The sequence below is a fragment of the Nelumbo nucifera genome, chromosome 5 (genome assembly GCF_055504915.1).
Source record: "Nelumbo nucifera cultivar China Antique chromosome 5, China Antique-T2T, whole genome shotgun sequence".
NCBI lineage: Eukaryota > Viridiplantae > Streptophyta > Magnoliopsida > Proteales > Nelumbonaceae > Nelumbo > Nelumbo nucifera.
This window is the reverse complement of record NC_142653.1, coordinates 39,150,082-39,203,347: the sequence shown is the minus strand read 5'-3', so window position 1 is coordinate 39,203,347 and position 53,266 is coordinate 39,150,082. Positions and strand designations below refer to the sequence as shown.

Below are 53,266 nucleotides of genomic sequence, written 5' to 3'. Positions count from 1 at the left end.
CACCTTTGTATGCTATATTAGCCAAACCTTAGAAGCATCAAAGTTGATCTTAATTTGATTCATCTTAAGAGATTTCCATCTAACATACATGACACCTCTCTCCCATTCTCCCCCCGGGGTTATAAGTAGAGACGTGTCTTTGAAATCTCTAAGATCCTGTGCAACATTTTCTAAGACATTTGCAAGGGAGGGAATCCGAGAGTTAAAAAAACAAAATCATTTCTTCGTTTCCATATATTCCAAATAATATATGCTAATTTTTCTCTTGTTTCTATTGCCCTGACCCACCAATCCAGAAAATTTTCATTAGACTTGAGGCCCATTTGAGAAGGATTCAGAAGAAGCCAAATTTGACTTGAGAATGTGTAGTTCACAAATAGATAGTTGATTGATTCCAAATCTAAAGTACAAATTGGGCATTTGTGGTCAATATTTATGCCTAAATTAGCAATTCTCAACCTTGTGGGTATTTTCCCCACACTCAATAATTATTGATGTAACCGTTTTTTGTCACGTACCATTTTTTGGGATGTGTAAAATTTTTTAGCTAAGTACCTCGTGTTTGACCTGGTGGTGACGTGCTTTGGTGATGAGCTACTTGGTGGCGAACTTCCCGGGGGAGAACTGCCTAGTGGCGAACTGCCTGGTGATGCTCCCTGGTGGCGAACTGCCTAGTGGCAAACTGCCTGGTGGCGAACTGCCCGGTGGCGAACTGCCTGGTGGCGAACTACCCGGTGGCGAACTGCCTGATGGCGAACTGCCTAGTGGCGAACTGCCTGGTGGCGAACTGCGTGGTGGCGCTGCCTGATGGCGAACTGCCTGGTGACGAATTGCCTGATGGCGAACTGCCTGGTGGCGAACTGCCCGGCAGTGCTCCCTGGTGGCGAACTGCCTGATGGCGAACTGCCTGGTGACGAACTACCTGGTAGTGCTCCCTGATGGCGAACTCGTCACTTGACTTGCTCCTAGGCGGTCTGCAACTCAGAGGATGGTGGAGCTCCCTGGTGCAGCGCTACCCGATTACCCCCCGCTTGAGGTGATTTTCTCTCCTTTGTAGACGACAGGAGCTGAGGGACCTGCGGGAACTGAATCAGAGGACCCGGGGGTATTTTCCTGACAGGGACTCTCCGATGCCTAAGTTAGCATTCTGATTACAGAGGGCTTGGAGAGAAATGAGAGAGCTAGAGAGCGGGGGTTACCATACTCTTTTTCCTTCTCCCCTTGATTTTGGGGGTCGGAGTCCTTATATAGTGGTGCCCTCGTGGGTTAGGTGGGTGAAAAGCCTTCAAATGGTAAGACGTCATATCCCGTCAGAACCGGGGTACGGTGATGAACTCCTCGAGGTTGTCAGGCTGGCGCTTGTGCTAGGCGTCCAGGTCGTCAAGTCGGCGCTTGTCAGTCGACGGGTCGGTGTCCGGGCCAGGTTGCCAGGCCGACGCCTGTCTGTCGGCGGGTCAGTGTCCGGGCCAGGTTGCCAGGTCGGCGCCTATGTCAGTCGGCGGGTCGGTGTCCGGGCCAGGTTGCCAGGTTGCCAGGTCGGCGCCTGTCAGTCGGCGGGTCGGTGTCCGGCCAGGTTGCCAGGTCGGCGCCTGTGTCCGGGTCTGGTCATCAAGTCGGCGCCTGTGTCCGGGTCATGTTGTCAGGTCGGCGCCTGTGTCCGGGTCATGTTGTCAGGTCGGCGCCTGTGTCCGGGCCAGATTGCCAGGTCGGCGCCTGTGTCCGGGCCATGTTGCCAGGTCGGCGCATGTGGCAGGCTGATCCGGCCAGGTCGCGCAGGTCGCGCGCCAGGTCGCGAGGTGCCACGTGTCGCAATTTCACTGGAGGGCCAAATATGCCCTCATCAATTATGATTATGTTTGGTTTGAAGGAAAAAGTAGGGAAAGGAAGAGAAAGACACAAAAACAACACAGAGTTTGTAAAGATTTCCTTACAATTTCCTTCAAACCAAACATAGCCTAAAGGAAGACTTTCACTCTTGACTGAATTTTCAATTTTCTGACAAAAGACTTCATAATTAAAACCTGTTCATTCTCATTACTTACATCAGCTTGAAGCCAGGCTGCCAAATTGATAGTGAATTCCCCACTCGGACCCATTTCAATTCGTCATTCATATTTGTATTTGGGAGAAAAAAACTTTCTAGAATATTTCTTATTTTGTGAGAATATTTATTGGGGTTCCAAAGAGATCCCAACTCATAATAGATGGATCATAACACTCATTGACATTACTGTTAAGCTCACTTAGGTTCAACAGCTATAATAACATACCTTTGTCAGTCCAATTGTCCATCCAAAACAAAATGTTTTCTCCATTTCCCATAATCCATCTCATACCTTTGAGGAAGACACGGCTACATAAAATCACCTCTTTCCAATTTCCAATTAAGAGACACATACTTGATTTTAGGGTATCTTCAAAGAAATTTTGATTTTTTAAGTATTTATTTCAAATTACTTTAACCCTTATAGGAGTGCAAATGGAATGTATCATTATCCGATTATCTATTTCAATTTATATGTTATTTATTTATTTATTTATAAATATATCATTTATATTGTATTTTTGTAAATTTATTATATTATTTATTTTTATAAAAAACATATTTATATATGATGAAAATAGTTAAAAAGATACTTGTAGTTTTTGTTTTACTTTATTTAAATTGTTAAATTTTATTTTCTTTTAATAATTTATTTTTTAAATTAGACTGAATCGGGTCAGAGCCAAAAATCTGACTTCCTCATTGAATTTGAATTTATATCCATATTTATCAGATCCGATCGAATTCAGATATACTTTAATTCAAATCCAATCCAATCCATTTGCATCCCTAATACATTATCATGATCAACACGTTAAAAGTATGACTTACTTATTGTCAACTAGAGATTAAAAGCATGGCTGTCGATTATAATTGAGTGTTATAAGATCAGACCCCAGTAGTCCCAATTATAGTCCATATACAACATGGATCAGAATTGGTTCTTAGATTTACTTATTGGGTCGGACCAGGCCTACCCTGACCCGGACCAGACATGACCCATTGACGGCACTAATAACCATACCAGTGCATCTGACCATTTCTTCCCACTAAATAAAGTCTTGTGACACACCATTGATTCCCCTCCATGTGATGTTAAAATTGGAGTTGGGATCTGCTTTTCACAGAGTGCATCTCACACGGACTTCACATCCCCATCCTACTGTGTATTGAGAATATCTCCAATATTTTATATTGTTATTTATAGGGAGATGGGGTTGTGAGGTCTATGTAAGGTGTGTTCCGTGAGGAATAGTCCCGATTCTCAAAATTCTAGGTTACAACGTCAAATGCAAGGCTGGCCCTTACAGATAAGGAAGAAAAAGAAAGAAGAAAAGAAATTTAAATTGTAAGGAAAAGAACTAGCTTCCATGCATGAATTTATTAAATATCAACTACCTCAGTTAATAAGGTATTTGTGGTTGTGGGCTTGTTGGCTTGTTGACAAGGTTTAAAGTATCAATAAGCACAACACACAAAAATTGTGTATCACATGATTCAAAAGATCAATAGTTAGATGGATTTGTTTCCAGGTTGCAAGACTCAAAAGAGATTGGGTTTGAAGCTTATTAATGACTAGGGCTGTTCATGGGTCAGGTTGGGTCGGTTTACTGAGATTTTTTCAACCGACCTGACCTGATCGGGTTACCTGAAATTGAAACCGAAATCGACCCTGTGTTAAGCAAAACCGACCTGGTCAGTTTGAGTCAGGTTGAGTCGGTTTCGGCTCTAAGTTCAACCATGGTAATAAATTGATAGATTGGAAAAAGAAGACTGAAATTTGATGTAAAAAAGGACACCTAATTCTATTAGAGAAAGAAGACTGAAATTAGTAGGGGTGTAGACCAAGTTAGGATAGAAGTTATCAAGAAAATAGAAAGTCAAATTGTATTAGAGAAAGAAGACTGAAATTTGTATATTTCAAGAAACCTTATAATCTAAGTAAAAAATGACACATAATTCTAATTGTAATTGTTTGCCTATTTGGTGTAAAAGACCATAAAAACTAGGACCCTTTGATTCTTTTCTTTAAACTTTTCAAAAAAAATTCCTTGTCTAGTTGTCTTACAATACTTGCCATTAATGTCATTCCTAATTAGAAGACTAGAAATTAAGTTAGGTTGTAACTAGGATAGAGACAACTTAGTTAAGTAGGTTGTAACTACTAACTACTAAGTCGGTTCGTTTCGGGTCGGTTTTGATTTTCATATATAAAAATCGAAACCGACCCGAACCATCGGTTTATGGTTTTTTACAACCCGAAACTGATTGATACTGAAGAAAACCCGACCGACTCGGGTTGAGTCAGTCCGGGTTGGTCGGTTTGGTCGGGTTGGGTCTTCTTATGAACAACCCTATTAATGACTGAAAATGGGCTTTCTTTTTCTCTCATTGTTTAATGCATCGATAGATTCAAGAACCAATAGATATTGTATGATATGCATCGATGCGTGTCAATACTTTGAACCTTAATTGCAGCCGAGACGTGATCAAATCCGGGATGATTTATAGGGCTGTCAAGAGGTCGGGTCCAAGTAAAATCAAGCCCAAACCGATTATTAATCAGGACAAAACCACAGACCCATAATCGTCCCAGTTAATTGTCGATTGGGTCTATAGAGTCCAGACCCAATAGATCCAATTATACTAAAAACTAAATTTGCTTATTTAAATAATAACTTAAAGTTTAAACTTTGATAATATAACTTTAATAAAAATGATAGAAATTTATTAAATCATTTATATGTTAATAAATTAAATATTTTTAACTAACATTTTTCTTATTTATTATCTATTAAATTTATCATTTCAAACATAAAATATGATAACAATTATAAAAAAATTAAAAAAATATTATATATTTAATAAAATAATCTGTAAAGAACCGAAATCGACCCAATTATTAATCGGAACAAAACCATATAATTAAAACTGTTAGTGGTTAATGTCTATCAGGTAGACCCGACCCATTAACAGCCCTAATGTGCTACCCCTATTGTGTAATCACATTAAAAAGCAATTATTTATTGGGTTATGTAGCTTTGACATCAGCCCCAGAAAGAATCAATTCCTCCTTTGTAAGAAACTAAAAATTCCCCAAGGACACTCTCATCCGGAAATGATGGCTTGGGTGCATGAATTAGAGACATTCATGGCAGACTAACACCATATCCCCACCCAAAGAGGAAAGAACAAAGAAGGAACTAAAAGAGAAAGTTTTGTTGCAGAGACCATTTACCGCAAGTTAAGTTACTTCCACAGGAGCTATATGCCTTTGGATTTTGGGTGAAAACTTAAAAAGGGGAGATCTTATAGTGGTTAGGCTACAACTTGGGCAGGCTTAAGATGAGAATTCGTTAAAAAAAAAAATTGAATGGGCCCGGCCCAAGGGACTGAGCCTGATGCCGTCTAAATTCTTTATGTTGGATACCAACTTGCACCTTGATATAGAAGAAATTATACAGTTAAATACATTAGCATTGAGTCTTATGAAGTGTCCATAATTGATGTGGCAATACTATTATATTTATTTTTATTTATAATCTAATAAAACCCAGACCACATTTTGTTTGTTATCAGTGGAGCCCATCTAACACCAAGATCTCAAGCAGATCAGACTGGTTGAGAGTTCTTGCACAGAAAAATTGTTTGTGCAATTTGTCTTGGCAACATTGCTCATAAGGCTCAGTTTGGAAAGATTATAAATACAAATATGTAGTGTAAAATCTTGTATTTTGTATTATTTAGTATGTATTTAGACTGTACATATTTGTATTTGTACTCTTTTCAAATTGAGCTTAAATAAATAAATAAATAAATCCCAACTAAAATATTCTAAAATTTTTATTTATTATTATAACTATCATTCTCCAACCCCACCCCACCCCCCAATCACATGGTCCCTGCAACCTTGAAAATTGAAACCCAAACCCATGTTCTTTTCAACCCTTCAATAACTTTTCTGCTTTGAATTGGTCATTGAGTCTTGAACATATCATGAACATCCTCATAAACCCATGTTACTAAAAAAAGAAGATTGGAGAGAGAAAGAAATGATAATAGTATTAACTAGAGAATTTTCAAAGGAATGCAAATGAACAGTGAGTTATGTAACTCTGGGTTAATTGGAAACTTCATGGTGAGAAGTGAAACCCATAAAAGCACACAACCTGGGCATGTCCTTTCCTTTCATGGGTCCCTCTTAGTTATGAAAATCATCACTCGTCAGTCCAATAGTCAGTTGGATCTATTGACCCAGAAGCATATATATCAACGAAGTTAGGCTAGGTTTGCTGAATTGCTGGTTTTTTAAATTTCTTGCGAATCTGTATTCCAAATTTACAGGATAACCAGCGCAATCCAAGTGGATGTACTGTGTACCTTTTTCTGTAATCTTGCAATTCTATATTACAAACTCATTCCTCTCTACGAAAATGATGATACTATTGTTATTCAATGCAGTTGACAACATGTTAAAAAAATAATAGCTTTTAGCACAGATACCTTTAAGTCTCCTTCATGCCTTGCTTAATCCTCAAGTCTATGCTTCTGGGTCATCACTTCATTTTGTTAAGTTGCCATTTCTTGGAACTATTCAAAAGAAAGCCATGTGAATGTCAAAATGTGAGAGAGAGAGATGATTATCACCTGAAGAGACTTTAGTGTTTATGGCGTGTGGGTTCCATAGAAACATTGAACTTGGGTATTAATTAATCAAAATTACACCGCCCAAAACAGTGGCATTAATTAAAGATAAAATAATAAAGAGTTTGACACCGAGGTGGCGCGTAAATTTTGTTATATAAGGAAGGCTACCTAGTTCCCTAACTGGTAATTCTCTCTCTCTCTCTCTCTCTCTCTCTCTCTCTGTTCCTAATTTTGTTTTTGGTTTGTACCCCTGTAATTTGCATTATACAGTTTCAACTGGTTCTAATGACGATTCCGGTGATCGACTTTTCCAAACTCGATGGAGAGGAGAGGGCTAAAACAATGGCTCAGATAGCTGATGGATGTGAAGAATGGGGATTTTTCCAGGTATAATAGTCATTAGTTGTTGAGTAAAAATATTCTAATTACTGTAAGCACATAGATGTCCTATGTGACAAGGTTGAGTTGTTTGTTGTAGTTGGTGAACCATGGAGTTCCGGTGGAGCTCCTGGAGAGGGTGAAGAGGATCTGCTCCGAGTGCTACAAGCTGGAAAGGGAAGAAGGGTTTAATAGCTCAACGCCTGTGAAGTTGTTAAACGACTTGGTGCAGGTCCAGAGCAGCGAGAAGCTGGAAAATGTGGACTGGGAGGATGTATTCACTCTTACTGATGAAGATAGTGAATGGCCGTGCAAACACCCAGAGTTCAAGTAAGGCTAGCTGGAGCATAGCTGATATTCAGCTCCAAACAGATCAAATTACATATCTGATAGTGATAGAGTTAAGCCTCTGCTACATAGTTTTACTAGTGGAACTTGATTTTGTTATTGTATGTTGATTACTGCAGGGAAACAATGACAGAATATCGACATGAATTGAAGAAATTGGCTGAGAAGGTGATGGAGGTAATGGATGAGAATCTAGGCTTACCCAGAGGATACATTAAGAAGACATTCAATGGTGGAGAGGGACTGGAGAACCAGGCGTTATTTGGCACCAAAGTAAGCCACTATCCACCTTGTCCTCATCCAGAGATGGTAAACGGTCTTCGAGCCCACACAGATGCTGGGGGTGTCGTCCTACTCTTCCAGGATGACAAGGTGAAAGGCCTGCAAATCTTGAAGAATGGAGAATGGATTGATGTTCAGCCACTGCCCAACTCCATAGTCATCAACACAGGAGATCAGATCGAGGTTCTAAGTAATGGTCGATACAAGAGTGTCTGGCACCGTGTGCAGGCAACCCCAGATAGCAACCGAAGATCGATAGCCACCTTCTACAACCCATCTCTGAAGGCCACAATAGCTCCTGCACCAGAACTAATGGACCCAGTGATCAAGGAGGCTGAAAAAGCTTACCCAAAGTTTGTGTTTGGTGACTACATGTCTATTTATGCCAAGCAGAAGTTTCTCCCCAAAGATCCCAGATTCCAAGCTGTAGGAGCCATGTAAGACATGGATGAGTTTGCAGAAATCCTTTTTTACAATAACGACTCACGGTGCTGTACTGCTGTAGCTAGGTAGTGATCTACATAAAACTCTGGTCCAAAATTTCCAAAGGCTTCCCAAGTCTAGAGTAGTAGAGTGTGTGCATCAGATGTACTTTCAATGAAGCTTTTTTGTATATTATTTACAATAAATGAAATGCACTAATTTTCCATTGATATAAGCTGAATTCCTGGTCACAGATAAACCGGGGTTATATCTTCTTGACCTGTATATTTGATGCTGCTGGATGCAAATGAAATTATAGGGGTAGAAATATAAAACCTAGAAACATGGGGAGATTATGGCAATATTGTCAAAACATGGAAAACCCACTGGAAGGGAGACCGAAACCTGAATGTCACTTTTCCTTGAGAGTGTCCACTCATTTTCAGAGAAATATGAGGAGCCTCCTTGTCCTTGAGATGTCACTTTTCCTTGTAAAGGGAGACCGAAACCTGAATGGAGAAGGAACCCATCATTCAATAAGAAGAGTTCATGAAACCTGCTCAGAGTCAATGATGTAGGGATTCTTTTTTTTCTTTATTATTATTACTATTTTTGGGTTGTTGTAAGATACACGAATTTATGTTCATCTGGTATCCTGTTACATCCCTGCTTTCTTGGCAGCTAGGGCAAAAGAATTTTTATTTCCTTGCATTTTTTTTTTTTTTTATTGTGAAGAGACAAAAGTATAAAGATCAGCGTCTCAGCGGCAAGAGCTCTTGTCCTACACCCGCTAAAATGACTGTATTAATTAAAAGAAAGTTCATTAGTTGCCGACATCACATCCAACTCTATCACTATTGAGCTTATCCTACACAACCAATCTCAAGCCGAGGGGTTGTCAGGTTAGCACCGGTGTTAAAATTCTTTGTCAAACTCTAATTTATTGCGTTAAATACAAGGAATGGCACGAAATTCATGTAATCAACGCAGTATAGTTGGGACAAAGCTTGATGGAGTTGAGTTGAAGAGTGGTGCTTTGGCCTAGGCACTTCGGTGGGTAGAAGTATGTTTTGATATAGTACCTGCCTTAATGCCTAGTCTTTGATTGCTAGGCGGGCACCAGGCAACCATGTAATCATGCATATAAATTGTACCATTGGCCACACCACACAGTATCATATGGTATGCTTTACTGATAATTCCTTATTTTGTTTTGTTTCCAAGGTTACAACTTACAAAATTAGAGAGGGGAGATTGGGAAGGTGGGAGCCAATAGATTCAACAAAACAAACCAAGCCTTTATTAATCATTTTCTTTTCCTGTCTTGATTTCTTCTTCCACGAACATTTGACAGTAAACCAATAGAAAAACAGGGTCCGTGTATCTTTCTTTTTGTAGTTTGTTTTCCATTTATTAGTCATAAATGTAGAACATGCCTATTTACTTCTATTAACTTGTAGACACAATCTCCTGTCATAGCAAGTCCTTTCTTTTCCTTTCGTGCAATGAAGGAAGGAACCATTGACCTGATACTTTCTACGTTGGTGGGTTTTATTTTGGTATTACATATTACACATTACAGGGGATGGGTGGGGACAGCCACACGGAGCAGAGTGCATGTGAGGCCCATTGACCTTACCACGGAGAGTCTGCAGTTGACACAGGTTTGATCCCATGCCTCCATATTTAGAGGGCTGGTCGAATGGCCATCTCAGTTACTGGGTCATTGGCAAGGGTTGGCAGCTGAAGAGATTGAAAATGCTATTACCTTCTGTCATGCAATATTCTGTTGGAACCATTGAAATTAATAGAGATAAAATGCCATTAATTTATGATGATTTACTTTACTCTGATATGAAAATCAATTTAGATGTTTGCTGGATGCCATGTTAAACTAAGGAACTAACCTATTATTACAGTTTTTCTTCTTTCTTTGTGGGGCAATTTGACAACCATGTTTGGTGGTAGGAATGTAGGATTGGTCTCTGGCATTTTTTTCTCCAAATGAAATAAAATAAAGGTAAGGATAATGATGGAAACAACCAAAATGATCCCATTTTAAAACATATTGGAAGTTTCCTGCATCTGCTTCAACATATTACAATGCAAAGTACAAGCTCACATAACTGGCGTAATACAGTGCAAAGTTCAAACTCAAAATAGTTGGAACATATGGATGGTCTACATAGATTACTCAAGTAAAACACCATACACACCGTGGATACATAAAAAAGGCATAAAATTGGAGCTTTATTACACTAAGGCAGTATCTGAATACATTTTACAGTATGAACTATGAAGAATTGGGTTAGGCTATCATTCTGTGTAAGCCAGTAAAGGAATGAATACCAATTTCTGTTTGTAACCTATGCATATCATTTGTGAGGTAAATTTATATTCTGTACAGAAATTTACAATTAACTGAGGGCAGTAGAGAGTAAGCTTCTTTTTTTTTCAAGTCATGAAACCTTTAAAGGGCCTTCTGATCCTTCCTCTCATTCCAATTCAAACAGCGGATCAAGCTGCGGAACCAATCACCTGTTTGATCAGATTTGTTGATTGTAGGTAGAGGGTGCTTGCTCATATATATTTGGACAGAGTCTCCTCTTGAGAGTTGCTGCCTTCTCTTACCATCAAATGAAACCCATGCATTACTCCGTGCATCCTCTGGGATCTATTGAATTCCAAAATGCAGAATAGTTAGAGAAAAAGACTTGGAAAATATTCCAAGACGACAAGAATGAATGCTACAAAAATCTTACACAACTTGAGTTGTTAATTTCATATGTATATTTACATACATAGCTACATGAATGTATGTACGAGTATCCCCGTCATCAACTCTCAAATTTATCCTTTTCACTTAAAATCCTTACAATTTATCTTATTTCCCTTTGTACCCCATCCCTCTAGTGGATAGAATGTACAGTACATGCCCCATTATGTAGGTTTAGAAAGAGGTTTACACAGCCCATAGAAGGGTGTCGGGCAGAAATGGCCATTCAAAATGAATCACTAAAGAGGAATGCCCTAAAATAAAACCATCTATATAAACCCTTAATATAGCCAAGCCTTCTGCAATACAATTGGCTGACAATATAAGCAATCATTAGAACAAAATGTTTAATATTGTCACAGTAGCTCAAGTCACTCAAGGAGCATGTCCCAACTGCCAAGTTGCTCCACTCCCCCAGTTACTTTACACAGAAGACAAAATTGAGGAGTGTGCCGGTACCATTTAGCATCACGTTATAAGCAAGCTGATGTATGGAAGCAAATCAATCACAAAAGGAAATACATATATATACACTTGGGTTTGTACCTGGATCCCTAACAGATTAAAAAAGGAATACAAAAGAGATTTTCAGAGTTTCTTGCTGGTGACATTTAAAAATTGTCCAGGAATTCAGGACAAACAACTTAGGAATTTATGAATTCACTTAGAAGTTCCTGCTACATAAGAAGATTTAGCTTTCTAACTTTCCTCCCTTGATATGTACAAGTTAATGGATAATGCCGATGCATGCAATAGGCAGTTTTAAGGTCCAAAAATATAGCAAATGTCCAAGTGAATGCTTATAAACTTCCATTAAAATCTTAATTTCTTTAAAAATTTAAATGGAATGAAATGGCAAAACAGGGTTCATGTAGCCAACCCCATATAGTTGGGATTGCACTTGGATGATGATGATGATGAATTTATATGGGCAACCCTGAATGCTCAGCCTAGCCCATGATCATCCCTGCTGTAAATCTTGAACCTCCCCCTGAGAATACCAGCTCTACAAGGCTAGCAGGAGATTGCAAATAAATTACATAGCCTTTTGTATATTTTGGCTGAAAATTTTTTCTTTGGTAATTGATACTGAAGAAATTACAATTAAATAAAAAGGAGAGGAAAAACAATCATCTATTTCACCAAGGAATGAATGGACAAAAATATGAAGTATTCAGGAATACAACCCATCAGCTGCAGATTTGTAGAAATCAGAATCCATCTGAACAAGATATTCACTTAGAAAACTACAAATCAAGCATTTCTAACATGGTATATAAGATACCAAGGGCCATATATTTCCTTTTGCAACAGTGTTGATGCTTTTGCACACCTCCAGTAGAAGGCAATTTGTCTATTAATGCATATGACTCTGTAGGAGGTTCTATTTGTGTCTAGGTAGTAGGTAGTATCCTTGGAGATATTAAAGATTTTAGTCCTGTTTTTCCATTATGAAGGAAGCTTACTGGTGTATACTCAAAATCATGAACTCCAATCCAAAAAAAAAAAAAAAAGAAAATCTAATGTTGCTCTCAAGAGGGAAAATGAAAAAAAAAAGCTCCTCGTCATATGGTAGTCAACCCAACTGAAATCAATAAAACCTTGCCCTAACTATATGAAGTAGGTTACATGAACCTGTTCTGACATATTGCTCTACTGTCATATCCCTTGTTAAACAATGGGCCCTCAAATCATGTGGTCTTTTTCTTTTTCTTTTTTTTTTCTGATAAACATCAAGGAATAATTATTGGGCCTGAATTAGCTTTCTTATTTTTTTGTCTAAGTGTCCCATCGCTAATCAGGGGCAGACCAGTCTTTTTATGTATTATTAGCCACTTAATATAAATACTGTTTTAGAGCTGGCTGACAACAGACTTGTCACCCATTCACTCTCTTCTCTCCTCTCTGTTTCCTCTTTCTTTTTCTCTAAACACTGCTGCAGGTTTGCAAACACAACCCATTCCTTTTGGCATGCTCCTGGATCTTCTAACCCAGCAACTTGCAAATTGCAACAGGTCACTGCTTCTTACCAATGCTGTACGTGGTCTTCTTTACATGTCACCAAACCATCTTGTTCTACTTCCCCTCATTCTTTCACCTATTAAGCCTGATCCTACATTCCTAAAAATATGCTAGTTTCTCATTGTATCTTTTCTAGTCTTTCCACTCACCCATCTCAATGTTCACAACATTTTTTGGAAATGTTGTTTCTTGACTGTCCAACCCTCATACTCCATATGACAGTGCTGGACTTAAAGCCATTCTGCCATTTTATATTTTTTTTCTTTTAACCTTGGTGGTATTCTCCTATCACATAGTAGTCCAAATGCACTCCTCCACTTGGACCTTTTTGTTTTTATTCTATGAATAATGCTCTCCTCAATCTCTCACTTGCCATGAATTGTCAAACCAAGGTAAGGAAAAAGGTCATATGGCAGAGGTATTCTTGGTCTTTAATCCTAATTGTACCCTGATTCCTACTATTATCATTAAATTTACACTGCATATATTCTGTTGTAGTCCTACTTCTCTTAAAATCTCTTGTTTACAAAGAATCTTTTCATGGATAAAATTTTGCATATAATCACCCTCTAGTTTCATACCATGCCATCATCAAACCACAAATATCATGAACACTAGGAACTTTCATGGATGTAGTATGCCTCCTTTTTTTTGCCTAGGAAGGATTAGATTCCAGGTCAGTTGGAACTACATCCACTGATTCTAGTTTGCCTCCTTATCTTTGACATACTTGCTGGTACATCCACTGAGAAAGCAATAACAACTTTATGTTCTTATTTCCATTTTATAATAAAGCTCACAGTAACTAATAAAAAAATGGAGCATGAGTTATACAATAAAGTTTTGATTCATAGAATATTCTAATAGAACCATTCTAGCAATGACCATGACCCAAGTGACATGGATAACAGTCACTTTTTTCTCATTTCTTTTAATTAGTAATTGTTGCTCAGAGGTACATATGCCTTACCTTTAATTCAATCCGTGCAGAATCTGGAAGTATGACAGGCCTAAATGAGAGGGAGTGTGGACATATTGGTGTGAATAACATGCATGGAACATTTGGGTGAACCTGTGAGCCAGATTATCCATAATACGTGATTATAAAGACAAGCTTATAAGCAGACAAGAAAAACAATGAAACTTTAAAAAGAACAAGGTCAATCACAAAAGAACATTACATGATATAGATCCATCAATACGCGATTCAAGTTAATAGTTTTTTGACAAATGCTTGAAATAAGATAACTATATGGGGGTGGCTACACGAATCCTGTTTCACCATTCCATTCTATTTAATGCCATATCAATTGTTCAATTATTGGCAATTAAATCATTTCTTACTACTTATATCCATGTCCTTTCTGGTCTACCCCTAGCCCTTCTAGCCCCTTCAACATGCAACAAATCACTCCTTACAGGTGCTGTTGGCAGTCTTCTATGCACATGATCAAACCATCTTAGTCTACTTTCTCTCATTTTATCACCTATTGGAGCTACTACTAGATTCCTGCGAATGACTTCGTTTCTGTTCCTATGCTTTCTAGTTTTTGTACTCATCCACCTCAGCATATGCATTTATGCCACATTCATTTTTTGGACATGTCATTTCTTGATTTCCCAATACTCTGCTCCATACAGCATAGCTAGCCTTACAACCATTTTATAGGATTTTCCTTTTAATCTAAGTGAATTCAGCTATCACATAAAACTCTGGATGCACCCCTCTCTTTTGCTCATCCTGCTCTAATTCTATAGGCAACATCCTCCTCAATCTCTCCCTTGTTATGAATTACCAAACCAAAGTACCAAAAAATGTCGCATTGAGTTATCTCTTGGCCTTCAATCATAAGCGTACCCTGATTTGCACTCCTATTATTATTAATTTTTTTTATCACCAAGAAATTTAAGAATTTTATCAAGTGATGATGAATCTGGTTACTACAATGAGGAGTTTAGCCACCCCTAAGAAACAGTTCCAATCCCCAACAAAGTTACAAAGGTTACAATAGCGCCCAAAACAACTGTTTCCTATATACCCCTTGTTTTGCTAGAGCATCATCCATTCCATTTGCAGTCCTTGCCCAATTGAATGTAATGTTCAGCTCCCGTCTGATGCTCTTTATTTCCCTAAAATCATGTCTATATACCCATGGATGGCACAAGCTGTTTATTCATGGCCCAAGAAATAATCAGCGCTGACTCTCCTTCTACTTCCAAGTGCTGAAAACTTGATTGTTTAGCAAGTCTTAAGCCTTACAGCAGCGCAATCAGTTCAGCCTTTAGTGGATCTCCAAACCCCAAAGGTCCTGAAAACATAGCCAACACTTTCCCTGTACAATCTCTAAATACTCCTCCAATACCTGCAAGTCCAGTGCTTTCCATGGAGCTCCCATCAAAATTTAGTTCTACTTTATTAGCTAATGGGGGTAAGCACCCCATAACCACCAATACCACTTCAGTCCATGCCCTTAAGATATCATTCACTGAAAGGTTTTTGAAAATGTCAAATGTCTTTAGCCAATGTGCAGCTCTGATTTTTATAACTTCACAAATTTCCTCTTTCGATCTACTTTTCCCATTAAAGATCATCTCATTTCTTTCCTCCCAAATGGTCCACACTACTACAGTCTGAATTGCTTTCCACATAATTCTTCCTCTCTTTCTTGGTTGTCTCAGGAAACTTGGGCTGAAGAGGCTCACTACATCCTGCAGAGGTCTTCTATTATTATTAAATTTACATATCATATATTCTATTTTAGTCCAACTTACTTTAAAATCTCTTGTGTCAAGACATTTGTCCATAAGATTAATTTTGTATTTAATCCTTCGTTTTTTTTATAGTTAAGTAAAACATTTGTGTTAAGAGACTTAAAGTAAAACATTTCTCTCCTGCCATATAGTCCAAGTAACTGCTGCCCTACATTTTGTTGGGTAGCTGCCCACTTCAGATCCTCTTCGAGGGAGGATAACCTCCAGAATAGGGGAAAGTGAGAGTGAAGACAGAAAGAGATCAAATCTTCTTATTACCTCCTTATTGTAAGTACACCTCTGTATTTATATTCAATCTTGACTTCAATGTAACTGATTTACAACAGAATTATAACAAATTGCCAACTTGTTTCATTCAGTTAACTCCAGCTGTCTTTGCACTAGCTTCCTTATGCTGAGGTGGCCTTAACTGATTTACAATAGAATTGTAACAACTTGCCAACTTGTTTGATTTAGTTAACTCCAAGTTGATTCAGTTAATTCCATCTGTCTTTGCACTGGCTTCCTTATAATGAGGTGGCCTTCTTCTCCTTCTAGAATATACTTGTAGTTCTTGCCCCCTTGTGCCTCTAACACATTTCCACATAACCTTTCCACTCTTGCATGCAGGATAAATGGTATTTGTAATAAATAAACTGCTCATACTTGATGGAGTACTCCACCTGCAACTCCTAAGATTACATCATTGCACCAAGCAATGGCCCCTCACCTTTACCACTAGACACCCAGCATAATACAAAACCAGTGTTTCCCCTCAATTCCATAATGGAATAGGTTCAATACTATTTAGATATAGAGTAATAAATTTTTCATTGGATAGAAAGTTTGGGAAAAGGGGAGAGTTACAAGGTTATGTCTCTAGTATTCCCATTTTTTTAATAAAAATAGAAAAATTTTATTAAAAAAGAAAATGGAGTACAAGCTGCCAAAGTGCTAAGGCAACACCTTAACACCTTAGCAGAGCATGGTTTGTGGTGTAAAGCAATAATTAAGAAAGAATATTTTTTTTTAAGATAAATAAAGAAGAAAATTTTATTAAAGGAAACGACAGATAATACAACAGGTGGCAAGGAATCACCCAAAGGCCCCATAATCAAACCCAACCTCCCTGAAATCAATAAAGCTCAACTAAATCAAAACACAAACTCAAAAACCTCCCATTTGCAAAACCCAAAAGAAAAGGCATAGTCCCTTCAAAAGACTTATCTCCCATCTTTCCAAAGCCAATCAGGCAGACCACCCAAAAACCCCTTACCCTATGCAATCCTCACACCCTTCCTTCATCTATAGAAATTGTTAGTGTAGGGGTATTTCTGTCTTTATACTTATGTTGAGGTTGCTGATCTGTAATATTATATTAGAACTAGTGTCCCTCACTTAAGTAAGGGCACATGTGTCTTTTCCATTATGTTAGTAATATAAAACGTGTCTGGCCGAATGGGAGAAGTAATTTTTTTTCCCTTATTCGAACCAGACTTTTCTTCTCTCCTTTTCCCTCCTTTCTCTCTCTCTTTCTTTCTTCTTTCTTCTTTCTTCTTCTCTCTTCTTGGCTGCTATCAGACTAACAGAACTTAAAGGCAGGCCAAATTATAACATGGTATCAGAGATAAACTAAGCAAATCGGATCTGCCCAGATTTCTGTTTTCTACGCACTCAATCTAGGGTTTTCTCTTGATTTCTCTGCCATCGATTAGAGATAAGGGAAAGGGCTGAAAAGGAGTGGTCATCCTCTTCCCTTGGAGGTTTCTATGCCTCCAATTGTGCTGTTCATGGTCGGCTGCTATGGTTTCTAAAAAGCCCTCCCCTAATCGATGAAGAGAAGAGGGCTGATTCGTGTGGTGCAGTGGGTGTCTTGTGTGGACTGATTTTCTTCTTGTGTGGTTTGTTTTTCGGGTGATGAGGTAAGAGATTTCTATGCATACTTTTGTTATGAATCAAATATGAAGTATGTTTCAGATCGTATGATGGGTTTATGCTGTTTTTTGTGTGATTCGAAGGGGGAGTGGTTCTCATATAGTGGTGAGATTTCAAGTAGTCATAGGGTAGGGTTTGTGGTGTAAAGAGTGCAACCTTCAGCAATAACAAGTGCTGAAACCAGTGTGATCAAGTAGTGTGCAGTGTGCCGAATTCAGTAATAACATAATTCAGCAATGGGAGATAACAGTGATAGCAAATCTAATGTGATGATACCTATTGACTACCTGAATGTTCAAATGACCTCCATCAAACTGAATGGAGAGAATTATATACCTTGGGCTAAATCTGTAGAAGTTTTTCTGAAGCCAAAGAAGAAGGTGAAACACATAAGGGAGGAGAAACCCTCCACTGACTCTCATGAGTATGAAGACTGGGAACAAGAGGATACACAAATTATCACATGGTTATGGAACAGTATGGAACCCAAGATCAGTGTAAATTTCATGTTTCTTGACACTGCCAAAGATGTGTGGGACCATGCTAAGAAGTTGTATTCTGGTCAAGACAATACAACCAGAGTATATCAGCTGTATTAGGAATATTTTAATCTGCAACAGGGCAATCAGAGTCTTGAGGAGTACTATGCTAGTATGAGAAACATTCGTAATGAGTTGAATGTTTATCACCCCCTCACTTCTGATGTCAAAATTCAGCAACAACAGAGAGAACAACTTGATGTGACTCAATTTTTGGTGGGGCTGAAATCTGAGTATGAACCAGTGCGGGCTCAAATACTAGGAGGGTCAGCTCTCCCTTCCTTAGAAGAGGTGTTTGCTCGACTTCGAAGGACTTCCATTGGATCTACTGAGAACTCTAATGTCTCTGATAGATCAGCCTTTGCAGTGTCAAGGGGCTGTGGTGTTAGAGGTGGAGCTCGAGGAGCTCAGTCTAACCGTGGTGGTAGCAGTGGTCCGGTATATGGCCGAAGTGGTGGTGGTGGACCTACATATAACCATGGTGGTGGTCGTACTGGAGGTAGAGATTCAGGGGGAGCCCGTGGCAGAGGACGTGGCTCGGGTCTGAGGAGATGTACTCATTGTGGTATAGATGGACATACCATTAATTATTGCTATGACTTGCATGGTCCACCCTCAACTTGGGCCAATCATGCCCTGACTAGTGACACCAGTTTTAGACAGGAGAATCATTCAGCTGATCAGATGCCTCCTACATCCACAGATGTTCCCGGGAAGGAGATGGTGAGTTTTCCCCGTGATGAGTATGAGAGGTTTGTCCAATCCACATCTCAACAGAACATGGCTACTTTCGCACACTCAGGTATGGCTTGTTTGGCATCCACATCCAATCCCTAGATTATTGACTCTGGAGCCTCCGATCACATGACTGGAACTCTAGGTGTGTTTTCTTCCCTCTCTCATTGCTCAACATCACAATCTGTTACCCTTGCTAATGGTTCCACATCCTCGATTTGTGGTGTTGGCAATGTTAACTTGGCCCCCTTATCTTTATCCTCAGTTTTGTATGTCCCTAAATTTCCGTTTAACCTTATGTCTGTTAGTAAGTTGACCAAGTCACTCAATTGCTCTATTACTTTTTACACTTATATGTGTGTTTTTTAGGATCTCAAGACGGGGATGAAGATTGGTGGAGGGCATGAAGCCGATGAATTGTATTATCTTGACGGCGGTGGTGGAAGAACATCAACAGCTTTCTAGTCATCTCTCTCTCCTCTCTAGTGGCACTGTCGATTTGGTCATCCTTCACTGAAAGTTTTGAAATCTTTGGTTCCTTCGTTGAGTCAACTTTCTGTTTTAGATTGTGAGTCGTGTCATTTGGGGAAACATCACCGTGTTCCCTTTAGTCCTAGGGTTGATAACCGTGTGTCGAGTCCTTTTTCTTTGGTTCATTCAGATGTTTGGGGTCCTTATAAGGTGATGTCATACAATGGATATAGATATTTTGTCATTTTTGTTGATGATTTTTCAAGGATGACGTAGCTCTATTTAATGAAAGAAAGAAGTGAATTGTTTACCATCTTCCAAAAATTTTATGCTGAGATTCGCAATCAATTTGGTGTTCACATTAAAATTTTTCGTTCTGATAATGGCCATGAATATTTATCTTCATCATTTCAAGAATACTTGGACCAACATGGCATTATACATCAGACCTCATGTACCTACACCCCACAACAAAATGGGGTGACTGAGAGAAAGAATCGTCATCTTTTGGAAACAACACGATCCCTCATGTATCACATGAATGTTCCCAAACCCTTTTGGAGTGATGCGGTGCTTACTTCTTGCTTCTTGATTAATCGGATGCCCATGTCTATCCTTGATGGTCATTCCCCATTCACTACCTTGTTTCCCACCTTGTCTTCGTTTCCTTTTTCTCCTCGGTTTTTTGGGTGTGTCTACTTTGTCCATAATCTAGGCCCCAGGAAGGACAAGTTTGACGCACGATCCATCAAGTGCATCTTCCTTGGCTATTCCCGGACCCAGAAAGGGTATAAGTGTTACCATCCTAGTTCTTGACATTCCTTTGTGTGTGCTGATGTTACCTTCTTTGAGTCTACTCCGTTTTTCTTGGGGTCCGGTGATGCTTCTTCCTCCTCATCACCTCCCCCTCTTCCACTTCCAGTTGTCGATTCTATTCCCCTTGTTCCAGTCGTGACCAAGTCCTTGCCTCTAGTGCCACCACTTGTTGAACGCCCACCTATCCGTCAAGTGTATACACATCGCCCACATGTACCGGCTGCTACTCCTCCGACTCCATCACCGTCGACAGATCCGACAATTGTCTCCGCACCAGCCCCAAACCCAGTATCTGATCTTGATTTTCCCATTGCCTTGCAGAAAGGTAAACGCACTTGTACCCTTCATCCTATTTCTAATTATGTTTCACTCACTCACCTTTCCGCTTCCCCATCGCCAGTTTATCTCTTTGTTATTCTCAGTTGTTGTCCCTAAGGATGTCCAGGAAGCCCTTGCCTCTCCAGGGTGGTGTTGTGCAATGGAAGAAGAACTCTCAGCTCTAATTCATAATCATACTTGGGACCTCACCACTCTTCCTCCTAGGAAGTAGGATATCGGTTGTAAGTGGGTTTATACTGTTAAGTATTTACCTGATGGTAGTGTTGAGCACCTGAAAGCTCGATTGGTTGCAAAAGGGTACTCCCAAACCTATGGTATTGACTACACAGAACCTTCTCCTCAGTTGCTAAGATAGGTTCAGTTCGTGTTGTGATCTCTCTTGCTGCTATGTATGATTGGCCCCTCTATCAGCTTGATATCAAGAATGCTTTTTTGCATGGTGATTTGCTCGAGGAGGTCTACATGGAGCAACCACCGGGGTTTGTTGCTCAGGGGGAGGATGGTAAGGTATGCAGACTAAAGAAGGCTATATATGGGCTTAAACAGTCTCTTCGAGCATGATTTGGTAGGTTCAATGAGGTGGTAAAGAAGTTTGGTATGAAACAGTGCCAAGTTGATCATTCCGTCTCCAGTCATGACTCTCAGGCAGGAAAAATCCTATTGGTGGTGTATGTAGATGATATTGTAATTACCGGGAATGATAAAATGGGCATTGACAAGTTGACTTTTCTACAGGAACATTTTCAAACAAAGGACCATGGTAAATTGAAATATTTCTTGGGGATAGAAGTAGCAAGATCTAAGCATGGTATTAATTTGTGTCAGAGGAAATATGTGCTTGATTTGTTGGAGGAAACAGGTTTGTTAGGTGCTAAACCAACTGAAACACCTATGAAAACAAATACTAGGTTGAGCAGTGATATGGGCAAAGTGTTTGAAGACCCTGGCAGATACCAGCGACTTGTAAGTAAACTAAACTACCTAACCATTACTCGACCAGATATTGCGGTTAGTGTGGTAAGTCAGTTCATGTAGAAACCTCTGGTTCCCTATTGGGATGCGGTTCTAAGAATTGTCAGGTATTTAAAAGGGGCCCCTGGTCGTGGTTTGATATACAAAAGTGGTGGAAAACTTGAAATAGAAGGGTATACTGATGCTGACTGGGCCGGTTCTATGTCTGATAGGAGGTCAACCACAGGCTATTTCACTTTTCTTGGGGGTAATCTGGTGACATGGAAAAGTAAGAAGACAGTCGTAGAAAGAAGCAGTGCAGAGGCAGAATATAGAGCTATGACACATACTGCTTGTGAATTAGTGTGGCTAAGGAACCTTCTACAGGAGGTAGGATACAATATTAACACTCCAATGAAACTCTATTGTGACAATCAGGCTGCAGTTCATATTTCTTCTAATCCGGTGTTTCATGAAAGAACCAAGCACATAGAGGTTGACTGTCACTTTGTGAGAGAGAAGGTGCTGAATGGAGTGATAGACACTGCATATGTTAACACAAGGAACCAGTGGGCATACTTCTTTACAAAAGGGTTGAGTCGGGGAAGAGTGGACTACATATGTAACAAGCTGGGATTATATGATATATACTCACCAGCTTGAGGGGGAGTGTTAGTGTAGGGGTATTTCTGTCTTTATACTTATGTTGAGGTTGTTGATCTGTAATATTATATTAGAACTAGTGTCCCTCACTTAGGTAAGGGCACATGTGTCTTTTCCATTATGTTAGTAATATAAAACATGTCTGGCCGAATGGGAGAAGTAATTTTTTCCCTTATTCGAACTAGACTTTTCTTCTCTCCTTTTCTCCTCCTTTCTCTCTCTCTTTCTTTCTTCTTTCTTCTTTCTTCTTCTCTCTTCTTGGCTGTTATCAGACTAACAGAACTTAAAGGCAGGCCGAATTATAATAGGAATCAAGACCTCTTTTCTCTTCTTATAGTTTTTCTTGTCTTCTTTACCCTTTTATTTATGCCAACCCCAAATAAGTGTCCCCTCAATCTAACAAATACCAAATACCTTTGAAACTGTCACAGTTCGGTTCTTATTTTGGTGCTTAAATCTCTTAACTGCATTAGGGACTATCTAGAGATGTCAATGGGTGGGGTCTGGTTTGGGACAGGGTTGATGCAATATGTCAGATATGTACCACAGGGGCATTTTGGTCAATTTTCTTTCTTTTATGCTATGTAAGGTCACCCTAATATATAAATAGAATAGCTGGCGCTGCCAGCAAGCTTTTTGGTCTCTCTCACAATTTTCTCTCTTCTTCTTTCTTGGAAAATATGGTATTAGAGCAGGACTTTGCTCTCTGCATCTACTCCTCTCTGATCGTAGCATTTTTTTTCTTTCTTCCATGGACTGAGAATGGAAGAAAAAGACTCACCCCAGGTCTAGAACACTTCGTCCTCTCTCTCTCTCTTCACAGAACTTGACTGTTGCCCAAGAAGGACAACATCAGAAATAAGTGGATGGTCGATTGAAGCTTTCCCTAGAGGTTGGTGATTATTTTTCTCTGTTCTGTTATTATTTCTGGGTTGAAAACTTCAAAGAATCTGCTCAGGCTGAACAGAACCAAGAACTAGATTTGCTTGTAGCCTCAGCTCTTGGCAGTAAGTCCAAGGACAGGCTGTGTTTTACATTGGCTGAATGGTGTAAGGGGGTGTTTGACCCTTTTGTGTGGATCTGTAGATCCAAAACTGTAAGGTTTTGAAACCTTTGTAGGTCACGAGTGACCTGGTTCGGTTGGCAGGGAACTGCAGTATTTTTTGTTGATGTTTTTGGGACTTGTATTGGCCTTTTGGAAAGGTCGGACAGACCTGTACATGTGTGTGACAGAAGCTTCTGTGTGTGAATGTGTTTGTTACATGCATAAAAATCTCTAAGGAGTGGGAGTGGTTGTCATCTGTGTGTGTGGACTGAAAGACAACATGTCACTGTGCACTCTAGAGTTATTATATATGGCTACTGTAGATTATGCAACATCTGGAACCACATTTAACCAGGGTGGACTAAATGGTGGTCATGGTACTTAAAATTTCCCTATGACTATCACTCCCGTGGATGGTAGGAACTACTTGGCTTGGTCCAAAGAGATGCGGCTGTATATTACAGCCAGGAGAAAGGCAGGGTATATCAATGGGGAGGTAAAAGAACCTAGATCAGTAGGGCTCTTAGACAATGAATTCATCTCAAGATTGCCCCCCCCCCCCAGTTCTGATCTCAAGGAGGATATTATTAACTCCTTCCGTGACCATTTGGAGCAATACAGCAAGGCTCTTAGACATGCAGATACTAGGTCTACTCCTTCAACTTCTTTGCATCCTCCTCAAGTAACTTCACCTCTGCCTTCCATGTAGCCTCTAAGACTTCGGAATTCCCATGGATTATTGATTCCAGTGCCTCAAACCATATGACTGGTAAGTCAACCCATTTCCATTCATATACCCTCCTCTCAGGCAGAGATAAAGTGAGGTTAGCAGGTGGATCATTCTCCTCCATTGCTGGTCGGGGATCTATATCTTTACCCTTTGGTTTTCCACTATCAAATGTCTTGCATGTTCCAAGATTACCTATTAATTTGTTGTCTGTTAGTAGTATTGCACATGCTTTGAATTGTTTAGTAATTGTTCTCCCACATTCTTGTGTTTTTCAGGATTTGGCCTCCAGGAAGACGATTGGTAGGGCGAACATGGTTGACGGCCTCTATATGATAGAGAACAAAGTTGGTCTTGTGGTTTCAGAGTCCTTGAGTCAATCAAGTAAGAATCAAGTCATGTTGTGGCACCACCATTTGAGCCATATGTCTTTTGAGTCTTTAATGCATTTATTTCTAGAATTGCTTAAGTCTGTGCCAGTTAGTGATTTTTAGTGTTAAGTGTGCCAATTGAGTAAGCATTGTAGAACTTCGTTTCCTTTACAAAATAAAAAATTATATCTTCCTTTTTATCTTGTATTCTAATGTGTGGGGCCCTATTAATATTCCAACTGAGAATGGCTATAAGTACTTCAGTTCATTTATTGATGATTTTTCTCAGTACACTTGGGTTTATCCTATGCACTCTCAAGAAGAAGTTCCTAAACCGGTGAAAGACTTTCAATGCATGACCTATACTCATTTTCAAACTGAGATCTGTGTTTTCCAATCAGACAATGCGAAAGAATATTTCCATGGTGATCTAACTAACTTTTTTGCTTCCTGTGGCTCTCTTCACTGGAGCACCTATGCCAAAACCCCTCAACAAAATGGGGTTGCAGAACAGAAAATTTTCCACCTCCTAGAAGTTGCCCAAGGATTACTCTTACAAATGAATGCCCCGAAAATATTTTGGATGTATGTTGTTCTGACCTCAACCTATGTTATTAACTGTATGCCATCTCGGTTATTGGAATATAGGACTCCACATGAGCTCCTTTTCCCTAAGGCCCCTCTGTTTCCCATACACGTGTGTCTTTGGTTGCAAGTGCTTTGTTCATGATCTCTCCCACCCGAGGTAAGCTTGATCCTAAAGCTATTGTCTATAATTTCCTTGGTTATCCCCTGTCTTAGAAGTGTTACCACTATTTTCATCCTATTTCCAAAAAATATTTTGTGTCTATGGATGTCTTGTTCTTAAAGAATGCTCCCCATTTCTATGTTTCTCCTTGGGGGGAGAGTAAGGCCAAGGAGAAACAAACACAAGCTCTATTACCTCCTCTTCCCGATCCTCCTCCATTCTGTGTCTTCCGTAGACAGCGTTATAAAAGCCAAGGTCAACAAAGTTCAATAGTTATGGAGCAACCTGAAGCTGTGTGACCAATGCCATTGGACTCTCAGGGGTTAGATCCCTCACCCAGATACCCCTGAACCTATTGATATTGATACTTCAAATTATGATATGAATCTTCCCATTGCAAAGAGGAAAGGTGTTAGATCATGTGCCACACACCACCCTATGGCTCATTTTTTGTCCTATGAGAATATTTCACCCTCTTACCATGCTCTCCTTCCAGCCATTGATAGTGTTCCCCTTCCTCTAAGAGTGTTGCAAAGGCTTTATCAATTCCTGAATGGACATATGCTATGAAGGACATTAATGCCTTTCATAAGAATGACACAGGGGAATTGGTAAATCTTCCTAAAGGAAAGGAACCTATGGGATGCAAATGGGTGTTTGTAGTAAAACACAAGGCAAATGTCATAGTTGAGAGATACAAGACTGACCTGGTTGCAAAAGGCTTTACGTGTACGAGGTTGATTATGCAGAAATCTTTGCTCCTATAGCAAAGATGAACTCTATTCAGGTCCTTCTCTCTCTAGCAGCAAGTTTGGATTGGGAACTCCACCAATTAGACATTAAAAATGCCTTTTTGAATGGTGATTCAAAGGAGGAAGTGTACATGAACCAACCCCCCGGTTCTACGCAAAAGGTAGTGACAAGAAAGTTTGCAAATTGAAGAAGTCTCTGTATGGGTTGGAACAATCTCCTCGGGCCTGGTTTAGAAGATTCCACCATGCAGTTCAACAGATGGGTTTTGGACGATGACAAACTAACCACAAACTCTTTGTAAAGAAGGAACAAGGGAAAATAACGGCTTTAATAGTCTATGTGGATGATATTGTTATTACTAGTGATTGGGTCTCAGAGATACAGAGGTTGAAGAAATTCTTAGTCACACAGTTTGAGGTAAAGGATTTGGGACCATTACGTTACTTCCTTGGAATTGAGGCTGCTTGCTCTCAACAGGTTATCTTCATCTCCCAAAGGAAATAATGAAATATACTCTTGACCTTCTAAAGGATACAGGGAAACTAGGTGAAAAACCAAATGAATAGGGGTGGGTTTGAGCTGAGCCAAGCCAAACCGAATACTTGGCTATTCAAGCTCAACTTGCTGAAATAGTGTTAGGCTCGAGCTCGAGCTCAACTTGATTCAAAAGCTCGCAAGTTCAAGCTCGACTACAAGCCAATCTTTTTCAAAAAAATAAAAATTATACATATAAAAGTACTTTTTTATTTTACATACAAAAAATAGGAATTATAAAAATTATTTACTATTATACATAAAAAATAAAAATATTATTAAATACATGATAAAAATTATATATATAACACTAGGCTCGATTAGGCTTGTAAGCCTCATGAGCCGAGCTTCACCGGGGTTGAGCTCGGCTCGATTAGCAAATGAGCCTATATATCAGGCTTGAGCTCAACTCGAAGCTCAATTTAAACCGAGCCGAGCTAAGCTCGAATAGCTCATGAGAAGCTTGACTCGTAGCCACCCCTACAAATGACACTCCTATTGATGTGAACCACAAACTAGGGGACTGCAGTGATGAGCCCATAAAGGTGCAAAACAGTACCAAAGGCTTGTTTGAAGACTCCTCTACTTATCTATGACTAGGCCTAACATTGCATATGTCATGGGAGTCCTTAGTCAATTCATGCATGCTCCTAAGGCTGCACACCTTGAGGTGGTAGACAGAGGTCTTAGATACTTGAAAAGAATCCCTAGGACTGACCTCTTCTTTAAGAAGAATGGACATATGAAAGTTGAAGTTTATACTGATGCTGATTGGGCAGGCTCGGTGGATGACAGGAAATCCACCATTGGCTATTGTAACTTTGTAGGTGGAAATCTTGTTACTTGGAGAAGTAAGAAACAGAGTATGGTGGCTAGATCTAGTGCAGAAGCAGAGTATAGGGCTATGGCTCATGGTGTTGCTGAACTCCTATGGATTAAAAATCTGCAAGGAGAATTGGGTTTTCCTCTTGATGGTCCTATGCCACTCTACTGTGATAACAAGGCTGCTATGAATATTGCAGCCAATCTAGTGATCCATGACAGAACCAAGCATATTGAGGTATATAAACACTTTATCAAGGAGAAACTGGAGAAAGGAGAAGTTTGCACTCCTTATGTCAGCACTGAAGAGCAACTTGCAGATGTTTTTACCAAAGGATTAATATGATCTTTGTGACAAGTTGGGGATGATTGATATCTACGCCCCAACTTGAGGGGGAGTGATGTAATATGTCAACTATGTATCACAAGGGTATTTTGGTCCATATTCTTTCTTTTATTCTATGTACAGTCACCCTAATATATAAATAGAATAGCTGGCGCTGCCAACAAGCTTTTTGGTCTCTCTCACAATTTTATCTCTTTTCTCTTCTTTTCTTCTTCCTTCAAAAATAAGGGTGTACCAATCCACTCCGATAATTAATTGGGACTATAAGAAAGACCCAGAACTGAACCAATTATTAATCGGGACAATCACGTCTGACCCAATTATACTTGGCATCTATAATTACCAATGATAATAATGACTTAGAACTTCATTTTGATAATATAACTTAATAAAACTGACAGTAAAATACTGAATTGTTTATATGTTGACAAAACAAGTTTTTTAATCATAATTATCTTATATACTGTTTATAAAATTTACCCTTTTAGACATAAAATATAACAAAATTACAAAGAAAAACATGTTTATAAATTATTAACTATATAATCAGCTCGGGTCCAAATCAGTTCGGAAGAGAAAGAACTGGTCCTGACCCAATTAGCAATCCGAACAAAACCACAAAACCAGAACCAACATGATCGGTTCAGTTCTATCGGATAGACCCAACCCATTGACAGCTCTAGCATTATCCCCTTTTTAATCTGAATTCTATATAATCCCCTTTTCCAATGACTATATTATTATAATAATAATAATAACACTGTTTTAAAACTTTGTGAGATATATCTCTTATAAAAAATCAAACTTATTAAACTTGCATATGTTATATAATTGGTTGTTTTCCTATATCGGTTTCTTTTTCTCCAATCATTCTGTCACTAGTTTTGCTTCTATTTTTCTATATTACAACTACATCTTTGCAGTTTTTGTTGCCTCCTCAGCATTCATCATCAATTTTGAATTGTTAATATGTGATGTCCATTTTAGCTGCAAAGAGTCAATTTATATTTCTAAACATTTAACAAAAGGAATAGCTTCTATTGATGAATTAGACTGCTATTGGACACCAAAGTTCTTTGTTTCACAATGCACTAGATATATAGCAAACAACAAGACAGCAATAGCAGTGAAGTGATGGTTCTTTTCTCTTTTTTCTTGGTAAGAAACTGACCATGGAACCTCCTGCGGCTGTGGAGTAAGCTGTACTCCCTGTAGGTGTGGCTACAATGACTCCATCGCCTTGCACCTAAAATACATGGATATAAATCAATTATAAGAGGAATAATATGTGTTAAATAACTTTTAACTTTATTAACCATATAAAAAACTACAATGGAGCTGCACAGAGAATATTCCATAAATCTTAACAAATAACAGATCCACCACTCTCACTTTTGTTATAAGGCGGTCATGCTCATAGCACTCAATCTTAGAAAGGTAGGGATTAGAACCACGGTCAACAACAACTTCATTCAGGACATCAAAAACCTTCCCAGGCACTGCTTTACCAGTGCGGAAAATTTCACAGTGAAGGCGCATTCTAAGTGTTATATATACTCCATCCAATGTGTTGTTCCCGTGTATAACTTGCCTTAAGTCCTTCATATAGTCTTCAAACTGTGGTGTAAAAGAGGTGTCAAGGAGAAAAGTGTAAGAAAGAGGTAAATTTCAGATTCTAAAGGTAGAGAAAAGAAACATACATTATGGGAAGTGAGAAATCCGAGAGATCCAAGATTAAAAGATACAATAGGAGGAACAGCTCCTCTGAATAAATTTGATGCATGGAGTATAACCCCATCTCCTCCCAAACAAGTCACAAAGTCAACTCTCTCATGCAGATCACTATATCAAGGTTAACCAAAAATGGTCAAGTAAAAGGGCTTCAAAAAAAAAATAGGTCAAGTAAAAGACTTACAAGAAGAAGGCACAATATCAAATCTTATTTTAAATGCCTTTTCCTTTTGATAGCATTATATTTCCATACCTGGTGTCTTGACTATGAAAGGTTTGAACAAATCCGAATCCTGGGATTCTTGCAAATATGTCATGCACATCAGGCTCCACAAGAACAGTCATTTTCTCTTCGTAATACAAAAAAGCTGCCACCTATAGAACGGAGGAGTAAGGTGAAATATTGGCTCCAGTGTTAAAAAGAAGAAACTCCTATAATGAATGTTTTCTGATATATAGGTTTAAAAACTTAAATGGTTATATCTGAACATATACATTTAATTTAATATACTTTCCCCAGATGGAGTGTCTTGTATAAGATTTTTTAGGTCACCCTCTATACATAATACAAATTACATTTACCTTTCAGAAAAAAACACCCTTCATTGGTAATAAACTTAAAATTCGTTTTAGCCTTGTAACAAAATAGGCAAAAAAATCATCAAGCTCCTAAACTAGACCACATTTGCTAGTTCATGGTACTCATAAAATACCATGGAAAAAGCACTAGGCTCGAGTGCTCTATCTTCCATTCCTTCTACACTTCTTTGAAGTCAATCATTCTTCTTCTTTTTATTCAAGATCTTAATACCATGACATACCACAAGTCCACAAGTAATGGCCTCCTTTTTTATTGAAGATACCACAAGTAGTGGCCTCCCTGATTTCTCCAAACATTTCAAATGGGTCTTATGAATCAACATGGACACTTCAATTTTTGGTCAAAATTTCACTCTGATGAATAGAGAGATCTGGATAATTTGATGAATAACTATTTAACATAACCTGATGAATAGAGATCTGGATAATTTCCTTGATATTCTTGATAACCATATGGATTTACTTGTACTGTTGTTATAATTTCATAATAATGGGAAAAGCATAATAAAGCTTTCAAACATTGAGGAAGTGTACGGTCAAATTCTACTATAAAAAATAAAGAATTGATTTTTATTACAAGACTTAAACTAGAAAGTCATCTAAAGCTGTAGGGTTCACTATTCAAATTTCACAAGTATGCTGAAGTTTCAGGGGATCTTCCATTATAGTTAGTTTAGGTATCTCTGTTTTCATATTTCACACGGCACCCTTTGAGGCTCGCCTCGCCTAATCGCCAAGAAGTTTTTTTACTTCCTACTATAAAATACTTCTCTATTCATTCTTTTTTGAGATTATGATTATAAAATAGACATTATTAAACTAAAAATAATCATTTTGTGTGTTTATATACTAATTTATTGTTATTGTTTCCTTATTTATTAGGGTTTAATCAACACAAACATTGCCAAATGCTGTATTGAATGCTCAAAGACTTCAAAACCTGAACCAGTAATTAAGGAAAGAACTTAAAATTTTATCTAGTCAGCACATTTTGTTCTTCCATATATTCTTCTTCACTACTACTTTTCTTATGAAAATCATGAATAATTATTAAGGAAATATGGTTATGGTACCTAGGGAACTATCCTAGGATCTATGTTTTCAACATAAAAAAATCCATGCCTAGGCGACGCCTAAGCGACTAGGCGACAAGGCACCCCCCCTGTCGCTTAGCATCGCCTTGGCACCTTGAAAACTATGCCTAAAGTGTCAACACTCTTGCCTAAATAGAGAGAAGAACAAGAATAATCTTAGAGGTGTCAAGAGTAAATAACTCCCACCTCAAAGAGTCTCTTATATATTAGAAGATATGTACAATTACAAGAATGCCCATATAGGGCTGAAAGAGAAAAGAAGAATAAGAAGTATAAGTAATGTACAACAAGGACTATACTAATATGATACATCAAGTTATAGAGTCTCCACACCCCCCACCTAAAATTGATGCCTAAACATAAGCATCAATTTGTCTATACGAAAGAGATGTCGAACTCTAGTCATAACTTTGGTGAAGGTATCAGCAATCTACATGTCCGAGGCTACATGAGAAAGCAATATAGACCCAATAGTGAAGAGATCTCAGATAAAGTGGCAGTCCACCTCGATGTGCTTGGTCCTACTAGTCGATCAAGACTACAATCAGTCTTGAATCCGAAAGTAAGAGAAAAGATTTCAGAAGGAGAAAAGAAGAAGAAAAGAGGGAGAAAAGCATAAGCACACGAAGGGTTTAGAAAAGGAGAGAGAGGGTCGAATAATTTGATCTGCCGACCCACTCTTAAAATTTATATGTTTACTAATTGTAAAAAGGCTGAATTGCCCTTATTGCTTACATGGCAAATAAACTAATAATAAAGCTGAAATAACAACAAAACTGAAATAACTACCAACTAACAAAGAATACATGTTGTGCTGCCATACGAACACAGTGGGGACCACAGCCGTGGGGTCCACATCAATGTTCTCTACACTCCCCCTCAAGTTGGGAATAGATATTTGTCATTCCCAACTTGCATAGGTCTGCCTCTAACTTCTTCCTTGAAACAACCTTGGTGAGAAGATCTACGAGCTGCATGCTGGAGGTGATATACGGGAGACACACTTCTTCAGATGAAACCCTTTCTTTGACAAAATGTCGATCAACTTCGATATGCTTAGTTCTGTCATGCTGTACCGGATTGTGAGATATATTAATAGCAGCCTGATCATCACAATACAGCATTAAGGGCTTCTCATAATCAATACCCAACTCTTCAAGTAATGACTTCAGCCATAGGATTTCAGCCACACCATTAGCCATCGATCTATATTCAGCTTCAGCACTAGAACAAGAAACAACATTTTGTTTCTTACTCCTCCAGGAGACAAGGTTACCTCCTACAAAGGCACAATATTCAGAGGTAGACCTCCTGTCATCAACACTCCCAGCCCAATCAGCATCTGTATAGACCTCTATCATCATGTGATCATTATTCTTGAATAATATACCTCTACCTGGACATCTCTTCAAATATGCTAATATTCTCTCAACTGCAAGGAGGTGAGTAGTTCTAGGAGAATGCATGTATTGACTGACAACACTGACTGCACAACTGATGTCTGGTCGTGTGAGACAAAGATAGAGGAGTTTTCCAACTAACCGTTGAAACATAGCTTTGTCCTCAGGAGGCTCTCCACCCTCTGCACTGATCTTGTGATTCTGCTCAATGGGTGTAATGGGTGTATCTGCAAGCATAATACCCAACTTTCCAGTTTCTGCTAATAGATCTAGAACATACTTCCTTTGAGAAATAAAGATCCCGTGTTTAGATCTAGCAACCTCAATACCCAAGAAGTATCGTAGCTCACCCAGATCTTTCACCTCAAATTCTTGATGAAGGAGTTGTTTAAGGGACTCAATCTCACTGTTATCATTCCCTGTCACCACAATATCATCCACATATACAACAAGCAAGGTCAAAGAAGAGTCCACTCTTTTAATGAACAATGTATGGTCTGACTGGGCCTATACATAGCCCCAAGGGCTTGTCTGAATCTATCAAACCAAGCTCTGGGGGACTGCTTTAGTCCATACAAGGCTTTATTTAGCCAGAAAACCTTCTTACCTGTCTCTGCATCATAAAATCCGGGAGGTAATTGCATGTAGACTTCTTCCTGTAAGTCTCCATTTAGGAAGGCATTTTTAACATCCATCTGGAACAAGAGCCAAGAATAACTGGCTGCAAGGGCTAACAGAACTCGAATAGTGGTCATCTTTGCCACTAGAGCAAAAGTCTCCAAGTAGTCTATACCATAAGTCTGAGTAAATCCTTTTGCAACTAACCGGGCTTTATACCTTTCAATGGAACCATCAGCATTATGTTTCATAGTAAATACCCATCTACATCCAACCGGTTTCTTTCCTTTGGGCTGATCAACTAACTCCCAAGTATTATTCCTCAAAAGGGCATCCATTTCAACCTTCATTGCATCTTTCCACTCAGAAACTGACAAGGCTTCCTGCACTGTTCTGGGAATAGGAATATCAGCAATGGATGTGAGAAAGGACTTGTAAGAGGGAGATAGGCGATCATAGGACAGAAACTGGGAAATGTAGTGAGCTGCGGATGTGGTGCAACGCCGTTTCCCTTTACGGACTGCAATAGGGAGGTCAAGGTCATCCAAAGAAGGTGAAGTAGCAACAGTGGAAGGTATCTCAGTGGGACCTGGATCTGATAAAGGGACTGTAGTACCTGGATTTGGATCCGCAGAAGGAACTGGGGCTGGCCGGGACTCCTGACACCTCTGACAACCCTCCCCATTACATCCCTCATCACTCAATGGAATGGGTAACGGAACTTCTGATGAGTTAACCCCACTCTCACAAACCCCGACTTTTGATGAGTTAACCCCATTCTCACTACTCTCCCCCTGAGGAGAAACCCTAGGGCAATAGGGTACCTCCTCAAAGAAAGTAACATCCATCGAGACAAATCTCCTCCCAGAAGTAGGTTCATAGCAGCAATAACCATTTTGAGTTTGTGCATAACCGAGAAAAATGCATTTGGAGGCCTTAGGGTCAAATTTGGAACGATGAGGTCCAATAATCTGAACAAAGCAAGTGCAACCAAAGGTTTTAAGGGGAACAGTAAATAATTCTTCATCGAGGTATAGAAGGGTAAACGGAGGCTTCAAGTCAAGAACCCGTGAAGGAACTCAATTAATGAGATACACTGTTGTAAGAATAGCATCGCCCCATAAACGAATAGGCACATTGGAGGTAAACATAATGCTTCTAGCCACCTCCAATATGTGCCTATTCTTCCTCTCGGCAACCCCATTCTGCTGCGGTGTATAAGGACAAGTACTCTAGTGAATAATCCCATGATCAAGTAGATAAGAGGCCAGTGGCTTTGTAAAGTATTCTTTAGCATTATCAGATCTAAGGATTTTGATTTTGACTCCAAACTAGGTTAAAATCATCTGATGAAAGGTCTGGATCAGAACAGGAACCTCATCTCGATAACGCATAAGGTAAACCCAAGAAAAACGAGTATAGTCATCAACAAACAACAAGAAATATCTATACCCCCCCCCATAGAAGGGATGTGATACGGACCCCAAACATCAGTGTGCACAACATCAAAAGAATTACTACTTCTTTTATTACTCAAGGAATAAGCTGTTCTACAATGCTTTGCAAACTCACAACTCTCACATCTCAAATTTGATATCTGAACAGACTCAAACAAATTAGGAAACAAACTCTTCAAAGACCGAAAGGATAAATGACCTAATCGATTATGCCAAAGCATAACCGAACTAACAGACTAAGAAACAAAAGACTTCTTATCTTCATGATCTTTCCAATGAGAACTCTCTCCAAGCAGATAGATCCCATTCGTCTCACGGCCAGTCCCAATCACCTTCCTTGTCTCCAAGTCCTGAAAAACACATCGATCAGGGAAGAAAGTTACTGAACAGTTCTGATGTTTTGTAATACTACTGACTGAAAGAAAGTTAGTATCAAGCTTAGGAACATGCAAAACTGAGGATAAGTAAATGGTATTAGACAACTTGATGTCTCCCTTGCCAGAAATGGGAACAAGGGAACCATCAGCAATGGACACTTTATCTCTACCAGAAGATAAGTGATAGGTAGTGAACAGTGACGGCAAGCTAGTCATATGGTCAGATGCACCTGAGTCTATTACCCAACAATGTTCAGTGTTACCTGGAGCTGAAGCATGGTAAGCTGAGGCCCGAGTACCTGAATGAGCAAAAGATGATGTGGAAGGAGCTGATGATGACGGAAATGATTGAGCTGAATTCCCAACTTCCTTTTCCAACTGTGTTAGGGCAGCCCGAACAGTAGCTAAGGTGTCTAGAGGCATGCCTTTTGTGCCCGATGAGGATGCAGAATCGGTATTAACAGCCATATGGGCATTACCCCTTTTGTTTCTCAGTTTTGCTGGGACTAGATGAGGGTGCAGCTTCCAACATGTCTTTAGTATGCTTAGGTTTCTTGCAATGTTCACACACTAGATCCCGCTTATCTTCCTTCTTTATATCCCTTTCTGTATCACCCCCAGACTTAGGTTTAACTGCTGCCAAGGCTGGTGGGAAGGGCTGATGCTGCATCATAACCCTTCTCCTAGTCTCTTCACTATGCACCAATGAGTAGGCTTGAGATAAGGTCACACTGTCCCTTGTTAGTATATGTTGTCTCACAATATCATAATCAGAATTCAGACCAGCTAGGAATTCAAAAACCCTATTAGTCTCCACTTGCTTTCTATGAGTTTGTGCATCCTTCTGACTTTCCCACCCAAGTGTTTCTAGATGCTCAATTTCATGCCACAAAGATTTCAAAGTAGAGAAGTAAACAAAAACAGGTTTCTCTCCTTGTTTGAGGTTATTAACCTCACACTTCAATTCATAGGCCCTAGCAACATTAAAGGGTTGGGAGTAGGTCTCTTTCATGACATCCCAGATTTCCTTAGCTGTTTTTGCCCACAAATAGTTTCGGCTGATATGTGGCTGCATAGAGTTGCACAACCATGTCATAACCAAGTAGTTCTCCTGAACCCATTTGGTATACATTTGGTCCTCCTTAGATGGTTCTTTCACATCTCCCAATAGGTAGCTAAGTTTTCCTCTACCCCCAATAGCCATCATGGCCAATTGGGCCCATTCTAAGTAATTGGATCCATCAAACCTCATAGTTGTAATCTGAAATGCATTTTCAGACATATTACCAGAATTGCTAGTCCCAAAAGCACTTTCCCCCTGATTCTTGAACTCCATTCTTGGTTAAGAATCAGCAATCAAAACCTTTTAAAGCTATTGTAATAGGAAACAACACCTAAGCAACTGATAACAGCCGGCCTAGGTCTTCCACAAACAAAGGGAAACAGAATTCTGTATGAACTCGATGCAGATCTGATCTAAAACCAATCGACAGTTCTGAATGTTTAGGGTGAACCCAGTTCAGATCTGATCTGAAACCAATCGACAGGTCTGAATTTTAGGGTTTTCTCTCAAAACCCTAAAGAGAAAAGTTTCAGCCGCACCTCTCAAAATAGACCAAGATGGTTCTTTCAAGGTTGTTCTCAAGCAAAAAACTTACTTTGTGAAAGAAGATTTCTGGCTGCCGCCTTCTGTCTGATGCGAAACCCTAATCTTGGGGATCCGAAGCCTTTTCTAATTCTTCCTGACTACTGAAACTCTCTCAGCCTTCTACAATCTTCTTAGTAGTAGCCACACACTACCAGTAGCCTCCAAGAATCAGCCGATCCTCCTTCTTAGTCTCCCAGCCCTAGGCAACTCTCATGTGGTTGGCTAGATCAGACTCACATGAGAAACCCTAATCCTTGCTCTAATACCAAGTACTCGATCAAGACTACAATCAGTCTTGAATCCGAAAGTAAGAGAAAAGATTTCAGAAGGAGAAAAGAAGAAGAAAAGAGGGAGAAAATCATAAGCACACGAAGGGTTTTAGAGAAGGAGAGAGAGATGAGTGAATCACCCATAAAAACACACCACCCAAAAGTGGACCTACGAGTGTCTGGACAACCAGCCCAATCCGCATCAACATATGCTCTCAACTGAATAGGAGAGGAGGAGAAGAAAAGTCCCTCGAAGGTTGTGCTTCTAACATATTGAATGATAAGATGAAAAACAGTCATATGAGGCTAACGAGGAGTAGAAACAAATTGACTAACAACCTGAACAGCATGAGAAATATCAGGCTGAGTCATAGTGAGATAAATGAGGGACCTCACAAGCTAGCAATATAAGGCAGCATCAAGAAGTAATGGACCTTCAGATTTAGATAGCTTAAGATTTAGCTCCATAGGTGTATCAACAGGCTTTTCATCATTAAGACCAGCAAGTTTAACAAGGTCAGAGGCATACGGCTGCTGACAAACAAAATACCCTCGATCACTACGATGTACTTCCAGTCCCAGGAAATATGCGAGAGGGCCCAAGTCCTTCATGTGAAAGGAATTATGAAGTAATAGTTTAAATTCACGAATGCCTTCAACATCATTCCCAGTCAACATGCCATCAACGTATAGTAGGAGAATGGTAATACCCTGAGGCCGTCGCCTAACAAATAAAGGGTGATCAGAAGAACTCACTACAACATCGTGAAAGCGTCCAAACCATGCCTAGGAGCTTGTTTTGGACCATATAGAGATTTTTTTAGGCGACATACTAAATAAGGACCACTGTAGTATCTAGGAGGAGGCTTCATGTAAACCGTCTCCTTCAACTGACCATGAAGAAAGGCGTTCTTCACATCAAGCTGGCATATGGTCCAAGATTGAGTAGCAGACACTGCTAAAAAAACACAGACTGTGGTGATCTTTGCAATAGGAGCAAAGGTTTCTTCATAGTCAATACCATACTCCTGACTATATCCCTGGGCAACTAAATGTGCCTTGTATCGATCAAGAGATCCATCAGATTTCTTAATGTTGTAAAACCAACGACTCCCAACAATGGATGCATCTGGAGGAGCAGGCACAAGATCCCAAGTGCCATTCTCATATAAAGCATGAATCTCTGCATCCATGGCTTCCTTCCAATGAGGGCTACTATTAGCTTCCTAGTAGGAGCGAGAAACATCTGTGGAGGATAGGACAACAAACAAAGAGCTATAGTTTAAAGGAAAACCATAGCGGTCAAGAGGTCTAGATATACGAGTAGAACGACGAAGAGGAACAGAAGTATGAAGAGTGTCTGAAGTAGAGGTATCACTTATAGGTGCAGTGGTAGGATGATGATCTGAATCGGGAGGAAGGAAGTCGCAGGCACAGGGGCTAGAGACCGTAACCGCTTGTGAGAGAAGATAAGAAAGTCCTTCTCAGCAGAAGGAGGTGGAGCAACCTGTGAATCAAATTTTGGCAAAACAGAACCAGACGGTGCAGACAGTCTAGCAATTCCAACAAAAAATGAAATGTGCTCAAGGAAAACAACATTACGTGATATACAAATGCAACAAATAGAGGGATCATAACAAAGAAATCCTTTGTGGTCAGGACTGTAACCCACAAAGGCACACATGACAGACTGTGCAAACAATTTAGAACGTTCACAAGAGGGAAGATGAACAAAGCACACACATCCAAAAACATGAAGCATAGATAAATCTGGAGAACGACCAAATAACTTCTGAAAGGGAGACATATAACCAAGAACTGAGGAAGGAATATAGTTAATCAAAAACACAGTGTATTGGTTGCCTCTACCTAGGGTTGTTCGTGGGTCAGGTTGGGTCAGTTTACTGCTATCTTTCTGTTAGCGTAGGGGTATTTCTGTCTTTATACCTTGATTGATGTTGTTGATATGTAATGTTGTGTTGAAACATGTGCTCTTAACTTAAGTAAGGGCACATAGGTCTTTTCAGTTACTTACTAGCCGACTGGGAGAAGTCATGTTGACTCTTTCAGTTCGAACCAGAATTCTCTCTTCTCTCTTTCTCTCTTTCTCTCTTTCTTTATCACTTTTTCTTCTTCTACATAACTGAACTCAGTCAGGCCGAACTCTAAGGCAGACCTGAATTATAACATGGTATCAGAGCTAGGTTAAATCTGCCTAGATTTCTGCTTGCCTAGGGTTCATTCTCTACGCACCCTATCTAGGGTTTTCCTCTTTTTTTCTGTGTTCGATTGGAGATAAGGGAAAGGGCTGAAAAGGAGTGATCGCCCTCTTCCCTTGGGGGTCTCTATGCCTCCAGTCAGATCGTATGTGGTCGGTTGCTGTGATTTCTGAGATCGCCCTCTCCTAGTAGAGGAAGAATAGAGGGCCGAACTGTGTGGGCAGTGGCTGTTGTGTGTGGCTGTTGTGTGTGAAGCGGCTGTTGTGTGTGAACTGCTCTCCTGCTCGCATGGGTGTTACTTCAGCGATAAGGTAAGAGATTTTAGTGCATGATATCTGTTATGGATTAAATAGGAGGTGTGTTTCAGACCATTTGTTAGGGTTTCAGCCAGTAAGTGCTAGGGTTTATGCTGGTTTCTTTGTGCATTTTGAAAGAAGAGACATGATCATATAGTGGTGTGAGCACACTTTTCAGCAACAACAAGTGCTGAAATCAGTGTGACAGGTGTGATCTAGGGTTTGTGGTGTAAAGAGCACACATTCCAGCAACAATTAGTGCTGCAATCAGTGTGATAGGTGTGACCTAGTGGTGTGTAGTGTGCAGATCTCAATGATAATAGAATTCAGCAAGTGTGCAGAATTGGTGATAACATAATGGGAGACAATAATGATTATAAACCTAGTGTGATGGTGCCTACAAACTACCTGAATGTTCAAATGACCTCCATTAAGTTAAATGGAGAGAATTATGTGCCTTGGGCTAAATCCGTTGAAGTCTTTCTGAAGGCAAAGAAGAAGGTAAAACACATCAGAGAGGAGAAACCCTCCTCTGACTCTCACGAGTATGAAGACTGGGAGCAAGAGGACGCTCAGATCATCACATGGTTGTGGAACAGTATGGAACCCAGGATTAGTGTGAACTTCATGTTCCTTGATACTTCCAAAGATGTGTGAGACCATGCGAAGAAATTGTATTCGGGGCAGGACAATACAACCCGAGTTTATCAGCTTTATCAAGAGTACTTTAATCTGCAACGGGGCAATCAGAGTCTTGAGGAGTACAATGCCAACATGAGGAACATACGTAATGAGTTGAATGTCTATCATCCTCTCACTTCTGATGTCAAGATTCAGCAACAACAGAGAGAGCAGCTTGATGTGACTAGATTTTTGGTGGGACTAAAGTCTGAATATGAACCAATACGGGCTTAGATATTAGGGGGATCAGCTCTTTCGTCCCTAGAAGAGGTATTTGCTCGACTTCGGAGGATTTCTATCGGATCTACTGAGAACTCTAATATCTCAGATAGATCTGCCTTTGCTGCATCCAGAGGCCGTGGTGGTAGAGGTGGAGCTCGGGGAGCTCAGTCTAGCCGTGGTGGTGGTAGTGGTTCTGCATATGACCGAAGTGGCAATGGTGGGTTTACTCATAATTGTGGTGGTGGTCGTACTGGGAGCAGAGATTCAGGGGGAGCCCGTGGTAGAGGACGTAGCTCAGGCCCGAGGAAGTGCACTCATTGTGGTATGGATGGACATACCATCAACTATTGTTATGATCTACATGGTCCTCCCTCAACCTGGCCAATCATGCCGCGACCGGTGACTCAAGTTCCAGCTTTAGACAGGAGAATCATTCATCTAACCAGTTGCCTCCTACATCCACAGATGGTCCCATGAAGGAGATGGTGAGTGTTCCCCGTGATGAATATGAGAGGTTTATCCAATCACAACAGAACACGGCGACTTTTGCTCACTCAGGTATGGCTTGTCTGGCATCTACACCCAATCCCCGGATCATTGACTCTGGAGCCTCCGATCACATGACTGGAACTCCAGGTGTGTTTTCCTCCTTATCTCATTGCTCAACATCACAATCTGTCACCCTTGCTAATGGTTTCACATCCTCAATTTGTGGTGTTGGTAATGTTGACCTAGATCCTGTATCCCTCTCATCAGTTCTGTATGTTCCTAAATTGCCTTTTAACCTTATGTCTGTTAGTAAGCTGACCAAATCACTTAACTGCTCCATTACCTTTTATCCTTCTATGTGTGTCTTTCAGGATCTCAAGACGGGGATGAAGATTGGTGGAGGGCATGAAGTAGGTGGACTGTATTATCTTGACGGTGGTGGTGGTAGAACTTCAATAGCTCTCCAGTCATTTCTTTTTCCTCTCCAGTGGCATTGCCGATTTGGTCATCCGTCGCTCAAAGTCTTGAAGTCCTTGGTTCCGTCCTTGAGTCAGCTTTCTGTTTTCGATTGTGAGTTGTGTCAGTTTAGGAAACACCATCGTGTTCCCTTTAGTTCTGGGGTTGATAACCGTGTGTCGAGTCCTTTTTCTTTAGTTCATTCAGATGTTTGGGGTCCTTATAAAGTAATGTCATATAATGGATACAGATATTTTGTCATTTTTGTAGATGATTTTTCAAGGATGACGTGGCTCTATTTAATGAAAGAAAGAAGTGAATTGTTTACCATTTTTCAAAAATTTTATGCTGAAATTCGTAACCAATTTGGTACCCACGTCAAAGTTTTTCGTTCTGATAATGGCCGCGAATATTTATCCTCATCATTTCAGGAATACCTGGACCAACACGGCATTATACATCAGACGTCGTGTACCTACACCCCACAACAAAACGGGGTGGCTGAGAGAAAGAATAGCCATCTCCTTGAAACAGCAAGATCCCTAATGCATCACATGCATGTTCCCAAATCTTTTTGGAGTGATGCAGTGCTTACCTCTTGTTTTCTGATTAATCGGATGCCCACGTTCATCCTTGATGGTCAGTCTCCGTTTCAGGTCTTGTTTCCCACTTTGTCTCCGTTCCCTCTTACGCCGAGAGTTTTTGGGTGTGTCTGTTTTGTTCATAATCTAGGTCCCGGGAACGACAAGTTTGATGCCCGTTCTCTCAAGTGCATCTTCCTTGGCTATTCTCGAACCCAGAAAGGGTATAGGTGTTACCATCCTTATTCTCGACGGTCCTTTGTGTGTGCTGATGTCAGTTTCTTTGAGTCTACTCCGTTCTTTTTGGGGTCTGGTGATGCTTCTTCCTCCTCATCACCTCCTCCTCTTCCACTTCCCGTTGTCGATCCTCCTCCCTTTGTTCCAGTCGTGACCAAATCCTTGCCTCCGGTGCCACCACCTGTTGAACGCCCACCTATCCATCATGTGTATACACATCGCCCACGTGCACCAGCTACTACTCCTCCGGCTACATCTCCGTCGACGGATCCGGCACCAGACCCCCATTTAGCATCTGAGATTGATCTACCCATTGCTTTGCGGAAAGGTAAACGTATTTGCACCCTTCATCCCATTTCTAATTATGTTTCTCTTACTCACCTTTCCGCTTCCCATCGCCAGTTTGTTATCTTGTTATCATCAGTTATTGTTCCTAAAGATGTCCAGGAAGCCCTTGCCTCTCCAGGGTGGTGTCGTGCCATGGAAGAAGAACTCTCAGCCCTTCATCATAATCATACTTGGGACCTCACTGTTCTTCCTCCTGGAAAGCAAGCTGTTGGTTGTAAGTGGGTTTATACGGTTAAGTATCTGCCTGATGGTAGTGTTGAACGCCTAAAAGCGCGATTAGTTGCAAAAGGGTACTCCCAAACCTATGGCATTGACTACACAGAGACCTTCTCACCGGTTGCTAAGATAGGGTCAGTTCGTGTTGTGATCTCTCTTGCAGCCATGTATGAGTGGCCACTATATCAGCTTGATATCAAGAATTCTTTTTTGCATGGTGACTTACTCGAGGAGGTCTACAAGGAGCAACCTCCAGGGTTTGTTGCTCAAGGGGAGGATGGTAAGGTGTGCAGACTAAGGAAGGCCATATATGGGCTTAAACAGTCTCCTCGAGCATGGTTTGGTAGGTTCAGTGAGGTGGTAAAGAAGTTTGGCATGAAACAGTGCAAAGTTGACCATTCTGTATTTAGTCATGACTCTCCGAGAGGAAAAATACTGTTGGTGGTGTATGTAGATGATATTGTTATTACTGGGAATGATAACATTGGTATTGACAGGCTGAAGACTTATCTGCAGGATCACTTTCAGACAAAGGATCTAGGTAAACTGAAATACTCCTTGGGGATAGAGGTAGCGAGATCCAAGTATGGGATTAACTTGTGCCAGAGGAAGTATGTGCTTGATTTGCTGGAAGAAACAGGCTTGTTGGGTGCCAAACCAGCTGAAACACCCATGGACACAAATACCAAGCTAAGCAGTGATATGGGTGAAGTGTTTGAAGACCTTGGCAGATACCGACGACTTGTGGGCAAACTGAACTACCTAACCATTACCAGACCAGACATCTCATTTGCAGTTAGTGTGGTAAGCCAGTTCATGCAAAAACCTCTGGTTCCTCATTGGAATGCGGTTCTGAGAATTGTGAAGTATCTAAAAGGGGCCCCGGGTCGAGGTTTGATATACAAGAGTGGGGGAAAACTTGAAATAGAAGGGTATTCTGATGCTGATTGGGCCGGTTCTATGTCTGATAGGCGGTCTACTACAGGCTATTGCACATTTCTAAGAGGTAACCTGGTGACATGGAAAAGTAAGAAGGAGACGGTTGTGGCAAGAAGCAGTGCAAAAGCAGAACATAGGGCTATGGCGCATACCGCTTGTGAATTAGTGTGGCTAAGGAACCTTCTACAGGAAGTAGGGTACAACATTAACACTCCAATGAAGCTCTATTGTGATAATCAGGCTGTAGTTCATATCTCCTCTAATCTAGTGTTTCATGAAAGAACCAAGCACATTGAGGTTGACTGTCACTTTGTGAGGGAGAAGGTGCTGAATGGAGAGCTAAACACTACACATGTTAATACAGGAAATCAGTGGGCTGACTTATTTACAAAAGGCTTGAATCGGGGAGTGTTAGCGTAGGGATATTTCTGTCTTTATACCTTGATTGATGTTGCTGATCTGTAATGTTGTGTTGAAACATGTGCTCTTAACTTAAGTAAGGGCACATAGGTCTTTACAGTCATGTTTTAATAATAATATAAATACTTATTGGCCGACTGGGAGAAGTCATGTTGACTCTTTCAGTTCGAACCAAAATTCTCTCTTCTCTCTTTCTCTCTTTCTCTCTTTCTTTATCACTTTTTCTTTTTCTACATAACAGAACTCAGTCAGGCCGAACTCTAAGGCAGACCTGAATTATAACACTTTCCAACTGACCCGACCTGGTCAGGTTGCCTGACAATAAAACCAAAACCGACCTGATCGGTTTGAGTTGGTTTGGGTCGGTTTGAGTGCTTGAGTTTAGGGGCTAAGGGAGTAAGGGCGGACCAAGTTAGAAGTTACCAAGAAAAGAGAAAGTCAAATTGTGTTAGAAAAAGAAGACTGAAATTTGGAATTCTTAAGAAGGCTTCTAATCTAAGTAAAAAAGACACCTAATTGTAATTACCTATTTGGTGTAAAGGACCTTAGAGAATAGGATCCTTTCTTTAAACCTTCCAAAAAAATGCAAGAAGCTATTAATGGCATTAATGGCATTCCTTGTCTTGCAATGCTTGCCATTAATGGCATTCCTAAAGTGAAGACTAGAAAGTAGAAACTATAAGTAACTATAAGTAACTATAAGTAACTAGAAAGTAGAAACTAAGTTAGGTACAAACTACTAAGTACTAACTAGGAACTAAGTCGGTTCGGGTCGGTTCGGTTTTGGTTTTTATGTGTGGAAACCAAAACCGAACTGACCCATTGGTTTATGCTTTTTAGTAACCCAAAACTAACCGACACTAAAGAAAATCTGGCCATCTTGGGTTGGGTCAGACCGGGTTGGTCAGTTTGGTTAGTTTGGGTCTTCTTATGAACAGCCCTAACTCTACCCAAAAGTAAGGTGGAGTATGGGACTCCTGCAATAATGTCCTCACAACACTAAGGATATGTCCATTCTTGCGCTCGGCCACACCATTCTACTAAGGAGTATCTGGACAACTTCATTGCACTTGTATTCCATGATCCTTCAAATAGGATAAAAAATTCCCATCAGTGTATTCTCCCCCTGAATCCGAACGGAGAATACGCACTTGTGATTGAAACCGAACCCGCACCATAGTATGAAACAACTTAAATGTTGGAAACACCTCAGACTTGTGGTGAAGAAAGTATATCCATGTGTACCCGGTACAATCATCAATGAATGATACAAAATATTTGTATCCAAGCCGAGAAGAGACAAAAGCAGTCCAGACATCACTATATATAAGCTCGAAGGGAGAGGTAGCATGCTCAGATATGTGAGGAAATGGTAAGGTACGACTCTTACTTAAGCAACAAGAAACACAAGATGTATCAAAGGTGTGCAAGGAAGAAACTTTATTCTTAATAAGGCCTGAATCAAACAAAAGTTTTAATTTTTTCATAATGTAAATGACCTAAATGTTTATGCCATAAGTCCCAAACATTATTTCTATGACTCGGAAAGGAACTAGAAGTGGAGGAACTTAAATAAACTGATGATGTTGCTGTTTGAGGCTTCTCGAACTCCAATCCAAACAGACGGCCCAACCCACACCCCTTCCCTTTCACCTTCCCAGTGTTCCGGTCCTGAATCAAACATCCATCTTGAGAGAAGATTAGAATGCTACCTTCATCAAATTTGTAGTGAGAATAGGAACAAGAAGGGTCCTGCTAAGAGGGAAAGATGCAGTGGGTGAAAGCTTAAGAGACAGATCACTACTACCAATGATGTTTAACTTTTCACCATTGGTAGTAACAATATGTTTGTGATGGGTTTTAGTAAAGTTACTTGGTTGGTTAGGGTAATCTCCTGTGATGTGGTTGGTAGCTCTAGAGTCAATGATCCAAGTATGAGAAGAAAAAGCACAATAACCAAAAAACTCATTAGGTAAGCCAGTAGCCGAAAGAGTAGAGGCAAGAGCAGAAGTTACCAGTTGTCGAATGTTTTCCTCAACCATAGATGCCAGAGAATCAGCTTTAACAAAAGAATCACCACCAATAGTAGATTTCTTACTGCCATGTGCTACAGCAGCAGTGTCAACTCCATAGGTTGATCCTTCCAGTTTTATAGGAATAATATCTTCTCTATTAGAGGCCATTTCAGCAAGAAAGCAGCAGTCCAGGCACAAGGATATCAGAGACAATTCAGCAATCAAGAACTCAAGATGACAGTCCAAAAAGGTAAGTTTTAAGACTATCAAGTCTAAAACCCTTCAAATATGAATTTGAAGTCTGAATCAAATAAATGGGAAGCAAGAAAACCCTAGGACGACACCAGATCTAGGGTTATAGGTTGATCGAGTCAGCCGATTGAGAGAAAACTGTGATTTACCAACACATCAGGTGTCTTTTTCAAGAATAAGGAAATATCTTGTGCTGATCGAAACAGTCCCTAGAAATCTCCAAACCAAAAACTGAGTGTAGGATTAAGAAGAGCTTGAGAGAACCCTTCAATCTGAAGAGAAAAACTCAAATCACAGGCTGATGTAGAAGGCCTGAAGTCCAAAAAAGAAAACTGTACAGTGGTACAACCCCAAGAAGAAGATCAAAACTCCTTCGAAAACTTCACCAAATCAGATGTTGTTTATAGGTAGAATAGATCAGGTCTAGGCAACACCAGATCTGAAGTCCAAAGTTGTTGCAGTCCAGAAAATGAAACTGTACAGTGTTGCTGCCCCAAGAAGGTCAGAACTCCTTCGAAAACTTTACCAAATCAGATGTTGTTTGTAGGAAGAATAGATCAGGTCTAGGCGACACCAGATCTGAAGTTTGGCCTCGAACCAATGTCTCACAAGAGAGATCTAATGAAGTCTCTCCTGCTGGTTGCGCAAAGAAGACTAAACAGAAAAGGATTGATCAAAACAGCCCTAATATGACAGGATTACTGTTACTAGTGAGTTTCACAAGAGAAAAAATAGATCAGAGAGTAACCTGCTCTGATACCATGTCAACACTCTTGTCTGAATAGAGAGAAGAGCAAGAATAATCTTAGAGGTGTCAAGAGTGAATAACTCCCACCTCAAAGAGTCTCTTATATATTAGAAGATATGTACAATTACAAAAATGCCCATATAGGGCTGAAAGAGAAAAGAAGAATAAGAAGTATAAGTAATGTACAACAAGGACTATACTAATAAGATACATCAAGTTATAGAGCCTCCACATAAAGCTTATTCTTTTTGAATTCCTTGAATTCTTGATCAGTTCTAGTACAATTATATATTCCTTGTAAACTATTCTTGCTTGTCTGTATAATGTACTTTCTCTTATCAATTAAAGAAAGCAGTTCTGGGTAGAAGTAGAAAACACTTTTTATGGCTTCAAAAGATTTAAGCATTTATAATATGGTGTTCTCAACTTAAAGAAGAATATCGAGGTATGCTTCTTCCTATATTATATGCTCAAGTTAATTGATTCCTTTTTTCAATCAATAATTTTTTCTGTTATTTGCATGGATGGTTACCACAATTGTGGTTTTCAATTGCTTTAGAAGTAAACATGGTTAAACATAGTAAACTTGTATATCAAGAGTGGACAATAGAAGCATGAGAAGTGGCTACCCATGATCTGTACTAAAAGGCCATTACCCATTGTTGGTCCCAGAGATTTGGGGTATCGGTAGGGGTGGACTGTACATGGACATAACCTTTAGCTTTTTTTATATATTTTTTGCACAAAGTAGCCACACTCAGACTCAAACCTGTGTTCTTGCACTTGTCAGCATAAAGTTTACCACTACATCAAGCAACATACCCTATTAATGATCCATGCTGAGTAGCCAAATAAATGAAGTGAAAGTTAATGATGTGCAAACTGGAATTCAGCTTATGAAAATCTCAAATTTCCAATGCTTAGCTTATTATATTTCATTTTTTTATATATTTTTTGCACAAAGTAGCCACACTCAGACTCAAACCTGTGTTCTTGCACTTGTCAGCATAAAGTTTACCACTACATCAAGCAACATACCCTATTAATGATCCATGCTGAGTAGCCAAATAAATGAAGTGAAAGTTAATGATGTGCAAACTGGAATTCAGCTTATGAAAATCTCAAATTTCCAATGCTTAGCTTATTATATTTCATCTTTTCGTATACCCAAACCTATAATTTACTTGTGTTTCTCTATTGTTTGCCATTACTCACAGCTGAACTATGATCATCTTCTAAATCTTGGGAACATCTGCAGTGTTACACAGTTATCATTCTTCAATGCCAATAAATAATTATAGCTACTGAATAAAGGTAAAGATTATTTTTTTTTAAAGAATACCAAGAAATTGACATGGTACCTTCTTAGTTTCTTCCATGAGCTCATGCCCCAATTTCTTCAACAATAGTACAGTTTTTGGTGTCGATTTCCACATAAGCATCTGCTGCTGTGTGCTGGGATGAGTGAAGGCAAGGGAGGATTCTGTTACTTTTTCCCTAGTGCAAGTAAATCCATCTGTGCGGACTAAGAACATCTCTGCTTTCTTTCTTGATTGCACTCTTACAACACCAGTTGTAGAAGCACACATATTCCCATCAACAATTTCTAAACCATCACTAGCTGAAGCTGAGGAGGCTTTACCATTACCCATTTGGTCCTCCTTAACACTTGTAGATGTAATATTTCTGTCCACATTATCCAGATGCTCTTTAATAGCTGTAGATGTAAGACTCTTTTTCAAGTTATAACGCTTTTCAATCCCAGCAAGATCTCCCATTTTGGAAAATCCATTCACACTTGCAGAAATAGAAATGGATCTATCTCCATCAGAAGAGTTTTGGGGCTCTGAATATGAACTTTTACCATGAAATGACCCATTTGAAATTCTTTCCTTCTCCAGCTCTAATATATGAGGAGTCCCAATACTTTCATTGTTCTGTTCTGCCTTTGTAATTGTCCCTCCAGAGAATTCTGATACCCCAAATCTTTTCCATTTATAATCTAAAAAAGTGGGAGGTGAGATCTTCTTATTTTTGAAAAACCTAGACATCTCTCTTCTGGAGAAAACATCACAGATTGGGAACTGAGACTTCAGCGGATCAATTTCCCTCCAGAAGCCTTCAGGAGACCTTACCTCTTCTCCAGTGACACTAATCCCCTGTACTGATGTGCTATACTGAGAAGAAATAAAGTTTCTATGGGTTCCATTTCCAGTATGACCTTTCTCAAGGGATAAAGAAACTTCACCAGATATCTCATTAGCACTGTTGGTGGCATTCAAACCCTTAAAAAGTGAAACATTCTCATTTTCCAAATGCATGTCTGCTTTTAGTTTGAATGATGTCTGTGGATCTCCTTTTCTTTCTGTATCTTTGGAATGACTTTCAGTGGGAATGGTTGGGTTATTTGAGACAGACTGCATATAAGAGCGAACTGTGTACTGCCTCCATCTTGAGACCATCGCAGAAGTCCTCCAAACACCTACCTGGCTATGAAGATAAAGTGGCCTTCTGTTGGAATCTGATACTAAGGATGCAAATTTTTCAACCTGATCCATTGAAGGTGCAGTTCTGACTTCAACTGGCAATTTTACCACTTCAACTTTTCCCTGCAAGACAGCATCATTAATAGCCTCTTGATAGAAGTCATCCTTGACAATCTCTGCTCTAAGATCTACAATAGTTTTAAATCCTCTTTCTATTAACCACTTCAAACCTTCATCTGTTATTTGACCACCCTTCCAGAAAGCTATTGAATTTTTGGATGTAGCATCTTCTTTAGTTGTGGATAGATAAACAGGATCCCAGTTTGCAAACATTGTTTGGCAGGGATAATCATCCATACGAGGGAAACCAACATCATAACAGACATTCTTTAACCTCTGTAACTTCCTCCATACATTGGTACTTCTGCTGTCAGATGGTACCAAATAGTTCTCAAGAGCAATATGCAAACTCTCGCAACACCTTTTCATCTCACCCCTGAAAATGGCAAGTGGTGGAAGATTATCTTCCAAGGAATTTACATTAACAACTCGAAAGGAATTCATGGAAGCAGACCTCCCAGAAAGAACTTCTGCCCTTCCTTTATTTAGAAGAGCTACAATGGAACCAAGAACTGCTGCTACTTTGTCTTCCAACAATGGCTTCTCCTCTGATGGGAGGTCATACGAAACAGTACATTCTCCAGTCAATGGGTTGCATAATGTGTCCATGGTAGCAATATGAAGCTGCTCTGCAGCTCTAAAGATTCTACAATATGCTTCAATTTCAGCAATGTCCCCAGGGACAGGACCAATCCGAGACAACTGAGATGAATCTTGAGATTGGAAGGTCTTCAAATCCAAACAAACAATCTGTGTCAGTCTATGACTAGAGAAGTAATGCTCCTTAAGTCACTATAATTCCACTAAGCAATGCCATGAGAAACAGCAGTTAAACTATCTACCTACAGAAAGATAAATTGTAAATTATCTGCTACACTAGAAATAAAAGAAAGAAGTGCTCAAATATTAAAACTCAAGGGAAGATGCGAGAATTATAATGTTTTTACACCAAAGATCAGTACTTGGTCCATTGTCTTCTTGCATTAGTTAAGAATGAATTACCTAGACATTTACAGAAGGATATCCAGTGGTCAACATTGTTTCTTAATGATAAAATATTGATCAATTAAGCTAAAGAAGGGATGAATGCAAAGCTCAAATAATGGAGAGATGCTTTAGAATCAGAATGTTTCAAGATAAGTTAGAATAAGATAGAATGCATGTATTGCAATTTTAGTGAAAATGTTAATAACAACGGTGTGCACTTCAGATTGATGATCAAGAGATACCCCTTACTAATTGAATCAATCACACATAATGAAGTTAAAAAGAACGCTGTCTATAGAATTAGAGCATGGTGGTTGAAGTTGAGAGGTGCATCTGCTATGCTATGTAACCACCATATACCACTGAGACTAAAAAGAAAATTTTATGAGAAAACTACAAAACTAGCATTGTCATACAGGACAGAATGCTTGCAACTAAGAAACAACATATACAAGAAACAACTGTAGCTAAGATCGACAAATTGCAAGGCTAGAAATGACATAATTAGAAATGAACGTATTAAAGAGGACTTAGGAATAATAACCCCAATTGCTGACAAGAGGAGAAAAAGACAACTGAGATAGTCAAGTCATGTGCACAAACAACCAATGACTGCACCAATGAGGGGTGACTTGGCACAAGTAGAGGGCTGTAAAATGGCATGGGGAAGATCAGATAAAACATAGCCTAAAGTGGTAAGAAATTGTCTAAGGACTTGAAATTTGACAGAAAACATGGCTCTTGATAAAGCACAATGCATACAGGATTTTGTAGGAATCATTAAACAGTTGAATTAGGAGGTTGAGTTGAGTTTAGTTGGATACATGATTATATGCTGAATTCAGAAGATACAGCTGTAAATACGTAGAGGTAATCATGATAAGGTAAGCATAAGCTCTCAATTGCTCAACAGAATCACCATCATCATCATCTAAATGGCAAATACAAAATAAAGGAGACTAATTCTTACAAATGGCAATCCAATTTGTTGATCTCTTCCCAGTTTCCATATATACTTCATTCTCCCAAGGAAACAAGAAAAACAAAAATAATGAGAAAATAAACTGCTATTTCCATCCAAAAACTGGTAATAAGTATTTTCCCCACATAAATTCCTATATACAATGGAAAATCAGTTGACAGGTAAGCAAGTAAGCATTTGTAACACATGCATTAGATCTGTATCTTCTTGACAGTAACATCTTCTCAACAGTCATATGTTGACTGTATATTCCCATAGCCAATAAACCTAAAAGTAGTATTAAAGAGAGGACTTAAGTCGCACATATCTACTCATATAAGATGCATCTTTCAAAAGCCCCCAGATTGGATAGAATATAGCAGCATGATAAAAGGCATGAGATATAATACCAATGCCTACAATAAACAAAGTATTCAGGTTTCTACGACCAACTGGTTACTCGCTTATTATGATTCAAAGGTTGGTAATTAATACTTCAACCTTTAAAGATATGTTTCTCTCTACTGGAGGTTCAACTCCCTATATAACAATTAAACTTTTCTGGTACCGATTCCACTTATAGGATATGGGAGTATCTTAATGATTACATTTTGGTTCATTGTTGAAGCCAAAGGAAAAAAAAAAAAAAGAAAAAGAAAAGAAAAGAAAAGAAATTAAGTACTTGATCTCATTGGCAAAACTAATGGTCATCAAGTCTAAGAATAAACACTATTTTGCAGAAATCCTAACAAGAGCGTTACATATAACAAGAATAAGAACAAAAACAAGAACAATATATGTTCTTCTACTTTTACAACAAGAAACAAGAACAAGAAAAAGAAGAAATTGATGAACATTAATGTAACCCCAAGCAGGCAGTATTGAAGCATTACCTGAGTGTCCAAATGAATATCCGACGAAAAGAAACCAGAAATTCCAGCTCGAGTAACGAAATTAATCCCATCTCTCTTCTTTTTATGGGAAATAACTCTAATTCCGTCTCTATTTTCCTTGGTCAATCCAGAGCACAGTGAAATCTTTGAATGGCAAGTTTTTCCAACTACAGTATAAGAAAATAGACTCATGTCAAACACGAACAAACACCCAATCCCATGAGATTGGTTGAAGCAACAACATCCCACTACCACCATCTCCCTATCCTCTTACGAACTCAGCAGAATTTAAAGCGATATTAATAGCGGTAAATCATTTCACACACAGAGAGAGAGAGAGAGAGAGAGAGTTGGACCACCACTGCACCGTTAATATCCACGAAATTAGAGTGTGGAGAAGAGTCGAGCGGTTAAGACAAGACGCCCACTCTCTGTCTCTCTCTCCGATTCCGTTGGAATCGAAGATTTGGGACAATATAGCGTTTTGGATCTTCAGATGGATCGGGCTGGAATTTATGGGTCTGAAAAGGGACTGGATCCGAACATGATCCATGCAACCCTATAGGGCATATCGAGAAGCCATGGCACGATACATATGGATCCATACGGACTAATATGTATTGATAGTTTGACACTTTGAACCTTATTCAATAGGACCCACCAATGCCAAGTGGTGCGTTTCTGATTCTCAATTGCACACATGGCTTAATGCAAAATTGCAAATGGCCTGATAAGACTGGATTTGCGTGCTTCTCACCAATTTCACAGATTTACAATCGCACATCGAGAATATCTCCCGTACTTATACATTGTGATGGGAGGCATTCCCAATGCATGACTGCAACAGGCTGTTGGTGTATGGGGGAGGAAATCCGAATTTAGCTAAGGCCAGATTTGTTCACACAGCATTCGCAACCGTCACATCAGAAATATATATCCTGTAGCAGTCTTCGGTTCTTTTTTTCTTGCTGCCACGTTGCTTCAAAGAAGATAAATAAAAGGGGAATCGGATAAATATCGATTTATTTATTTATGAATAT

General features: G+C 39.5%; 2 protein-coding genes across 4 annotated transcripts; one reads left to right on the top strand and one right to left on the bottom strand.

Moving 5' to 3' along the window:
* Nucleotides 1–6,888: 6,888 nt before the first annotated feature.
* On the top strand, nt 6,889–8,357 carry LOC104606667 (1-aminocyclopropane-1-carboxylate oxidase 5-like). The gene is made up of 3 exons (XM_010271980.3): nt 6,889–7,078; nt 7,170–7,399; nt 7,537–8,357. Exons 1-3 carry the CDS (start codon nt 6,977–6,979, stop codon nt 8,138–8,140), a joined length of 936 nt encoding a protein of 311 aa, XP_010270282.1. The 5' UTR covers nt 6,889–6,976; the 3' UTR covers nt 8,141–8,357.
* Nucleotides 8,358–10,174: 1,817 nt separating this feature from the next.
* On the bottom strand, nt 10,175–52,675 carry LOC104606668 (NAD kinase 2, chloroplastic-like). Of its 3 annotated transcripts, XM_010271983.3 has the most exons (9): nt 52,227–52,674; nt 49,840–50,114; nt 48,141–49,761; nt 29,451–29,572; nt 29,167–29,308; nt 28,859–29,083; nt 28,638–28,712; nt 13,891–13,992; nt 10,175–10,796 (listed from the first exon to the last, which is right to left on the bottom strand). In XM_010271983.3, the coding sequence occupies exons 1-9, from the start codon at nt 52,482–52,484 to the stop codon at nt 10,593–10,595; spliced, it is 3,024 nt and encodes a 1,007-aa protein (XP_010270285.1). In that variant the 5' UTR covers nt 52,485–52,674; the 3' UTR covers nt 10,175–10,592. The 3 variants fall into 3 exon arrangements, with proteins under 3 accessions (XP_010270285.1, XP_010270284.1, XP_088744521.1); XM_010271982.3 differs by having other exon boundaries at nt 48,141–50,114; XM_088888395.1 differs by lacking the exon at nt 13,891–13,992 and having other exon boundaries at nt 48,141–50,114; nt 52,227–52,675.
* Between the last annotated feature and the right edge of the window lie 591 nt (nt 52,676–53,266).

What these genes read in the sequence shown, in the direction of transcription:
- LOC104606667 (XM_010271980.3), top strand. Translation starts at nt 6,977, where the DNA reads ATGACGATTCCGGTGATCGACTTTTCCAAACTCGATGGAGAGGAGAGG. An exon ending in AAGAATGGGGATTTTTCCAG is followed by an intron (nt 7,079 to 7,169) that starts GTATAATAGTCA and finishes TGTTTGTTGTAG; the next exon opens with TTGGTGAACCATGGAGTTCC. An exon ending in TGCAAACACCCAGAGTTCAA is followed by an intron (nt 7,400 to 7,536) that starts GTAAGGCTAGCT and finishes TGATTACTGCAG; the next exon opens with GGAAACAATGACAGAATATC.
- LOC104606668 (XM_010271982.3), bottom strand. Translation starts at nt 52,484, where the DNA reads ATGGTGGTAGTGGGATGTTGTTGCTTCAACCAATCTCATGGGATTGGG. An exon ending in TCATGGAAGAAACTAAGAAG is followed by an intron (nt 29,573 to 48,140) that starts GTACCATGTCAA and finishes TCCGTTCTATAG; the next exon opens with GTGGCAGCTTTTTTGTATTA. An exon ending in ATGACCGCCTTATAACAAAA is followed by an intron (nt 28,713 to 28,858) that starts GTGAGAGTGGTG and finishes CATGTATTTTAG; the next exon opens with GTGCAAGGCGATGGAGTCAT.